Source organism: Protopterus annectens, chromosome 8.part1 (assembly GCF_019279795.1).
Source record: "Protopterus annectens isolate FY-2018-M chromosome 8.part1, PAN1.0, whole genome shotgun sequence".
NCBI classification, from domain to species: domain Eukaryota; kingdom Metazoa; phylum Chordata; order Ceratodontiformes; family Protopteridae; genus Protopterus; species Protopterus annectens.
In genome coordinates this window covers 153,146,406-153,218,494 of record NC_056742.1, presented here as the reverse complement: position 1 = coordinate 153,218,494, position 72,089 = coordinate 153,146,406, and positions in this window count along the sequence as shown.

The following is a 72,089-nucleotide window of genomic DNA, read 5'->3' as shown; positions in this document are numbered from 1 at the left end:
GCTTAATGCATTAAGGGTGAGGCAAAGCATCAGTGGTGACAAAGAATCACCCTGGAATACCACCTTTGAATGTTTATCCCTGAGAAAATAAGTTTTTCTCTGTCATGGCTCAACTGCGAAGTGGTTTGCCACTGTTTCATGGTAACTGTAACATAACTGATCCATTTGGAGTATATCTTATACATCTGTAAGCATTCTATTATCCATGCATGTGAGATGCTGACATGCTGTCATATGCTTTTTTTCCTAATCTATCCGTGCCATATTTAGACCCCCACCCCCACTTTACAACTCTCTATTATGGCTTTATTTAGTAATAAATGACCCTTTGTTCTACGTGACTTTCTCTTATTACCTTTCTGTTCTATTACCATAATTTGATTTTTTTCTAAAGGACTATAAACTCTGCATCAGTTCTAGTATATCATTTGTATATTGTCAGAAAGTATGTTATTGGTCTATATTTCTTAAAATTGCAGTTTTACTCTTCAGTTTCCAGCTGTTAACCAGGTTGCTGTCTGGTTGGCATGCACATTTAAGTAATTCTTGCTCAGGGCTAAATCTTTGTCTAAAGATGTTAAAACCTTTAATCAGAAGTTAGATACTGCATCTGGGCTTGTTATTTTCCATTTAGAAGCTTTTCTTAATTTTCTCTCAATTTCTTTGTTTGTTACTTCATCTCATTTTGTATCCTCTACATTTGAGCTCCATACCATTCCTTTAATACTTCTATCCAATCAGCATCTTTATGTTCAAAAGGTCTTCATAAACATTTCTCCAAAATATACCTATTCTTTCTTGGTCACGTTTCTGTTCCTTTTGCTTTGTCTCCAGTTCTTTATAAAACTTTTTGGATTATTAATGGATTGCTTATTTTGTACTTTTCATTTATATTTATCTGTATAACTTCTGGGTTTTTCTGCTTCTGCTTATGATTTTAATTTATTATTGGAAATTGTATGCTTTAAATTCTGGTCTGGTTTGATACTGTGCATTGCTCTTAATACAAAAAAAGTGTCCAATTTACAATTTTCAGATCATCAGTTAGAAATACTTAGAATCTTTCTAATTATTTTTGATGGTCTGTTGTTCCCTTTTCTATAGTCTTCTAACAATTATACATCCCTTAATTGCTTTATAGTTTTCTGTATTTGATGCTTTCATGGTAGCATTCTACTTGTTACCTTCATTCCTTTGTTATGAAATATTTTTTGGTAACTCTTTATTATTAGTTTAGCTGGACAGTAATATATCATACATATTTCTATTATATTGCGTTAAATTCTCTTAATAGTTCTAATCCCTGTGTTTATCTGTTTTGCAAATTTTCTAAAATTTTAGGTCTTATTGGCTTTCTACAATCTCTTTCTTTCATCTGTCTTAATATGTCTATCCATCTCTACTAAAACAAGCAGGTCTTCACTTAGATAATTTTCTTCTGGAGTAAGAACATCTCCTTTGTTCTCTGTTTCCTGCAGGTATTCTACAGAAAATTCCAGAATATATTCCTGTGACATAGCCTCTTCAGCTGCATCCTGCTTCTCCTCCATATGGGGACACATTGGCTATCACACCGCAACATTACCTGTGTCGGAGTTGCCACTGTTTCCTGCCCCTTTACTTGCTGAGCAACTTCAACTGAATTTTCATATGGACCTCCTGCTCCAAAGTATCACCATATGGCAAATCTTCATGTTTCTTTCCAGGCCAAGGATATCTCTTTTATGTCTAGTCATGCTATTTCTAATACTAGACAGCCTTAATAATCCAGCTTGTCCTTCTATCTCTAGAGAGATCTCTGCTGAAAATTGCAAATTGGACACACAGTTTTTTTTTTTTTTTTTTTGTGGCAAATCTGATATATATGGTTGTGGAGTATCTTCTACCAAGATAAGATCTTGTGGAATTGTCATTTTGTAACTGGTGTGAGTTTCAATTGATTGATTATACTGATCTGGTTTGCCTCTTTCTTCTCAGAACATTACCAGTGGATTGTGTCTGTGATAAATTCATCTATTTATCTTGTATTTACCAATTGTTGCTTTCCATTTATATGCTTCCACAGGGTGAGCCAATTAGAAGGAGAGATCAACATTTTGTTATGCTAATGATACTCAGCTTTATCTCCCCTCAGGATAGACTATCTTTTGAGGACTCAGGTGAAGTCTCGGAATATATCCCAAACCGAATTTTCATCAAGACCACTGTCATGGCTGTTCATGCCTTTAAAGATTCTGTCAGTTCCTTGCTTCTTCCATTGTTTTCAACCAAGAAAGGTTTGATTTTGTGTAGAAGGTTAGAGATCTTGTCATTATTGTCCATAGGTAAATACCAGGTTATCAGTCTACAGTTTATTAAAACCAGAGGTGAGAATCAAACCCTGTACCTTGTATTTGTGAGGTAAGGGACTTAACTGTTATGCCAAACCTTCAGCCAGTTTGTCAGTGTCATGGACCAAGTCTCATTTAAATGTCCTGTTTTCATCTTTTTCACTTCTCTTGAATTAAACACCTACTTTTTGCAGATGACATTGTGGTGGTTATACATGCCTTGTTATCATCACATTTTGATTACCGCAAACCCCTTTACCTGAGGCTCCTTTCCTATGAACATTTGCAGTTAGTTCAGAATTCTGCAGGTTGGATACTTAAAGGTACTCCAGTTATTTTCATAGTACCCAGGTTGTGAGGAGTCTGCATTAGTTGTCAGTTTAATCTTGTATTTTCGTTAAAGTGATTCTATCTAGCCCTACTTGACATGGGTCCTTCATGTCTTAAAGAGCATCTGGTTCTATGAAGTTTTGTCTTAATCTGGGGATGGAGTTGTTGCTTTTCTCATTACTTCTGCGTGAAGTAGCCCTTTCAAAACCAGATGGTTTGGGAACCAAATTTTTGCAAATGCTGCAGCCACTGTTGAAGTGTCCCACCTCCAGCCACACCACACACACACACACACACACACACACACACACACACACACACACACACACACACACACACACACATGCTGCAGGGTCCTGGGGGGATTTTGTGCCTACACTACTTACACTTTTTAAATTTGGCCTTAGCTTCCTTCTCCATGACTAAGCCAACCCTCTATCGCTAATGATATGACCACAGTAGCAGATCTACTAAATCGGTAACTAAATAACTCATTTTTGTATTAGAAAGCTGTCACTTACTTGGCATGAAAATAATTTTGGTTAGAAAAAGTCAGAGACTGATGAGGGATGTGGAGGGTATAAGGGAGAAAAGATCAAGAATAAGAAGTACAGGAAAATAAACAATTATAGTAAAACGCTATACAAGTTGTAAGGTTACCAAAACATAACTAACAGGCTATTGGAGTAAATGAAAATTCACCAGTTATCTGATCAAAAAAAGAAAATAAGAAAGAAAGAACACAGTTCTCCTAAAGATGAAGCTCATTTAGAGACATCATTGGGCTGCAATGGTAGCAACAAGATCTGGAGATAGTTCTTCAGAGCAGGGATGTTATAGGACAGGAGAATACCTTGATCATGTGAGGAGTTTCTTTGCTACACAAACTGGCACCAAGATAACCAGTCCAGTTGCTCCAGTGTCTGGACAGGCCCACAGAAATTCATAGTTCCAGTCTTCATCAGCATCATTATCTCACTTACAACAGATACTCAAGACATGCTGATTTTCTGACCAGATAAAAAAAAGGCCATGAAAGCTGCCATTTTTCCAAGACATTAGGTGCAGCACCACTGCTTTGAGCTGTAACTGGCTGATGTGAAGCCCCCTCTATAAGTGGGATTTGCACTGCCTGTCCTCTGTGGGAGCCCAGGTGACCTTTCCCAGCATCCAGTGTTAGAATATGAGAAGAGTTCAACCAGCTCTGTTCTGTAGAACGATGACCCAGTCCATATTTAATTGGTGAAGCAGGCACTAGAAAAGCTGGGCAGAGAAGGGTAAGAAGGAGCAGCAAATGCAAGCATGCCTACCTTGGGGAAAGGGACTGGAGTACTGGTGGCTGTTGTGCTCATGCAGGTGGAAGTTTGCAGGTATAAACAGCCATAACTGGAGATGTGGACATAGCTTACTCTGCTGGTGATGGCAGCATTCATTGGTACCTGGGTGGGAGCACTCATATGTAAGAAGGTATAGTAATTCCTTGTGATGATGCTAACCCTTATGTTGGCTATCAAGGGGTTGTCTTGATAGGAAAATACTGATTGCTGCCTAAAAGATGTCCTTTACAACAGGCTCTTGCTCTATGGGAAATAAATGGGGTGAATAACATTTCATAGTCCACTGAAGCACTGTGCAAATAACACCATCAGGCCCAGAAGATGCAGCATAGTTTAAATGTGGTTTGGAACACTGACCTCTCCCTGGATGCCAATGCCATAAGCTACTCTCTAACCTGATAAAGGACATCTTTTTCTTCCCTGGGAGCGGAACTTCTTTCATTTTAAGGCCAGCTTGATGGACTCTTATCTAAGACAGTGACAACAAAAAGTCCAGTATATTGATGTTGTTAAGAAACACTGGCACCTTTTGCAAGAAGTACCTAATCTAAATGCTATTACCACTAGCATTCCACAGTTTAGCTTTAGGAATAATAAATCACTCAAACAGCATTTTTGTAATAGAGAGACACACAAGCCAAATTCTCTTTCCACACGTCAGGGTACCTATCCATGCAGGTCATGTAGTGCATGTCCTTACATTTATAGCACAGATACATACACTCATCCAACAAAACAGTTCCATCTGTATCCCCATACATATGCTGATTGTAAAAGTACTGATGTGGTTTATTATGGTTTCTGCAAGAGATGTCCTGTTTTCTATGTTGGCAAGACTAATAGATCTTTTAAAGATAGAATTTTGGAACATCTTCATGATATCAGGAATAGAAAACATACAAATGCATTAGCTAATCATGTCATGAACACTGATCCCTCACATTCCTTCCAGTTTTTTGTCTTACAACAGATACATAAAAATTTGAGAGGAGGGGATATAGAAAATATTACTGAAGGTTGTGAACAAAAATGGATAATGAAACTTAATGCAGACAAATATCCAGGTCTCAATGGTACCACATCTCTGGTCCCTTTTTTGAAAGCCAGACGCCTTAAACACAAATAATTTTAAGCATAATATTTATTGCCTCTTACTTATGAATGAATTTTACATAATTGATTTTTTAAAAAGATTTTTTATGCTTAGTAGAAGCTTATGTTATGTATTTTATCTGATTTATGTTTAGTTTTTGTCTGTGCCTTTAAATGCTCCTTTAGGTATGACATCACTAATTATGCTAATTGGTTTCAAGAGTATTTAAGAAATGAGCTGTTTTAACATTTTGTCTGAAGAAGCAATTGAATGTTGCGAAAGCGCTTACCACTGTTTTCTTTTGTTTATTTTATTAAAGACGCTATTGTGTGCTACCTTGGTGCATTGTTCTTTTGTTCTTACATAATTATAGACACCTTGACTGATTCAAGAGGAGGCAAGACTGGGTGGTATTTAGCAGCCTTCCTCAGGTACTGACAAATGCCTTTTCTTCTTCTAGGTCTGATCATGGCTAGGAAAGAAGGAAGAGGAAGTGGCACAAGAGGGCTCATACAGGCCAGACACAGAGGTAAGGGCCTGTTTTGTCTTCAAATTTCCTAAGACTTGGTCAGTGACCACCTGACCAAACAGGATCTCCCTTCAAACATTAGGCATCCCAGATCTTATTTCTGCTTTTTTCCTTTAGGGAGTAGAATCAATGCTATATCATTCTGTGCAGATACATAATCAATGCTCTAGTAAAAGTAAAATCATATTTAAAATGAATACAAGATGTGTGGTATCCCACTGCCAAAGTCATAGTCTCATTACCTTCAAGCCAAGACACAGGTAGATCCCTAATCTTATCCAGAGCTTTTGTAGCAGAGTGAGACTGTAATTTGGACAAGTGAGATGAACAGTTACATGTGGTAGAGGAGTACAGCATCTTGCTGCCTTTTCCAGGAGCACTAGACTGTATTTAGTGATAAGGAGGCAAACATTATAGTATTTTACAACTGTGCTGGACCAAAGAAATCATATAACAGTCAACAATGGGATAATGGGTGATTTGTTCTGCCCACTCAATTGGCAACTTATAAAGAGCATCAGTACTGTTTTATGGACCAAACGGGCAGACGTGGGTGCCCATCAACCTGTTTTGGTGGCACCCTGAATAACTGGCTCCAAGAGAGGTTGTAAACTGAGGCTCTTCAGATTTCTTCCCCATAAAACTCTAAATACACTTCTGGAAGACAAAATAGGGACTTAAGGCCAGTCCAATCTATTCCTCATAACTCTGAACATCTCCAAGGGAGAGTTTACTCAGAAAACAAGTAACTCATGGTGAAGTCAGTTTAACGGCCTGTCTTGGAGCAATGGCATGAGATCCTTCAAAGTCTCATAGGATCTCAAAAAATGGACTAAATGAGCCCCTAACCAAGGGTTTGAGGAAGTGTAGGAACAAGAGTTTGTCAGACTGGTACCAGGCCTCAAAAGACTGAGAATCAGTGTTATATCTTGCATTAGCCATGGCAACATGTTCTGGATGGAAGCCTGTGCAGGGCCTGTTGTAGGTGTCAGATTCAACCAAGCAGTGAACTTCTACACCAGTGGCAACCATCCACTAGATGTCAAACATCAGTTTGATATCCAGGATAAAAGTCATACTTACTGATGGTAGATGACTTGCTGGATAAGTAATGACTGGGAGCTGCTAGACCAGTCCCTGGAGGCCAGACCTTGGTCCCAGGAGGCCAGACCTTGGTCCCAGGCATCAGCAATTCATTATTTGATTATTTAAGAGACTACTCCCTGGGATAAGGTTTGTTGACCATATGCTCCGGCTGATTATCGAGAGACTGGCTGTGCACACCCACAGGGCACATTCTACAGAGAGGGCACCGAGAATGTACCTTCCCCAATAACATAGTCCTCAACTAAAGTTAAGGACTGTTTCAGGCTTGAGCCCTCAATGAGGATGCTCTCACCACTGATACAAAGGGTTGAAGAGGTCAGATGAGAATTAGACTTTCCTGATAAATGTTCAGGCCTAGACTTGCTCTTTTAATATTGTCTCTGTGATGTTACAAAAGCTGTCTAATACTGTCAATTTTTTTATGTAAAATAGGCAACATCTTTTTCCTGTTTTGTTGATGAGTAACTGGGTTGAACCACTGACACATATGTTAGCTGTTTATATCTCCTTGTTTTTAAAACACCTTTACTGAATTAACACTTGAAACACAGGCAAATTTATAGGGTCTGTATTACGATGACAAAAAACCTTTACAGCGAACACCACTTTGTCGACATGTATTCAGCAAAATTCACTTCCAAGAGTCACTGAATACTTAAAGGGCAAACAAATACTTGCCCTGCAAACCAACAGAACTAAATCTAACTAAACCAAACTCACCCATATGGGGGGCTGCCCTCCACACTGAATATACCAACTTCAAGATCGCACTACAGTGGAGAAAAGGGCAAAATTGTGTACTTGGCCAACTATGTCTTTGCCCTGTATGTCTTCAATGAATCGCGGAAGTGAATTTTGCTAAATACGTGTCAACGATGTGGTGTTCGCTGTAAAGGTTTTTCGGCAATGTAATATAGACCCAATTTAAATTTATATAAAAGTAAACAAATTACATTAACAAGTTTACATTTAAAGACATTACACAAAACATATTATTCTATACAATATAATCAATCCAGCATTACATAAATTGTTAAATCCCTGACTTTTCGTAAACATCATTCCTCCAAAACATTTTTGAATGTATTGTTCTCACAATTTCCATTTTTTTAATGTAATTTGTTCCCACTCTTTTCTAAAGATCCCACTTCCTATTCTCTTTCCTCTGTAACAATATTCACTACTTCAAGTACTGTGTGTCTAGACTTTTTTCCCATTTTCTATAATTGCTTTTTTGGCAGCCACCAGAATTAAGCTTAAAAAGGCCTTATTATGTCTAGATAATTCAGATCTGGAGTCCCAGGTAAAAAAAAAAAAAAATAATAATAATAATAATGATAGTAATAATTTCCTTAGTTACACTCATTTGTTTGCCCGGTATTCCTTAAAGAGTACTCTGCAGGGAATTTTTAAAGTCTGCCAACTCATTATACCCCTAAAACCTATGCTCCCAGTTACCTCCTTCGGGTCTATATTATAACAGCAAATGCTTAAAAAAGTGAACTCTGTATAATCGACCAAAAAAAAAAAAACCACAAAAACATAAAATTCCAAACAAATGGAACAGCAATTTTTTTCCCAGGGGAAAAAAACATTGGTCCGTAAAAAAAAACAAAAAAAAACCAAACAAAACAAACACAAAATAAAGTGGGGGGGGGCTTTGCCCCCACACCCCCCTACTTAAATATACTAACTCTGAGATTGCATCACAGTGGAAGAAATGGCAAAGTCCCGAAAATGGCCCAGTGATTTTTTTCCCTGGGTTGTCGATTAAACAGCATTCGCTATATTAAGCATTTGTTTACTTAATAAGGAACCCCCCTTCTTCCTTGTCACACCTCCATTTCCATCTACCTTAACTCTTTGGAGTTGGTGGGGTATAATAGTACCTATGCAAACATTTCCAAGCCAAAATCCAAAATCTTCCAGACTTTGTTGCATATTTTGGAGTGATATGTATGCCCTTCTATCGTTTCTTTGTGAATTGTTTATCTAAGTTCTTTTCCCAATCTTTCTGACTACCTCTGACTGATTGCTACAGTTATCTTGCAATATTTTATATGCCCTACTAATCATTCATTTTTTAACACTAGCTTATGTCTTAGATTCAACTAAAAACTTGACTAGTGCAGGTCTTTTACTTTGGATTTCCCTCTTTGCCTATACCCTGATATCAATCCCTGATATGGAAGGCAGTTTCTAGTCTGCATTCCAAATGTCTTCTTGGTCTCTTCCCATTCTATTACCTTTCAAGCTCTGATTATTTCTTCCCTTTGATTCCCTTGCCAGCTTCTTCCAGTACATTCCAGCCTCCTCTTGCTTATTTTCTGTACACTTAATTGCAGTCATCCCTAACGCAAACTCTACTTTCTCCATTCCAGTGTTGGCTTCGTTCTTAGTATACTGTTTGCTGCTTTTTGAATATAATATTCTGTATGGCTTTTGTTATTCTCCTTAAAGATCTGTGTTCAAATTCCCACTCTATCCTGCTTCATGATTACCCTTTCCCATTTGACTTGTAAATTTCTGCTTGTGCTGTGTGTAAAAGACTTAACTGTGTAGCTGTAAAATATCCCTTCAAATCGAGTAATCCTAAACCACCTTGTTCTATTGGAAGGAACTTATCCCAGTTGACTCTTGCCCTCTTCCCCTTCCAGTTAAAATCCTTCAACTTTTTATTAATTACTATCCACAACTTCTCCTCTGGTTGATAAAAATATGCTTGACCTGTGCACAAGTAAAGGGACTAAAAATATTTTTACTGCTTATATATTGCTATCCATATTGATAGGTAAGAGTTTCAAATTTCCCAGTTTTTGTATTATCTTTTGTTTAGTCTCTTCCTACATATCCTTAGCTACCATAAGAGAATCCCTTTAACCCATACCCATAAATACATAATTTTATCATGCCCCCATAAATATGGGTATTGCTGAAACAATACATGTGTGGATACATGGCCTTTGCTTTATATTCATTAATATTATATCCCCCCAAAAAAAAAAAAAAAAACTTGGAACCATCTCAGAATGTTCCACAACACTGAAATGTCCTTTTCAGGTTTTATCAGGTAAAAAATAATATTGTCTGCAAATAAAGCCAACTTTTTTGATTACCATCCAAATTGTACCCTTGAATTTCTGAGTCTTTTATTTCTTTGCTTATATATATATATACATACATACATACATATATATATATATATATATATATATATATATACATACATATTACATATATGTAATGCAAATAAAAAAAAAGAAAGAGGACAACACTGCCTGGTTCCATTGTTCAAACACAACTTATCAGAGAGGAAACCTCTCACATTAATTTTTGCCTCAAATCCCTCATAGATTCTACTAATTAATCCATATTAATTTATCAGGGAATTCAAATGATTCCATTGCCCTCCTCATATAATCCCAGCTTACTCTGTTGAATGCTTTCTCTGCACCAAGACCCATATATAACAACAGTATTTTCTTGCATTCTGCTTCTGTCTGGATCATCATTTTTTTGTTAGTATTGTCAAATGTTCTCCTCCCCTGTACAAAACCACATTGATCCATATCTGTCAATTTTGGGAATGTTTGCCATTAGCCAGTATTGATAGAAACACTTTATAATCAAGGTTTAAAACTGAAATGGGCTTATATGAAACTAGATCTTTACTGTCTTTATGTATTACAGCCACCATAACTTTTTTACATGATGCTGGTGCTTCCCCTTCCTTTTAAAATACTGTTAAATAAAATCTTCCAGATCTTTATCACTTTCTTCCCTGCTAGCTTCCAAACTTCTACTGGAATAACATGTATTCCTGGAGATGCTCCTGTATATTGGTTATTTATCCCCATTTTATCTCATCTTCTATCTTAACTGTTAATTGTTGAGCCTCATCTACCTCTACCCTTACCATATTTAAGTCTTCCATAAAAATTTCCATTTGTGCTGGTTGTTGATTTCCCCATTTCTCTGCTGTATATAAATTTTCATACATATTTTTGATATGTCTAATTCCTCTGCAAGATTTTGATCTGATTATTTTTCTTGTTATAGGCTTCCTAAGTTTGACAACAACCCTTTCTACTTTCTGTTCCCTAAGTCATTGTCCTTACAGTTTTTTGAGCACTCAAGTAATTATCAAATACAGTTGCTTGACAGCAATCATTGTAAATCCATGCATATTATCCAGAGGGTCTACATTATAACAGCGAATGCTTACAAAAGCGAACGCTGTATAATCGACCCCCCCCCCAAAAAAAGCACAAAATTCTGAACAAATGGAACAGCAGTTTTTCCCCAGGGAAAAATATCACAGTTCCGAAAAAAAAAATCAAAACAAAACAAAAAAACCTTACTTAAATATACCAACTCCGAGATCACACCACAGTGGAGGAAATGGCAAAGTCCCGAAAATGGCCCAATGATTTTTTTTCCATGGGGGAAAAAAAATTCTGTCCCGTGTCTTCGGGATTTTGCTGTTTCGATATTTAGCTGTCAATTAAACAGTGTTCACTATATTAAGTGTTCGCTTACTTAATAGGGAGCTTTATCCAGGCACACTCTTACTTTCTTTTTATCACTCTACAGTTGCGCCTCATCTTGTTTTGTGAGATTACTCTTATTCTGCAGTACGTTAACCTTTGTCACCCCCCTCAAAATAATTCTTGTTACCTCTTAACTATACCTTTTTCTGTTATTTCTGCCTATTTTTAAACTCTACTTTCATTTTATCCTGCTCACAAGCTATAATGTTTGGAGTACTTTCTATCTTCCCTAATAACTCCATAATAATTTCCACTACCCATTCTTTAAATTCCTCTCTTTTTAACAGATAGGTGGGGAAGAGCAAGTGTCATATTTTTAGTTCACTACCCTTCTTTTTCTCTTAGTTATAATTGGCACATGATCTGAAATAGTTATCAGATGTGTATATAAAAGCTCTCAGTTAAATGTACATGTTCCTGTGAAATATAATATCTATCTAGTCTAGCCCAGTTACTGTACCTTGAGGAATGATATGCACATTCTCTTAGAGTTCATGCTACTGAATTTACATCTTCTATACCATGTATTTTCATAAATTTCTTCAGAAATCTGCCTTCTTTTTTTATATTTTCCCTTCTAGGTCCACCCAAATACATCATCATTGTTGCAAATCAAATTCCAGTCCTCACCTATAAGTAATATTCCCTGTTGAAAGCTGATTATTTTCCCCAATTTTTTTAAGCTCCATAATAGAAATTTTAGGTGGAATATAAATACATGCCTGTATGATCTTCTTCCCTTGCTAGTAGCCTCTTACTATTGCACACCTATCACTATTATCTTTTCCAACTCTTCTATCAGTATTGCAGCTCCTCTAGCAATTAATATAAGTACTCCTCTTTTCCTTTGTCCCTAATATTTTGCTGAATATCCATCCTGAAATGCATTTTTTATTAGATTTGCATGCTCATTTCTTTCCAAATGTGTCTTCTGTTGTATAGTTATTTGCACTCTATATTTCTTAATATAATTAAATATTCTTTCCTTTTTGTCTTTACCTGTAAGACCATTCACATTCCAAGACAATATGGAAAGTGTTGCCATTATAACAAGTCATTATTCTCACCTATTTTATATGACTTTTTTTAATGTCTATTTCTAGCTTATGTGACATGGTTACACACTATTGTTTGGCAGGTTGATCTTTTATACAGTTTTTTTTTGTCATCTCCATTTGAACATATGCCACATTTTTCAAGATATTTTGTTTTACTGGAAACTCAAGAAAAGAAAAAGAAAAAAAGAAATTCCCAGAAAATCTCCATAACAGTTTAACTAAGTAGAAATACACAAACATGTGTACATTTTCAAATAATGAAGTTTAACCCTCCTAATATGAACAATTGTCCAAAATAGACAGCTGCAAACACAGGCATTCTCTAATCTAAAATTATCCATGCTAAGATGCATGCTAGTACCTGTATTGCTACTTAACAGTAATTGGTGTTTATATCTTTATTCCCCTAACAGATGTGAAAAACAACTTGCATGCTTTTAGAAAAGATTAATGTCCCCTTCTTGATAGTACAGAAAAAGCTGGTATGGGTCATGTATTGTAACTCAATGGTTTACAACACCTTTTTCACTACTTAGATATTTGAATGCAGGCCTTTACAGACAACTGTAAGTTGTAAGATCAGATCTTTGTGAGTGGCAAAAAAATAACTTTTGGGCTCTGGTGATCTACACAGTTATGTAGCTACCATCATACACTATGCTGAATATTGTTACAGGTGTGCAGATATTCCTAAAGAAAGGCTTTTGCATAAAATGTCAACCCTGATGGGAGGCAAAGCAAAGTCCATTTAAAGAACCATTAAAGAGAGCCTTGATGTTAGATTAAATCTGAACAAGTAAACAGTGAAATCAGACAATTGTATCCAAATAAAAATCTGCCTATTCTGAAAACAATAAACTTAGGTAAAACAAGAGTAGGAGGCATTATATTTACCCTTATATAATCTATTAAATTATATATGTACATTTATTTTGGTAAAGCATCAAAGTGAATTTAGTTTAAATGCTCTACAGTAACCTTAACAAACAATGAAATTATCAAACTAAAGCACTGCACAAACAACATGTGTTTGTCCCCTGCACTCCTCCCCTACATCCCTACTAGCTTAAATATATCAACTACGAGATTGCATAATACCAGGGAAAAAGGAAAACTCCATTCTCTCCAGTATTCAGTGAGCTTGCACTTACATCAGCCCTACTCAAACTAGATTTGATTTGGTCACTTTTTTGACAAGCATGCACTTAGTCTAGCTAAGTAGTATCCATACAAGTATGTGCATGTGTGTGTTTGTGTGTATGTATATTTATATGTATATATGGACAGAACACAATAACAGAGGTGAAGTGGGATGGTAGCTGCACAGTGGAAGGCATATGAGTGAAAAATCCTTTTTTTCCATAGATAAAATATGTATTTTCCTTATATTTGGCTACAACAGGAAGCAATGTTCTAATTGAAAGGAGGACAGCACTTATGAGTAAATCATATGGTACAGTTGAGATAAAACCTGGCCTGGGCCTGAACTGACAATACAGTTTTAATGTTTTTTAAAGTATGAAATGAAGTCCACATTGCAGCTTTTCAAATATGAGCTGAATCATTACTCATAATGGTAGATGTAATGGTTAATGCTCTAGTACACTGAACTCTATCAACTCACACTTAAAGTTTTGTTACACCAAAAAAAGGTAATGCAGTTCCCCAGTCATTTAGAAAATATTCAGCAGCATGATTGTTTTGGTAGCCATTTCACAAATGAGATAAAGAGAAGATCATGCTGTATGTCATTCTGTATAATACTTGTGCTGTTTAGCATTTAAGAACAGTAAACATGTATAGTTCCCTTTCCCTTTCCTTTTGTTTTGGGAAAAGTATCATCAGTGAAACATATCAGTTAAGAAAGGTAACAAGTTACTTTTGGCAAAAAGGAATTGAAATTACTTCAAACATGAAGGGATTTTTTTCTTAAAGGAACCTTGCTCTTTAGGAAAATTATATAAGTTTCATTGCATATAGATGCCTGTGATACTGCTATTAATCCTACTGATTCATCATCATCATCATCATCATCATCAGCCCCTTTTTCTTATTTTTTCTACATGAGGTCAGGGTATCGTGTTAACTGTCACCAACTCTCTCAGTTCAGTGCCGCACTCCTGTCTTCTTCAACACTCACGCCTGACTGTCACAGATATTCTTTCACACAATCCATCCACCTCTTTGCTGGATGTTCCCACTTTCTCTTACCATCTTCCTGTTTGTCCCAAATCGTCCTTACCAGATTGTCTTCTGCTTTTCTGCACATGTGTCCAAACCACTGTAATCTGCTCTCTTTGATCTTTTCTGCAACTGGAGCTAATTTGGCTTCTGCTCTTATGTCCTCATTTCTTCATCTGTCCCACAATGTGCATTCTCCCACCCTTCTCAGGCACTTAATTTCCATCACCTCTCTCTTCTTCAACTGTTCTACCTTTACTGTTCAGGTTTCTGTACCATACAGTAGCACTGCACTGATCACACCACTGTCTTGTACACCTTACATTTTAGCTTCTTTGGCATTCTTCTGTCATAGACTACACCTGACTACTCTTCATTCAGACTTCCCTCCTCCTCAACCACCCCAAATTTGTATGGAGGAAAATAAATAGTTTTAAATTCCTTTTCCAAAGGCAGAAAGACATATTTATAAGAAATCCAGGCATGATGCAATGTGGTAATTTCCCATTTTGTTATATAATGGACACAGGTTACAGTATCGATATTAATGGTTACAAAATCTACCTAAAGGGGAGATATAACTGTAACACAAAAGGAGTAGTGTACATAGCAAAATGCCAAGGTTGCCCATCATTCTATGTGGGCAAAACAGACCGTAGGATCAGAGATAGAATTGCAGAACATCTAAGAAGTATTAATCAAGTAAAAGAAGGGAATGCTTTAGCCAGGCATATTAAAATGAATCCTGACCATAAATTCAAGTTTAAAATCATACAACAGGTGCATCAAAACACCAGAGGGGGACCTATTGGTCTATTTTTGGAAAAGTTAGAACTCTTGTGGCAAATAAGGCTTAATGCATGTATATATCCAGGCCTTAATGAAAAATGTTCCATTAGCTGTTTACTAAAATTGAAGAGCTTGGAAAGGTAAAAAATATTTTTTGTATATCTTACTATATATAAAAATATTTTTTAAATAATTTATAATAAATAGTTCATAATAGTATAAATTGATTATTTAAATAATTTAAGGTTTAATATATGTTCAGTTTTTCTAACACTTTCAAAATATTTAACTCAATATATAAGTAGTATATTATACATACTTTTAAAATTCAGCTAATTTGTATATTCCTTCCTTTTTTTTGAAAAAAGTAATACTCCCCATGGGTATGTTTACTTGTATATATTTTTAGCAGAGATGACATTCGAATAATATTCTGTGCATCTGTTTTCTTCATTTAGAATATATTAATAGTTTAAAACATTATCATACCATCATAAAATTATTGGTGATCAAAGTGTTTATAAAACATAGATACATATATACACATAATTTTTCATAATTTTTTATATATACTTTTTACGTTTTTCATATGTTTTGTATATAGTATTAATATATATGTATATTTTTTGAACATTGATCATGAGGTGCTTAATAATAATTCAGGTTTTTACCCCATCGTTTTTCCTTCTTTAAAGCGATGTTCAAAGTTTTTCATAACAGTGTACATGTTTAAAATTTATTTATTTATGTAGGATAATCCTGAATAACAGTATTTTACATGAGTCAATCCCAGTCTTTTTTATGTATTTTTTTATATATTTTTTATGTATTATTTTATCTTATTTTAACCCATTTAATGTATTGCACTAATGTATTTTCTGAAATGTAATGGATGTGAATATAGCTTTAAATTTCACCATGATTCGGGTGCGCATTTTGGCGCCAAAATTTTGAATTATTTATATAAGGGTCATTTTTAATGAATTGTCGTTTTTTCTGAAGAAGTTTTGTTATAGAGTAAGATGAAAAACGTTTGTATAAAAAGAGCGTTTAATATCATTGAAGTGGTTTTGTTTCCTAGTACGACTTTCTGAAACTTTTTAATATTCCCCTCTATCTCTATTCTCAGCTTCTTCTGATTTCCTAAATTTGCTGCCATTACCACTGTGTTATCTGTGCTTAGTTTCATCGCATGTGCCTTCAGTTTTGCATTCCACTCTACTATCCTTTGCTAAAGTTCTTGCTCAGAGTCTGCCTGTAATGTCACATTATCTCCATAGAGCAACTTTGTTGATCTCTCCCCTCAGATCTGTTTGCTAATGTAGTCCATCACCAGTATGAACAGCAGTGGGCTCTAAGCTGAACCCTGGTGTACACCCACTCCTACTGGGATCCTCTGTGTGAGACTGAACACTGTTCGTACTTGAATCATTGGGTCCTTGTACATAGCCTGCACTAATTCTACCAAATGTTTCTGGGATTTCAAACCACCAAAGTACTGCCTAGATCAGCTTTCTTCGGACCTTGTTATATGCTTTCTCCAAGTCTAGGAATGCCCAGTTGGACTTTCTCCTCATCTCTAGCTTATTTTCAGGTTTCTGTTTCACTGCAAACATTGTGGCAATTGTGCTGCATCCTGATCTGAAACTGAACTGCTTTTCTCCCATCTTACATTCTACTACTCTGCATATCCATTTAGCAATCACCCTCTCTAGAACTTTCATGCAATGTGATAGGAGTTTGATGCATCTGTACTGTCCACAGTTGTGGATACCCCATTTGTTTTTGTAAACTGGCATGAGTATGCTTATTCTCCAGTCATCTGGAATACGCCTTTCTCTCCACACTGCCATGAGTACCCTCAGGAGCCATTTCTCCCCTGTCTCACTCAGCATCTTTACCATATCTGCTGTAATCTCATCTGAGCCTGCTGCTTTCCCTGATTTAATTTTCTTTAGTGTTATTCTTACTTCTTCTAGGGTGGGCTCCTTTTCTTCTCTCTTGGTAGGCTGTTTCTGAGGAAGTACAGCTTCTATAGGAGTTTCTTCATTCAGAAGCTGCTGGAAATACTCTTTCCATCTGCCTTTGATGTTCTGTGGACTGGTGAACAGGTTGTTGCTGGCATCCCTTATGAAGGGTGTCTGACTATCTTCTTTATTGTTCTGTCTTTGCCTTGCAACCTGATATAGTTTCTTTGTGCCACTTACTGAGGCACTTTCCAGAAATTGGTAGAGTACCTCCTGTGCCCTATTCTTTGCTATTGCAACTTCTTTCATAGCTTCTTTGTTAGCCAACCAGTAGTCCTTCCTAGCCTGGTTAGTCTTTTCTGTCTCCCACTTCTTCCTGTACTCCTTCTTTCTTTTGATGACTTCCTGGACTTCTGCATTCCACCACCAGCTTTCCTTATGTACCTTATTTCCATATCTGGCTTGGCCACATATCTTTTCTGTAGTCCTACCGCATGCTATTTTTAGGTGCTGCCATTCTTGTTGTTCAACTCCACCTACTTCCTCTACTTCTTGGGATGCTAGAGCCATGAGTAATTCCTTGAACTGCTGTACTTTCTCTCCAGCCAACTTCCAGGTCTTCAGCCTGATCTCTGTTGACATTACAGCCTTCTCTGACCACTGCTTGCAGCTGATTGTGACAACTAGTAGTTTAAGCTGTGGGCCAACTGTTTCGCTGGGGATGACTTTGCAATCACGGATTCTACCCCAGTGCCTTTTCCTTACTTGGAGAAAGTTTACCTGAGTTGCATGTTGGCTACCCTTGTATGTGATCCTGTGACTCTCTCTCTTTCTGAACCATGTGTTGGCCACTATTAATACATTTGCCAGACAGAAATCTAGAATGGCTTCTCCTTCTTTATTCATGTTGCCCCACCCATATGGACCCAGGCAGTCCTCATATCCTGTTCTGTCTGTCCCAATATGTCCATTTAAGTCACCCATTATAAACACCAATTCATGTTGTGCTGCTTTATCTAGTAAGTCCTGCAATTGCTGTCTGAATGCACTCTTTTCCTCACTATCACAACATTGTTGTGGGGCATAGGCTGAGATTATGAATGCGGCCCTATCATTACATTGGAGTCTGATTGTCATGAGTATGTTAATAATTCTGATGATATCCCTCACTGCCTTCTGAAGCCTTTCTCTCACCACAATTCCTACACTATTTCTAGCCTGTCCCCCTCCTAAGTAGTAGAGTCTGGATCCCAAGCCAAGTGGCTTTGCTGCACCCCCCTTCCAACTTGTCTCTTGGATACATAGGATGTCCAGCCTCCTCCATATCATCATGTCATCCACTTCCAAGCTGCATCCTGTCAATGAACTTACATTAAGCGTAGCAATTCTCAGTTCATGTTTGTCAGGTTGGTTGGTTTTATGTCCAGCTTTCACTCAACAGAGCTATCCCAGGTAACCCAGGCTGGGGAACTAGACACCAGTCAGCCAGTAGCTTATTGGCCCAGGGCTGCTGGCCTTTATGGCGGGCACACACTGGCCAAATGGAGCACATATATCCCTCCCACCATTAGCATGGGTCCCTGGCATTGGAGAAGGCCGGGTCCTCAACCTACTTATCAGCGGTAACTACCCATGCCCATTTTTGGTGACATTAGTCAACATGACCAAATCACCTAGAGCCATATTTTACACCATTGAGTGGCTAGCCCTGCCATGGTGTGCAGTCTGTGATCTGTGTTCTCCTATCTTAAGGAAACTGTGCACCACAATAGATGCCCAAAGCGGTTGGTCTGTACAATTCTTCCCCCTATAGGGCACCATGTAGGGTCTGTGCTGCTACCCACAGCTCCATTCATTGGTGAGTTTGAGATGGAAACTCAGCGTGTTTTTTGGAGGTGGGAGGAACCACACAAAGACACAGGGAGAACATGCAAACTCCAAACAGGCATTGGTCAGGGGTCAGGATCGAACCTTGTGCGTGAGAGGTGAAGACCTTAACCATTATGCCAACTGGTCTCTTACTCCTACTGTTGTAATGTGATGTCAAAAAAGAATGCTGTACTACAACTGCTGTTATAAATGTAATTTAAATCTAATTGACTTGGTGTTGGTGTTAGAAACTGTGTTACTGCTCATTGCAACTCCCTGGAATTTGTCCTTTCTACTTGCTACTTGAATGTTCATTTAGTGTATAGCTGTAGCACTCCCTGATATTAAACTTACCTCTGGGCTTTACAAGCCACTATTTGTGATTTCCTCCACACTTTTCCTTCCATTGATTGTTTTTCTTTGTGACTAGCTCTCCTTCTCAGCCCTGCCCACTCCACCCTACGGGCTCACTCTGATTCTCTAGCCTGCCCCCATTTCCCACCTGCTCCTGCTATCACTACATTTATAGCCACAAAGCCATTCCCACTTTTCACTGAACATATCACACCATGCTCCTCCTTCCCACCCTGTTTGCAATCCCCCCCCCCCTGACCAATTATACCATCTCTTCTCCTCTGTGTAATCCCAATCACCTATACCTCAGCACCTTCAATACACTACACTTTTAACTATCAACACACTAATACACCCTCTCTTATTATAAACCACCCTTACTATAACATCACACTAACCATGCATACCATACCTGCAGTGCCACTACTTATAATTCTTCTTCCACTCTTCCTCTACTCTACCTCACCTATCTCCCTGCCTTCACTTATTCTCCACCCTTCAATATAACCTCTACCCATCCCAAAAAAGAACCCCACTATTCTGCCTATATTTCTCTCTACCTAAACCATTTTAACAACTATATGCCCTTTAACAGAAAGATTCTTTTGACCCCAAAAAGGTACTTCCACCCCTCATACTCACTATCCCTTCTTCTTCCTTACTCCCAACCCCAACTCTAGAGATCCTAAGGAACTGCTGTCCTTCCTACTTGGCCTAATCTCTATCCTCCTTTCTGGTGATATTCACCCTAATCCTGGAACTCCTGCCAATCTTAATACCAACTGCTCTCCATCTCCTTTACCCTCTCCCTACAAGTCTCTTCTCTTTGCTACTATTAATGCCCAACGCCTCTGCAACAAACTACCCAACTTCCATGCTTGGCTCTCCCATGAGCACCCTGATATTCTATCCATTTCTGAAACCTGGCTCAAGCCTCACCTGAAAGACTCTGAAATTACCCCCCCCCCCCACTACAGAATCATTACAAATGAGAGCTCAGAAGAAAGTAGGCGGAGTAGCCCTACTCTTTTCCTCCTCTCTAACAGTGACACCCTATACCAACCCTATACCTCAATTTACTACAGCTGAAATAATCCTGGATCTCCTAAAGATTAACAATCATAAAAATATAGTGATAGCTGTCTTATACATTCCACCTGGAAACAATATCCCCATTCTTGAAGATATTCTTTCTTGGTTCTCATCCAATATTAGTAATGAAACAATTATCCTAAGAGATGTCAACATCAACTGGTTTTCCATACACTCAGCCACCAACTCCCACAGTATAAACCTATATGGTTTCTCTCAGTTAATTAACTCTCCTACCAGGCCCACTAAAGATACCTCTTTAGGTACTATTTTAGACTGGATATTAGTTTCATATCCCTACATCTCTAACAGTGGCACCTTGCCCGATCCTCTTAGTGATCACCTACCTGGTTTTACACTTTGCTCTCCTCCCCCTCTACACCTGCAACATAACTATATCTCAACCTATACCCTCACAAAAATTCCAACCATCAATCTTCTCTGACTGTTTAAAACAAATGAACTGGAACGCTCTGAAAACTCTTCCTCTAGACAATGCTGTTACTTACTTCAGTTCTTCCTTCATTAACATACTAAACAGCTTTGCTCATAGGTTCATAGGTTCATGCTAAGCTAACTCCCCTTGCGAGCCATTTTAAGCCTAGCCAATTATCCCTTGTGAGACTCAAACCCTGCACCTTGTGTTTGTAAGGCAAACACCTTAACCATTAGGCCACCCTCCCTCCTAGAATTAAAAGATTCAAATCCAAAACTGCTCCTTGGCTTTCCAAAGATACGATAACCCTTATGCATATCCGTGATAAATCACGGAAACTCCACCAAAAACATAAGACTCCAAAATCCTTTACCGAATATAAATGACTTCAAAATCTAGTTAAAAAACAGATTGCCTCTGACTGTAAATCCTATTACTCTAAGCTACAAAATGATCGCAAATCCAACCCCAAGAAATTTTGTTGTAGTATCACAACCCTCCTTAGTGCCAGCAGAAAAGACAACCCTTGCCCGGAATCTAATGCTCCAGACCATACCATAGCCTCCAAGTTTAACTCCTTCTTCATTGACTCAATAGCCAAGCTAACTACATCTTTCCCTAAAAACTCATCTGCTCCTCCTACATCTCCCCCCTCCAACTCCTCTCCCTCTGTTACCAATACTACCCACCCCCTCCCTTCTCCCTCAAACCCATCCCTGTCAACACTATAAAAAACCTCTCAATAAATTAAGACCATGTTCTAATGCCTCCGACAACTTGCCATCTAATTTTCTCAAGTTAGCTGCTGAAGGCATACCTCTCACCATCTGTATTCTAGTCAACCACTCCATCCAAGAATCCTGTGTACCCCTCCTCTGGAAAAAAAGCTTTTATCATTCCCTTACATAAAGGTGGCAACATCACTGACATCTCCAACTTCTGTCCCATAGCCATCCTCTCTCCTACTTCAGAAATACTTGAACAATGTATTCACCTACAACTCTTACTTTACCTTTTAGACAATCATCTCCTTACTCCAACAACATGGTTTTAGACCCAGTCACAGTACCACCACTGCTCTCCTATCATTCCTCGACAATATCAACCATGCCTGTGACTCAGGAAATATACTATCTTCCCTTTCCTTAGACTTAGACAATGCTTTTGATACCATTTCCCATACCTTATAACTGTCTAAGATCTCTCACCTTAATCTTTCATCTCCAACTATCAATTGGTTCTTTATTTAACTCTCAAATAGGCAACAGGTCATTAAATGGAACAACTGTACCTCCTCCTAACTAGACACCTTCACAGGCATCCCCCAAGGTTCTATACTGGGCCCTTTACTTTTCAATATCTTCATAAACGACTTCTATCTTTGCATCCCAAATGCTAAACCCATCCAATACACCGATGACTCTGTGATCATTTGCTCTGCTGAATCTCTCCCCACACCCTTGCAAGTAACTCAGGCTGCCTTCATCAGCACTGAGGCTTGGATGCTAAACAATCACCTAGATTTCAATGCATCCAAAACCAAAATCATGATATTCACCACCTCTAAAAACACCAAAATAGACAAAAACTCCTTCTCTATAATAAGCCAAAATATGACTCCGATCAAAGTAGTCACCCATACCAAGCTTCTAGGAGTTCTTATCTATGAACAACTAAAGTTTGACATCCACCTTCAAACTAACATTAAGAAAACTGACCAGAAATTTGGTATGCTTTACTGCCACAATCGTTATCTAACCTCTTCAACTAAACTTACCCACTCTACTACCTTCCTCCTCCCCTCTCTAATGTATGGGGCACCCATCCTTACCAATCTTCAAGCCACTCTTAAAACTAAACTGGCATTCTGCTACAATACAATCTCAAAGTATACTACAAGAGCCAAAGTTTTCTTTCACCACTGTAACTCCTTACACTCCTTAAACTGGCTAGAGCTGCCCAACTATCTCTACTTCATTCAACTCTCCACTGCCCATAAACTCATCTTCAAGCCTTCTCAATGTCCATCTCTCTCTCTCTCTCTTCCAAACTTACCATGCACCTTCTTGACCAATCCCTCAGGTCTAATAAACAAAACCTACTGGAAGTGCATAGACCATTACACATTCCTGGCCAATTTCTTTTATCTTTCACTCTAGCATAGAAATGGAATTCATTTCCTCCCCATATTCAAACCACCCATAACCTCTCTACGTTTAAGTCCTTACTCAACTCTTATCTTTCTTCTAAATGGGAATGCTCCTGCTCCCACCCCTCCTAATATATATGCTTTACTTCCACTGCCGTCAAGTATACCTTCTCAAAACTTTACCTTGCACTCAGACATCCTATTCTTCCTCCTTCTCCTGACTCCTATAAATTCTTACTCTCCCTCTTTTTTTTTTTTTCACTTTAAATATTATAGGTTATCTACCTCCCAGAAATCTTATTGCTTAATGCACCATAAACCTATAACTTTGGCATACTATACAGTTTTGTTATTTTTTTATGTGTTTGTAATAACTTCTGCTGACTTTTTTTTTCATAATACCCTGCATTCATTTTGATGTGATTCATTAATGGTATTGTGAAATTGTTTGTAATAACTTCTGCTGACTTATATATTACCCTGTATTAATTTTTATGTGATTGCTACTTGTATTATTTCTGTATGTATGTACATGGAGCTTTTTTCCCCGGGCCTTCATTGAAAAAGGGCGCATGCTAGCCCAATGGACTTTCCAGGTTAACAAATTGCAAATAAATAAAATAAATATCCAGGGAAGTTGCAAATTTCAAGGAAGTACAATGCTAACTTCAAATCCCAAGCAAGGGAACTGTCTTTTAGGAGGCTAAACAAGTTAGCAAGAAGAAACTTTAATGATTTTATTTTTAAGTCACTTGTAGAAGTTGGTAAAAATGTACGCATAGCAGACAAATGTATAGCAACTAAAAAGATTAATGCCTAGGAACAACGGGACTAGTCAAATATACAGTGTTAGTGGCCCTAGAAGTAGCACACAAACATTTAAAACAGAATGTTGAGAGGGTTGTAGTTTAATTCCACCAAGTGATTAGATTAATTTTCTAGTACTAACGCTACTATGAAGTATAACAGTTGTGCTGGTCTCCTGAGTTACTGTTGTTCAGATGAGGCATTAAACTGGTCATATATACTTCAGTTGGTGATAACCCAGGTGGATGTAAAAAAAAAAAATCACACAGCACTTATCAAAGAAAGAAAGAATAGGGAAATTTAAGTTTATTAAACTCTTACTGAATGTTACAAAATACTAAAATAGCATGTTACATAGTTGCACATTCTTATATACGTATTTGTTTAGACATATGTAAAAATGTCTTAACATTTCAGTTTCCGACACCCTTTTCAGCTTTTCTGCAGCAAACAAAAATGGATGTTATTGGCCATTTCAGTATTATCCAAGTTTTTTATTAAGTAGCACAACCCCATATCTTCCATTCCATATATACCAAACACAATTTCAAATAACATTGTCTAACAATTTTTCTCCTTTCTGTACATTTCCATAATAACCATAAAAAGCATAGCTAAATTAATATTTTCACATTTTCCTTTAATAAATTTTATTTAACCAAATCCCTCCAAAACTGCAATATGTTTACAATAAAAAAGTGCCATTGTTTCTTCTCCTTTACAGTATTGTACAAAACATATGCTTTCAACTATCTATTTATATTTCATTTCAACTTTTAGAGGCAGGTTTTTAAAGCAGTCTCTAAAGAACCCCCCTCAGGTCTAAAATACATTGTATGCTATATCTTTTTCCATTGATGCATTATTCCAATAGGTCCAGCAAATAAAATTCTTCATTATCATAGTAAACCATTTAAGTCTGTCTTCTCCCATTTCATCAGTATTTAACCTCATTTCTTATTATAATCACAAAACAAACAATCACTGGCACACAGTTTCCCTTTCTCTAACCCAGTTCTTCTCAACAATCCCTATATTTAATTTGTAACACTTTTTCCAAAACAGACTTCTTAGTACCACATACAACTCCTAGTATACAAAAACAGATTGCTGGTTTATCAAATTCAACCTCTCTTTTTTCTTTCCTTATAATTTCTTCCAGTCATAAGAAATATCCTAGACCCCATACCAAAAAAAAAAACATGAATATTAAATCTTGAATTAATTTCTTCAATTCTTCAGGAAGGTAGAACACTCCCCCATAACAACTAAGTTGGCTAACTACTGCAAAATGCATTATATATGCTGTCTTTTGCTATGAGAGTCAAATCCCCTTATCACTGTAATTTGTATTGCCTGTTTATTCTTTTTTCTGTCCCTTAAAATACACATCCACTCTTCCATAAGTAATTTCTAATAGTTTATCTCATTCTTTGTTAAATAAAGCTCACTTATCTTTTCCAAATCCCTTCATCCCTTATTTTTTTCATTATTTAAGTGATGCCCTTTTGTAAATACATTTTGCTCTAACACTGTAGTTTCATCCAAAATATACTTTTGGGTACAGTAATCAAACTGCATGAAAAAATGACTCGGGTAATAACAGCCCAACTCACAGCTATTAACCTTTGGTTAAGTTCACATACTTTCCCACTTACTATTACTGCACATAAAATTCGACAGAAGAGCATGATTATTTAAGCCTTTTTTCTCATTTTTACTACCTCAACAAATCATACATTTACTAAGACATTATGTGTGATAATTCCTACACAGCTTTACATAAAGATTTAAATTTCTTCCTAAAACAACAAGATACACACAGTCACTCACTTAATAAAGTAACATTCTACCTACCTTGTTGTCCTTATATTTTCTTCTACTTCTGTTACTGATATTAAGAGTTATTTTAACCCTTTACCTTGGAAGCCATATATCTCTTCCCAGTACTACCCCAATCACTATACCTGCTAAATTAACTTAATAATCAAAATTTTGTAGTCTGACTACGAGATACAGGTCTCCAAGTGTCCAAACTGTCACCTGTTTTTCCCTTTCCTTTATATGTTTTGTGGCAATAACAGTCATTCAACTATCTACATTTCCCCTCCTTATATCATTCATTCAGAACAAATGAAAACATATTTTCATATCATTCACTCTAGGTATATACAATCATAACATTATTTGTCCATACCAAGTGTAGTATATTTTTTCAAATCTTTTAATACTGCAGATTTCTTATCCACCAATCTCAATCTTCCTTAATTTTCTTACTTGCCACATTTTGTCTAACACTGCCAATTTCTTTGGTTCCCTATACACTTTTATATATCCTTGCACTATTTTTTAAAGCCAGATCTTGTGTATAGCATGCCTTTCCATCTTTATAAATTAAACAAGTCATTACCCTCTTCAGTTGTTAGCCTTGATTTAATGATTTATTTATTCCTTTCTTCATTTTATCAATAATGTTTCTCTATACATTCTCTCATCTTCCTCATATTTGCCTCATAAATCTCCATTTCCACCTTACATCTCCTACAAACTATGGTATTTTTTCAGTAGCATCCCATTTACCTTTCTTGTCACTCTCAACAACTTTACATTCAATGCATTCTGTCTTATGTCTGTCTTTCTGAATCACCCACCAGACACCCCAGCTATTATAACACCCTCTTATCTCTTTATGATACTCCCAGAGAAAACAAATTTTTAATTATACTTTGATCATACCTTTTGATACTCTTCACTGTTCTTACTTTCTCTATTTTTGCCAAACTCCTTATAAAGTTAAGCAATCAAAGGAAAAATAAGTCACCTCCGTTTCGCAATTCACTTCAAAATGAAATACTTGATTTCTGTTCCAAACCCATCCCTTTTACATAAATTGTATGCCTCTCCCCATTTTCAAATGTTCCAGTTTACATATTTTTATAGCCTCTTTTAAATCACTTTCTGGGCTTCCTTATTGTTTTACATAGGTTTAAATTAAAATCTCCGATCAAAAATTAAGTTAATGTCCACCATAGCATGAAAATTCTATATCTTACATCAATCATGCTACATCTACATGGATATATTAAAGATATGACCATAACCATGTATTTACCTTTCTTTACCAACGCCACTACCCCAGAATGTTCTTTTTTTCTCATGGTTCATATCACTTTACCTTGTCATATTGTCTCAACTTCTGTTCTTTGCTTTATACTTGCTAATATTTAATAAGCATATCATATCACCTTATAAATCCTTATACCTTTGTAGATTGCTAATGTTTGGAGAGAACTAATGCCATTCACATTTAATTAAGCAATTTCCATATTATTCATTTCTCATTCTTTTTACTTTACTTTTCATATTTCTTTTCTAAGTATTAACCCCCATACAAAATAACAGTTCTCTTACTTTTTCATTTCTGTTAACATTATCATCCAATTGATTTTCAATATTTAATCCATAAAATCTATTTTGTGTTGATATATAGTGAACTTCTTGATTCATCTATTTGCTTCTAACATTGGCTGTGTATGCTCAAGTAACATTGTTCCATCAACTACAGATTTTTGAGTTTTTACATCTTGGTCCACTACAGTTTCCTCTGTCCCTTTTAGTATCTATTCTTCCTCTCACAACTCATCTTAATTTTGTTCACACACAAGCCAAACATGAAAGTTACTTTCAGATTTAGTATACATTAATATGTTGGTATGCCCACTCTCCCTATAATGTTCACATTGTTTTGTACATTTTTGAATTAAATGATTAGCACCCCCAAAACAGATAACATGCTTTAGGCTTTTGTAAGAAATGCAGTGTACCTCTACCGGCAAGTAAATTTACCACATTATTTAAATGTACCACTTGATTATCCTTTAGATTTAAATCAACCAAGCCTCTCATTCCTTGGTCCATTTTCATTTTATGTCAATTAGTTGTATTTAACTTTATGCGTCTTTTCAAAATGATCCTGCAGGAAATATTTCACATCCTCTGGCTTTAAAAATGAGTCCCAAATAGCAGAAAAGAATTGTTTTTTAGGACATAAATCCCAAGTCAGATAATGAGACCAAATACTCTTGTTTGCATTTGCCATAAACAAACTTACAAATTTAACAGCTGGTTCAAATGTTTCAGGAGAACTGTCCACAAAGAACTCAGTCCTCAAGTGTATTACTGAATGCAGATATTCAGCTAAAATCCTAATGGTTGTATTACACTGTCCCATGCAGCATATCAAACAAAACACAAGTCTTTCCTTACCAACAGACATTTATACGGAAGGGCAACAATCAGTTTCTACCTGTCATACAAGTTTCTGGTATCCTTTAAAACCCTCAAGGATGGATATTCTGGAGTACCATAGAGCCAAATGATGTCCTATTTCTTGATAATATATCCAATTTGCAATGAGATGCAAAAGTATGCGCAACAAGACATGTAGCAGCTGCACAAATATCATCAAAAGATGAGTAGTACCAAAAATCGGATGTAGCCATAGACCTGGTTGAGTGTGCTTTAGGAGGTTTGGGTAATGACAGACCTTTGTTGCTGTAAATAAAGGTAAGGCACTCAGTGAGCCCTCTAGGTACAGTCACTTTTGTCACTGCTATGCCCAGTTTGGCTTTGGAAAAGGATACAAATAACTGTTCTGATTTCGTTAGATCTTTAATTCTGTGAATGTAAAATCTCAGCCGTCTATGAACATCCAGTAAATGAAGCATGTATTCTCCCATGTTGGAAAAATTGGGAAAGAAGACTGGTAGATTAATTGACTGGTTTGGGTTAGCTTCTGACTATTTTAAGTTGAAAGGAGGAATTAGTTTGAAGTGAAACACTGTTCTTGTGAAAAATCACGTAAGGTGGCCGAGAAGAAAGTGCTTGGAGTTTGGATACTTGTCCATCTGATGTAATGGCGACTAGAAAAAGAGTTTTCTAGGGCAAAAATTTCAACTCTGTCCTTGCTGAGGGTTCAAATGGGGTCTGAGTAAGGACCTGAAAAATTAGTGTAAGGTCCCACAGAAGTACAGGATCCTTAATTGCAGGCTGAGGCAGGAAGGCACCTTTTAGAAAGGCTATACTCAAATTCAAGGAAGCTAAGGCTGAACAATCTACACCCAAGTGAAAATTTGAGATAGCAGCCAGTTGCACATTGACAGTTGAATAACTAGCTCCATTATTGAAAATGAAGGCTAGAAAATCAAGAATAGCTGGAACTGGTGAGGAGAGGGGGTTTAAGTGTCTCTGAAGGTCCCAAATAGAGAATCTTTCCCATTTAATTTTATAAGCTTTTCTGGTAGAAGCTTTTTGAGATGATATTAGAATGTATCTAATAGGAGAGGAAAGCCTGGAACTTGTAGCCATCATTGGATGTGCATAAACCATGCAGTCAATTTGACAGATAGCATGTCTAGATGAGGCAACCCTGAAGGGTGAGACAGAAGGTCCTGAACAGGATCCAGCACCCAGGAAGGGTGAAGTAGGTGAGGCCATAGGAAAGGGAACCATACTTAGCAAGGCCAGAATGGAGCAATGAGGATCACCCTGATCTTCTGCTGGAACACTTTCTGAATAAACATGGGTATGAGAGGAGTGGGAGGAAAGGCACATAATAGACCAGAGGGCCAATCATGGACTACAGGATCTCTTTATGACCCCCTTCCAGGGGATCAGGGCTAAGTATCTGCTGCAGTTGGTATTGAAGGGTGAGGCAAAGAGGTCACACCACAATTGACTCCACTGGTGAGAAATCATGTCTGTCACTGACTGATTGGGAGACCACTTGTGAGGGAGTAAGATGGACCTGCTTAGTTTGCTAGCATGCTGGTTTTCATGGAATACACATTGCCAAGAGAATGTGGTTGGAAGAGATCACTCATTACCAAACTCTCATTGCCTTCTTGTAAAGTGGGTAAGATCTAGTTCCCACTTGATTGTTGATGCACCAGACTGCTGACATGTTGTCAGTGTGGACTGTAACCATCCCTACAGGGAAAACATCTTGAAACTCCTACAGTGCATAGAGGACTGCTCTCATTTCTGGGACACTGATGTGAAGACAGGCCTCTGCCTGAGACCACTTACCTAGGACTGTCCTTCCCAAGCAATGTCACCCCCACCCCAACTGGGAGGCATCCGTAGTCACTGTGGCCTTGGGAGAGGGAGGAATGAAAGGGTGGCCCTGGGAAACTTCCTCTGCATGAATCCACCATGCTGTGCGTCATCTTCAAACACTTGTGATGTGAATGGGAGTCAACACTGGCTGATGTGTTATTGACCACTGTACCACTAGAGTCCACTGTAGTACTCTCAAGTGGAAGCAGAGTTTTAATTGCATTTACTGTTTAGGGCTACACACTCAAGTGTATTAGCCTTTTATGTGTTTATTTACTGCATTATTGCATTGTTTAGCCTGTTTTAACCAAAAAATAAATAAAAAATACTATCTTGTTTGCTTGTTTCCCACCTTTCCTAGCTAGTATAGTCTAGATCCCAGGCTTTGCTGGTTTCAGGACTTTATTTTCTGTGTTCAGAGCTATCCAGACCTTGCTGTGGTAGAGGGAAGTCCTACTGCTTACCAGTGGGAGTGGTGAGCATTGTACTGCCTATCTAACACTAGAGGAGTGGTTTTCAGCTCTGAAATTGTAATTTTATTAGCCATTTTGGGCTGATTTCTATCCCTTTCAACTTTCTGACTTAAAAACGCGTGTGCTTGCACATTTTTCACATCATGCAGCACTGCGGGGCTATGGTTAAACTATTCCAGGTGGCATAAAATCTGCTCTAAAATTTTTTTCCTTAGAATTAGCTGGTTTCTCAGTAGTAGCACTAAAATCTGAACACCTGTGACTAGCACTTGCTCTAGAACCTGCTGGAAAGCACTAGGAAGCCTTAAATTGATACAAGCACTCAATTTTCCTTGTTAATAAGGAGAAATTTATTATAGGCACTAAACAGCCTATAATTGCAAAGTACCTTGCAAAGGTAAGGGAAAACAGCTCTTGTACTTCACAAAAAAAGCACCTAAACAGGCATGTCCAAGGGTTAGCTTCTGGTGATTTCTCCTGTCCACATGCTGAATCTGGGCATACTGGGGCAATGCAGCAACTGCCTCATGTACACAGATAACCCTCTCCTCCTACCACCCAACACTACAACCTGTGAGAGATGCAATTACATAGCCAAACTGGAAGCAATGCTCTCTCCTGCCAGGATTGTGCTAGACAGTCAAGAGGAGAAGGTTAACACCTGAACTACACCTTAGGCAACACATAGCCCTTCAAAACCCAGACCATCAACATCCACACATAGCAACACTAAACCCAAATATGCAGAGGCCCTTAACATTAACCTGCCCATGCAACAAGGACCTCTGAAGCTGAAACGTAAACAAACACCAGTCACAACCAAGGTGACACATAGCTCACAACACCAGTGTGTCACCCAACAACAGCCCCGAAGGCAAGACAACGTACCCAACACTTTAGTCATAGGTAACTCTTTAGTCAGGCACACTGATGTCCCACTCACCAGGCTGAGCAAGGAGAAAATTACAATCAGCTGCCTGTTGGGTGCCAGGATCCGCCACATAATGCATGCACTCAAGTCACTCCACAAGAAGTACAAATATGACTCTGTCATTGTCCATGTTGGAGTGAATGACTTGAGACATACCTCACTGGACTACATGAAAAGAGACATGGAAGAGCTCTCGGATCATGTGGCCCAGGCAGGTATGACCCTAGCCCTGAGTAGCATCCTGCCTTTGCCAAGAATGATACCACAACAAACAAAATGGTGTACAAGGCAGGCAACCAAAACTCATAAATAGAAAAACACCTTCCTGCCAGTCAGACCAATGGTGTAAATAACGAACGAACTTGTAGTTGTCCAAAATCAGTTTAATCCAACAATAATCACAATAGTCAAACGCTTTCATCCAGCACACGTTGGACGTCTTCAGAACTCTTCTCCAATTGCCCAGGCAGAAATGACAACATCGCATAAGTAGAAGGCATCAGGCATGTTTGGATGGTAGCACTCATACTGTCACACTGGTAGAGAAGAATATGATGCACCAAATTCTCATGGCCAGGCTGAATCACAGGTTCAAAGCTAATGGAATCCTTTGCTGGCTGCCTGCCTTCAGACCTTAGACTACTTTAGACCTGTAAGGTCTGAAGGCAGGCAGCCAGCAAAGAATTCCATTAGCTTTGAACCTGTGAGTCAGCCTGGCCATGAGAATTTGGTGCATCATATTCTTCTCTACCAGTGTGACAGTAGTCTAAATGACAGTGTTCTTCAAAACGGTCACAAGTGCTACCATCCAAACATGCCTGATGCCTTCTACTTATGCGATGTTGTCATTTCTGCCTGGGCAATTGGAGGAGAGTTCTGAAGAAGTCCAGTGTGTGCTGGACGAAAGCGCTTGACTATTGTGATTATTGTTGGATTAAACTGATTTTGGACAACTACAAGTTCATTCGTTATTTGCACCATTGGTCTGACAGGCAGGAAGGTGCTTTTCTATTTAAGAATGATACCACAGTATAAGGGCAAAATGATTGACTTCAACAATTGGCTAAGCTTCTGGTGTCATTCAAAGGGGATCCAGTATCTGTCTGCCTGGGGCGACCTGATCGACAAACCACAATGTTTTGCCAGAGATGGTCTGCACCTTCCACCCCTGGGATTCTGGTTACTGGCTAAAGCTCTTGCCACCCCTATAGTGCCTTTTTTAGACAAGGTTCAAAGGACAAAACCTCCACCATAACAGATACAAGCATGCAAAATCTGAAGGTAATGCTACTCAATGCTAGAAGTCTAAACCTCAAAATGCACTATCTCAAGGCACTCCTAAAAATGGAGAACATCGATATCTGTGCAGTAACTGAGACCTGGTTCAAGACTCCAGACAGCACCCCTGCAATACCAGGCTACAACTCTTACCACACTTTTCGGCCACCAAACCAAGACCAAAACACTAAAGGTGGAGGAGTGTCCATATTCACCAAGGATATTCACAACTCCAGGCTAGTTGCCCAACACAATGCATCTGAAATTCTCCAGGTGCAACTAACACTAGGTAAGACTGTAATCCAAATTGTAGCTTGCTACAGATTTCACACCATGCCCCACAATTCTCACTACACCTTTCTAAACATACTGGAAAATATTAAGATACAACCAAACACCCTAATACTGAGTGATTTCAACTACGCTGCCATTAACTGGGAAAACGACTCTGGTACCAACACCTTTTCCCAATGGTTCTTGGAATTCATAAATTCCAACACCCTGGATCAACTAATCCATTGTCCTATCAGGGACTCCAATATCCTAGACCTGGTCATTACCAACATGGGAGATAGATGCTGCACACCAGTGGTCACCCCCTCGTTGGTCAGGTCTGACCATAAGCAAATCACCCGTGACATCCACATCCCACCCCCACCCCCCAGTAAGGAAACCTCTGTAAAAAAACTTCTCCAAAGCCAACTTCATGCTACTTAAGTCAGAAGTGACAAACTTCATGGCACCCATGCAGACGGAAGCTGAAAGTTCGACTGCTGAATCCTACACTAAGGCACTGTATGAGAATATCTACTTGTGCATGAATAGTGCCATCCCAAATAGAAGCACAACGCTCTCCTCCAAAAAAAGGAAGCCAATCTGGTGGTCCCCTGCCATAAACAAAATTATACAACAGAAGGAAGAAACTGTTGCAGAAAAGAAGAAAATCCCAGGTTGTAAAAAAACTCGCTTAGCAGCCTCATTAAGAAGCTGAGATCCCTCATAAAATCCCCAAAGCTAGTTACAAAAATAAAATTGTCAAAGATTCCAAAGACAACCACAATACATTCTATAGTTATAAGAACAAAAAACAGCAAACAAACTGAGAAAATAAAACCCAAGTCCAGCTTGCTAATATCCTCCCGAGTTGGAAAACAATACTGTAAATCCACTCGAAACTTGGTATCACGTAGTAGAAATAAAAATCTCCACGAAGGCAGCATGAAACACTAATTTATTTAAAATATTTAAAATGGTTTTGAAGCGCTTTTCGTTTGCTACAGTCAGCGAAACTTCATCAGAAACATTATGCCTATAGCGCTTCAAAACCATTTTAAATAAATTAGTGTTTCATGCTGCCTTAGTGGAGATTTTTATTTCTACTACGTGATACCAAGTTTCGAGTGGATTTACAGTACTGTTTTCCAACTCAGGTGGACATTCTATAGTTATGTCAAGAATCTAAATGGCAATGCTCAGATCTGCTCTGAGCTACAACAGAATGGCATTAAATACACTGATCCCAAGGATAATGCCAATATCCTGGCAGATCGATTTAGTGCCAAATTCACCCCCCTCTCACCTGCTAAAGGGCCCATTTCAGTACCAAAAGATTTCCAAATTCTGGTAATCACGGCCACAGAGGTAGAAACCACACTCTCCAAAGCTAAGAATACAGCATCCATGGGACCAGATGACATCCCAGGCTGTGTACTACATGAACTACAAATTTAACTGGCACCTCACCTAAGTGTCATGTTTAATCATAGCTTCACCTCATACTTCATGCCCACTGAGTGGTGCACAGCTACAGTTATCCCCCTTGGATCCCGGGAACTACTGTCCCATCAGTCTGACAAGCCAGATCTGCAAGGGCATGGAACGCATTATCATGGAACTTATAAACAAAGACATTGGCAACCTTCAAACACTGGACCCCACCCAGTTTGGGTTCGTGAAGGGCCGATCCTGTCTCCTGAACCTAACTGACTTCATCAAATCAGTCTCCAGAGCTGTGGACAAGGGTAAGGCAGTCCACACAGCCTATCTGGACCTCGCCAAGGCGTTCAACACCATCCCCCACTCTGGAATCATAGATAAACTTACTAAGCTGGGCATAAATCCCTATGTCACTCAATGGGTTGCCAACTGGCTTACTGACAGAACCCAGATTGTAAAAGTAGCCGACTCCAAATCCAGCTCCAGACAAGTGACAAGTGGAGTACCTCAGGGTTCAGTCCTGGGACTGCTCTTGTCTGGCATCTACTTCTCTGAAGTACAGTACAACACTAAGGGACTCTGGCTAACAAAGTTCGCAGATGACTGCAAACTGGGAGCCATTATACAATCCCCAAATGATGAGGATATTCTACAAACGGGCCTTACAGAAACAGATGCTTGGTGCCAGAACCATGGGCTCAAGCTTAATGCCAAGAAATGTATAGTTATCCTCTTTGGGAAAAAACATGTACCCATGAATTACCACATAGGTGGCAGTACACTAAACACCGAAAGTGTGATGAGAGACTTATGGACACAGGTGGACAGTGGTCTCATCTTCATTAACCACATTGCCACAACAGTCAGGAAATCCTTCTGTGTGGCACACCTCATCAATAAGGGCTTTTCATCTAGAAAAAAGAAAGTCATTGTCCCACTGTACTCATCCCTCATTAGACCCATTATAGAGAACAACATCCCGTTTGGTATGTACCTCACAAAACATCTACAACAGCTGGAAAGGCTGCAGAAATACCTCACTAAAAGAATCACAGGCCTAAAGCAGATGCCCTATGCTGACTGTCTAAAAAAACTCCAGCTATACTCTGTGGCATATCGTCTAGATGGGCTCCAATGAACTCCAGATTTTGTGCTTGGTAAAGTTGAGACCTGGAGACGTTTATAGTAGTGCCCATATGGGAACAGATACAGAGTGAGTGATCTGTGCCTTAAAGTAAAAGAGGCTTGGTGGAAGCAGATAGCAGCCAGTCATCTAGATACAGAAATACCTGGAATCTTTGTAGTCTCGGATGAGCTTCAACCACTGCCATATATTTGGTGAATTTGGAGGCTGTGGTGAGACCAAAACGTGGTGGTGTTTTGAATTGGAAGTGACTGGCACCCAGCCAAAAGTGTGAATATCTCCTGGAGTATATGCCTATTTTGATTATGACAGTACACATCCTGAAGTTCTATAGAGTACATCCAATCATCCTTCCTTAAAAGAAGTAGGATGGACTGAATCATGACCATCCAGAACTTTGAGTGCTTCACAAACTGTTTAGATTGCTGAGATCCAAACCTGGTCTTAGTTTTCTGGTCTTTTTTGACAATGAAACTCCTGTACGTTCTGGTTCCTTGTTGGTCTGATGGGACCGATTACATGACTCTTTTTTTTAGCAGCTTTTGTATTTCTGTAGCTACAGCTTTCCTCAGACTGGATGGACCATCAGAAATTCTTCTGTTGCATTTTGGAGGAAAACAGGAAAATGGTATATAATAATCTCTGGATATAATATTCTGCACCCAGGAATCATTGGTAATGGCTATCTAGGCTTGTGGGTGCAGAGATAGGTATCCCCCACTTCGCTCCAGAGTGCAGTAGTTGGGTAACCCTTCAGAGATGATGATAAGGCTTTTCCAAGAAAGGACTTCTGAACATCTGGTGTTGTGGGCCACCTCTGCTGTGAGCATGGTGTCTCCCATTAGAATTCCGCTTTCTGCTGTGAGGGGGTCTTTCTCCACAGGAGTCTTAGGAAGAACCTTGCAACTTTCTGAAAAAGTTTTCTGCCCACCTTTCTGGTTTCTGGAAAAAGTCTCAGAGGAATAGAAAAACAGATTCTCATGGCAGAAAGCATCTTCCCATCTTGCTCACTCTTAGACTGAGTCTCTTTCATCTCAGGGTCAAATAAGGTGGATCCATCAAAGGGAGCTTTGATGAATGAAGACTTGAAGGGCTCCACATAGTCACAAATGTGCATCCTGGCATGCATTCTAATGGTTAAGTCTGACCCACCACTCTAGCAGCTCCCTCTGAAGCATGACAGATCAATCTCATGGAAACAATGGATAAAGACTGGAGATGGCCAGCTGAGAAGAAACTATTCTTTTATCCTCCAAAGACATGGACCCGGAGAGGATATTTGATCCATTCCCTCTGAAATCTTGTAACATATGCCAAATATTTCAGAGATCTGAGAGCAAAGGTCTCTGACATGTAACAAAAGGCACAGCAAGGCCATCCATGTAAAACAGGGTTTATTACATCAAGCTTTCGAGTTAAAACTATTTTTCTTGAAAAAGAGTTTTAACTTGAAAGCTTGATATAATAAACCCTGTTTTACATGGATGGTCATGCTGTGCCTTTTGTTACTGGATTTAATTTTGTATTGGTTCATCAGTACGTCTAGCTGTTCTATACCTGTTTCTTGGACTTTGTCTCTGGCATGTAGACATGCTTCATAAATCTGTCCAGTGCCCTAGATTCCCTATTAGGGGGATGGAAAGTAGAGCCCTGTTCCACTAGATCTTTCCTAGTGGCTGCTGCAACCACCATCAGATCTACAGGGAGACCCTTCCTCCAATAAACCCTAGCTTTTGCAGCAACATGATACTTGTCTGGATGTTTAGGGATGGGCTCCATGACATCCAAATCCTTCCAAGCCTGGTGGGAGATGAGGTCTACCATCTCATCCACCGGGAGGACTACCCAAGTTGTAGCTGAGCCAGCCCTGAAAGCCTCATGGAACACTGACTCTTCATGGGAATGCTTTTTTTTTTTCAGTTTCAAAAGTGCGAGTATCTCTCTGAATGAAACTTCCTCAAGGGTGATCTGGGGGACCATTCCCCTTTATCGAAGTCAGTGTCTTCATTTAATAACTCCTGATGAGAGTCTAGGTGTCTCCTTTTACATGTCCACTTCTAAGGGGGCTCTTCAGTGGGAGGTTTCAAAGAGGACTCAGAAGTGCCAGCAGTGTCCTGAATGAGGACAGTCCTGAGACTTGACTGGATTAGCTGTCCTGATGGGGGCAGAATGAAAAGACCCAGCTTCTACAGGAGACAGTTGAGTGTATGGTGGAGCCAGTGGGGGTAAGGATGTTTTTTCTACTGAAGAGGAGAAAGATCTTTCCACTACCTCGAAAGCTGAAGCCATGGGGGGCATCAATCCCATAGATCCTGAGAAGACTGTGAAGTCTGAAAACTGATCCCCCCCCAGTTCCATTCTCAAGGCAAATGCCAGAGCTGAGCTATTTAGCACTGAAGTTCTGAGAGGAAGGGATGGCTCCCAGAGCACTGGAGTGGATCCCAACCCACTGGATTATGCACAGATGCTGCAGCCCTGAGATCCTTCTGGACCTGATAAGGTCAGACCCGTCTCAGTCAGTGAAAGTTTCGGTGTCAAAGAAGAGTAACACTTCACTTCCGACACAGACATACTTGGGAATCTCAGGTCTGAAAAAAAAAGTTATGTACTCACCATAACATTCCATCTGTGTTGTGCATTTTCATTCTTCCTCAACTGTTGACCTTGGATCTGAGTCTGCTGCTGCTTCTAGCTTGTGGAACACTGAAACTCTTGAGCTCTTCCCTTACCCATAATGCCCTAGTCACCTAACATACCTCAGATCTAGTTTGCTACCCTTTAAACCTGTAAGTATTAGAACAAGATAAAACAGCATAACCTGGAACTCAAACAAAGGAACTGTAGTTCCTCCTGCATCTTTCGATCCTTCCCAAAGTCGAACATGGAGGTGGTTGGGGGGAGGGAAGTTGAGGAAGAATGAAAATAAACAACAGAGATGGAACATTACGGTGATTATAAAACATTTTTATCTGATGCTATTCTTTTCATTCATTACCCAGCTCTTGGGAGAGGGTCCTAAGCTACCCAAATCTGTACTGTAAATTTGGACTCTAAGGAAGGATATTCCTGATCATTACTGAGCCATAGGCTGCTCTTCCCCTAGAGACCAGATCCAATTTGTAATGAGCAATAAAGGTATGAGGATTAGCCCAAATTGCAGCTGTACAAATATCATCCAGTGAAGATCTGGATAAAAATGCAGAAGAAGTTGCCATGGACCTGGTGGAATGTGCTTTTGGTGGTTTTATTAAAGACAGGCCCAATTTTTCATAACCAAAGGCAATACACACAGTTACCTATTTAGCTAAGGTCACTTTAGAAACTGGTTTGCCTAATTTTGAATCTGTGAAAGAGACAAATAATTACATTGATTTTCTCAATTTTTTGGTTCTATGTAGATAAAACTTTAATTGCCTGTGAACATCCAAAAGGTGCAATACATATATTCCTTTATTTGAGAAATGTGGGAAGAAGACTGGAAGGTTGATAATTTGATTAATTTTGGATTCTGACACCACCTTAAGAAGAAAGGAAGGATTTGTCCATAATGATACGCTATCCTTATGAAAAATCAAATAAGGAGGTTTGGATAACAAGGCCTGTAATTCTAATACTCTTCCAGCAGATGTAATGGCCACTAAAAAGATAGTTTCCAGGTCAAGAATTTTAGTTCACACTTAGCTGGTGTTACAAACAGGGATTGTGTTAGAGATTGTAATGCAATGTTCAAATCCCAAGGAGGAGTGGAATCTTTTAATGGGGGTATAAAAACAAAAGTTTCTCTTAGAAAGGCTTTAAAAGTTTACGGGATGCTAAAGATGAGTTATTTACTCCTATACAACAATTGAAAATGGCAGCTAGTTGTACTTTTACAGTAGAAGAGCTAGCACATTCATTGAAAATTGTAGTGAAAAGTTCAAGAACTTTAGGAACCGGTGCTGAAAAGAGATCTAGATCCTATTGCTGTACCCACATGACAAATCTTTTCCACCACTTTGCAGGATGATAAGATAATGTGATGGGCAGAGGAGGAGAGCCTAGGCTGCCTAGCAATCAACAGAAGTGGAGAAACCATGCAGTCAATTTTAGGTCAAGAATGTCCAGATGTGTCGTGACTGTTGGGTGAGACAGTAGGTTTGGAGTTTGATACAGAATCCATATAGATTGAAGTAGATGAGGTCAAAGAAAGGGAAAGAAAATCTGACCAGGCCAGTAAGGGTGATGAGGATAACTGCTCTTCAACCAAAATGCTTTCTGAAAAAATCTGATGATTAGCGGTAACAGGGGTTAGGTGTAAATAAGACCGGGAGGGCCAGTCATGAAGTAGGGCATCCCTTGTTGACTCTCCCAGAATCAGGGCAAAGAACCTGCTGCACTTGTTGCTGTTGAGGGGAGATACAAAGAGATCACAGCATGGTTGCCCCACTGATGGAAAATCCTTGCCACAACCTTCATATTGAGGGACCACTTATGAGGCATTAAAATGGACCTGCTTAACTTGTTTGCAGTTAAGTTGGATTTCCGCGGAATTTGTGCTCCTATCAGAAATCGCTTGAATGAGCTCTTCCATTACCACACTCTTATAGCTTCTTGACACTGAGGTTAAGATTGTGTCCCTCCTTGTTTGTTGAAGTACCAGACCACTGACATACTGTCTATCTGTGTCACAATAGTCCTGGTGGGGAGAGTGTCTTGGAATGCCTGCAGTGCTAGGAGCACAGCTCTCTTTTCCAGGACATTGATATGTATGCTGGCCTCTTTGCTTGACCAAGTGCCTTGGACTGTCTTTTCCAAGAGGTGCCTTCCCACACCCAATCTGGGAGACATCCATGGTCATTGTGGCCTTGGGTTGGGGAGAACAAATGAATGACTGTTCTCTACTTGAATGAAGTGTATCCACCAAAGAAGATAATTCTTGCAAGCCTGTGCTATTTTGATCTGACTGAATAAAGATTGGTAGAGAATGGGTCATTGAGTTGCCAATGTCCACAGAAGAATCCTAATATGGTACCTTGCCATTGGTACCAGGATGATTGCTGCTGACATGGATCCCAAAGCTTGAAGGATTAGTCAAGCTGAAAGAGAAGAACTTTGAACGATCTTTCCGACCTGGAACTGAATAGTCTCAACTCTTGACAGAGGGAGAGAGGCTATTTGAGTGGCTGTATTGAGCAAGGCAGCAATGAATTCCAATACCTGTGTTGGTTTGAGATGAAATTTGCTGTGATTAATTGAAATCCCCAGGTGGGAGCACAACTGGAGTACATAGGCTTGAGTTAAAATCAAATGATGCCTGGTTGGAGCAGTTATGAGCCAGCCATCTAGATATGGAAACACCCAGAATCCCTTCAGTCTTAAGTGAGCTGCTACTACTGTCATACACTTGGTAAACACCCAAAGGGCTGTGGTGAGACCAAAGAGAAGAGCTCTGAATTATGACTGGTTCCCAGCCGGAAGTGTAGATATCTCCTAGATTGCCTGTTCATTTTGAGATGATAGTATGCATCCTAAAGTTCTGTCAAGTACATCCAATCGTCCTTGTGCAGAAAAGGCAGAATGGACTGAACTGTGATCATCCAGAACTTTGTGTACAGAACCAACTGGTTCAGATTGATGACATCCATAATTGGTCTCCAGTCTCCTCTTCAGCATTAAAAAAGAATCTTAAGTTCCACACTCCTTCTAGTCTGGCGGACTTTTTAGATGACTGTTTTCTATCAGCTTGTTTATCTCTAGAGCTGCTGCTTCCCTCTAATTGGGTGGAATATCCACCTCAGTGAGGTACCTTTAGCAGCATGGGAGATAAGCCTCATGGATGAGTTTGAAATGGACTAAAGGGTAGCCAACTGAGAGGCAATAGTGCTCTCCATCTCAGAGGATATGGTCCCAGAGACAGATTTGGTAAGCTCCTTATTCAAATCCCTCTGAAGTCTTGTGAAGTGTCTCAAATAATTCAGTGACCAGAGGGTAAAAGTCATCAAAGCATAGACACACTTCCTAAATCTGTCCAATGCCCTAGACTCCCTGTTAGGGGGGTGGACAGGTTCATAGGAAACTAGGCTATTGACTGAGAGGCCCTTATATACCTAGCCAAGAATTTGTCCCCATGTTCCCTCAAAGTCAGCACCTGTTTCCCCTGTCCAGCAGGGACACAGGTGGGATCCCAGGGGTGTATTTTCTGTTTCCCATCCAATCGTCCAGGTTCCTCTTAAAGAGGGATAGAGAGGTACACTGCTTGACATGGAGAGGTAGTCTAGTCCACAGATGATGGAGTCTTTGGGACACAAATCTATTCCACCAACAAGTTCTATTAATGTCACAGACCAGATTAAGACCTTGCGTGTGGGTTGCGTGACTGGAGTCTGACTTACGGATATGCAGCAACTACATCAAGGCTGGCTCTGAGATGGCCTTGTATGCCAGACACAGGTCACCACTGAGCTGTCTGCATGAGACTGAGTAGAGGGACAGGGCTTTTAGCCTATCTGTATAGGATAGGTGTTTGAGACCCTGAATTTTCCTGGTCAGAAACCTTTGTGGTCTCTCCAGCTGCTGCATGTGCTTGGCAAGGTACATGCCGGAGGGGGCATTGTTCTCGATAATGGGTCTGATAAGGGAGGAGTACAGGGATGTTATGACCTCCTTGTTCCTGGATGAATTACCCTTATTTATGAGGTGGGCCACGTAGAAAGTCTTCTGTACAACACAGGCAATGTGGCAGTCAAAAGTCAACTTGCTATCAACCTGAGTGATCAAGTCCCTCACGACTGATTGCGTGCTTAGTACATTGTTATTACTGTGATAATTAGTGGGGATGCCATTTTCCCCAAATGGGATAATGATGCGTTTCTTGGCATTCAGTTTGAGGCCATGCTTCTGGCACCAGTCATTAGTTTGGGTAAGGCCCTCTTGGAGGATGTTCACATCACTAGTGGAATTTAAGACAGCACCCAGCTTGCAGTCATCTGCAGACTTGGTCAGCCACACACCACTGGTTTTGGCTTGCACCTCAGAAAAGTATATCCCAGACAGGCAGGGGCCCCAAGACCAATTCTTGGGGTACACCACTACAGGTCTACTACTAGAGGTGGCTTCCCCTAGTTTGACTGAGTAGGTTCTATCAGTGAGATAGTTAGCTACCCATCTGGTACCATATGAGTTGATGCCTAGCTGGGAGAGTTTATCTATTATGCCTGAGTGGAGAATAGTGTCTGAGACTTTGGCTAGGTCAAGGTAGGTGGTGTACACCATCTTCCCCTTGTCCATGGCTTTGGTGACTGTTTTGAAGAAGTCGGCTAAGTTTAACAGGCATGATCTCCCTTTGACAAAACCAAACTGTGTGGTGTCAAATGTATGAAGGTTGATAATGTCCTTGTTTATAAGGTCCATGATAATGCATTCCATGGCCTTACAGATCATGCTAGTTAGGCTGATGGGTCTATAATTGCCTGGGTCAGTGGACACTCCACCTTTGTGTAGAGGGATGGCAGTGGCTGTCCTGAAATCCACTGGGATGAAGCCAGTGCTCAGGCTTTGGTTGAATAGGTGCCTAATGGAGCTGACAGCTCCTGCCTAAGTTCATGTAGGATACAGCCAGGGATGTTATCTGGTCCCATGGAGACTGTACTTTTTGACTTTGAAAGGGCATTAAAGACCTGCTCCCTGGTGATGAGGGGAGGGGGGCAGGTGCTGGGGATGTCCTGGTGTACTGATGGGGGGACAGGGGGTGAAGTTTTCACTGAACCTGTCTGCCAGCATGTTGGCTACATCTATGGCATTTGTGTATGTGGTGTTATTGACAACCAGTTCAGAGGAGATTTGGGTGTTACCTTTGAAATTGCGGACATAAGTGAAGAAGGCCCTGTGATTGTCCTTAATGGATGTGGTCAATTTGGACTCTAAGTTAGCTTTAGAGGATTTCACCAGTGACCTTATTTGCTTGTTCAGACAAAGGAGAGATTGTTTCCAATTTGGCACCTGTTCCTTCTTGGTCCTGGACAGCAACTTTTCCTTTTATTATAGAGTTTGTTTATTGCTGCTATCCACCAGACAGGTTTACTCTTCCTTGAGGAAGGTGATTTAGTCCTGTTAGGTATTGTCGAGTCCATACAGCTGTGTAGGTGCTCATATAATTTTTTTGGTGTAGGCTTGGACATTAGTGCTAGTTCCAACTGAGGGGACCGTGGCTGTGGAGCTGCTTATACCTGCTCTGAGGAGATTGTAGTCAGCTCTGGAAAAGTTTTTTTTGCTTGACCCTGACAAGGAGGGGGGGTGGTCAGGGGAGATGTTGACTTCAAAAGTGATCACTTTATGGTCAGATATTATCAAGGAGGATAACACTGTAGGGGTGCTATAGTGGCTACTCATGTTGGTTAGGACTAGGTCCAAGATATTTTCGCCTCTCGTAGGGGTGTTGACCAGCTGATCCAATGCATTGACATTAAAGAAGTTGAGGGATCTCTGGGAATTCATGTTTGGCCTAGAATAGGTCTTCCACTCTATGTGTAATTAAAGTCAGCCAGGATCAGGGTAGAGGATTGAATCTTGATGGATTCAAGTAAGTCCTGATAGGTGGAGTGGGCATCCTAAGTCAAGGTTGGGGGTCTATAGCTAGCTATGATTTGAATAAGTGTTTTATCAACAGTTAACTGCATGTGGAGTGTCTCCTGAGCATCATACCATTTGACCAGCCTGGAGGTGTGTATGTCTTTGATAAATATTGAAACTCCACCTTCTTTGGCATTGTAGCCCTCTGTTTGGGGCCTGAAAGTATGGTGGGATGGGTAACCTGGTAAGGCTGGGGTGCTCTCCACAGCTTTGAACCAGGTTTTAGTGACTGCACAAATGTCAGCATCCTTCAGGGCAAGGAATGCTTGCAATGAGTGCAGTTTCATGCTAAGACTCCTAGCGTTTAGCAGCAGGACCTTTAAATTTTGTTTAGAAGAATTTTTCATGTTGGTAATTTTGTGCTCCTTACTTTGCCTAAAAAAGGCACTATGGGGGAGGCAAGAGCCTTTGAAAGAAGCCTGAAGCCCAGGGGAGACAGATGAAGGCCATCTCTGGAAAAGCAACTTGGTCTGTCAATCATGTCCTCCCAGGTTGTCATGTACTGGATCCCCTTGGAATGATACCAGAAACTAAGCCAACTGTTAAAGTCAATAATTTTCTGTTTGTATTGAGCCATCATTCTGGATGATGATAAGATGCTGATTAAGGCTAGGGACATTCCTGCCTAGGACAGATATTCAGTGAGCTTAGTCATGTTTCTCTCCATATAGTCCAGATAGATATATCTCAAGTCATTCACACCAACATGGACTATGACAGAGTTATAACAGTACCTCTTGTTAAGAGACCTGAGTGCATGCATGATATGGCAGATTTTAGCTCCTGACAAGCAACTTACCATGACTTTATCCTTGTCTAGTCTGGTGAGGGGCACATCTATGTACCTCATGATAGAGTATCCTATGGCTAGTATGTTGGATTTGTGGCTGGGCCTTAGAAGCTGTGAGAGACAGACGTGTGTACTATGTATGATGCTTAGTGCTGTGGGTTGGGATGTGCATGAGTGTTTTTGCTTTGGATGTCTCTTTTGTTTAGGTATGTTTTTGTTGAGAACCCCCGCATATGTAGGAGTGTGTTGTAGAGATGTGGATGATGTTAAAAGTGTGGTGTTCATAGTGTTTGTGGAAACAACCTTCTCAGTGCTAGATGTACTGGCTTGTGACTGAGACAGCAAGGATTCTAGGTTCTTAATGTAATTGCTTCTCTCACATATTTTGTTCCTAGGTGGTAGCAGTAGCGGGTTGTCTGTGTACATAAGGCAGTTTCTACACTGTCTCAGAATTCCCATATCAACCAACTAGCAGGAGAAACCATAGGAAATTGTCCAGCTATGGTTATCAGAATCTGTGGGCATGGATAGTAGAGTGGGTACTATCTGAGGAGAGTACCTATAGGTGTGAGTAGGGCTGGATAAAATCAATACAGTAGCTGCAGGCGAGGGCCTCACTTACACAGGAGTGCTGGTAAGGGAAAAAATGCAACTGAGATACCTCACAAAGGGTTAAAACAGTGCAATGACAGTGTGCAATGGGCAAACAAGTACAAACTCATGCAAAAGCTGGGTTTAAATACCCAAAAAATGAAAGTAAAACAGAAACACTGGAATTGACCAATCAACCCTTGTCCATGAGATCTTAGCTCAACACCCTATGCCAGACCAGTTCCAACCAGTTCACTTACTCCCATTAAGTGCAGGTAGGTCAACATAGAATGGCATAGCAGGAAATACAGGAATCACACAAACAGATCTGGATACAGCAAAATCTGTAACCCGACTATGCTAAAGATATTTAACTCTGTTTACGTCGATTTAACACAGCAGAACAGATACGCACTTAAATGTAAAGTAGCAAAAAAAAAAAAAAGATGGCCTGGATTAGTGCTCAAGTTATACAAACAGAGCTCAAGTTACACAAACAGAGCTAGATTCAGCAGGTCTGAATCTAGTCTATGCTACAGCAAACAAGGTGCACCAATTTCAGAAAGAAACAGTTCAAATAAGCAGGCAGAATAAACTTCCAATCAGCATTCCCAGCTCAGAAGGGCAGAATCTACCCTCTCCTCTCACAACAGTGTAAACCACAAACCTTGTTAATGTAAATTAACTGGCCTGAAGCCCAAGTGCTTAAACCAGAACTAAGGCACTTTTAGAATAACAGACACTAAGCCTTCAACCAGCAATCCCCAACCGAGAAGGATGTAAGCTACCTCTCCTGCCACATGAGCGTAGACCACGAACCTTCTTAATGTAAAACAACTGGCCCAAAGCCCAAGTGCTTAAACCAAAAGGCTTAGAATAACAGTTACAATTTAATCAGGCTACTAACAAGCAGTAATGCAGCAGAATGTAGGCAATTGAGTACTTTTAAGAAGAAGCAGCAAAAGCAAAATAAAATAATAAAGTAGGAAGAAACACAAATACAGTAAAAGCAGATGAATAAAGTGCAGTTTTTTTAGGTTAAATGGGAAGGGATGAAATAAGATAATTCAAGGTTGATATACCAAGGTGTGGGCCTTCCCAAATGATCTCTCTCTACGCAGCAGAATGAGCTGATGAGATGGGACTAAGAGGAGTGTCCAAAATGAGATTTATAGTAGGGGCAGGCAACTCAAAAGCCACCAAATTTAAGAACACAATGATTGTCTGGGTGGGAGGGGGAAGAATGTAGTCAGAGATGAGTTATATTTAGAGCAATGCAGACCACACAAACACTTCAGGTAAATACAGATATTTCTAAATAAAGAGCATTGCTGTTTCTCAGCTCCCCCCACTAATTAACTGAGGCTATTCACAGTTTGCAAAGTAATTCTTTGACAACTTTTTTAACTGACCCTATCCAAGAACTCTTAAAACTCCAACAGAACAGAAAACTTAAAACAAAACAAATGTAATACTAGAATAAGATACAAATTAAAAGTGATCAAACCTTAAATAAAGAGCTACAACTGTGGAATCAACTGGTATTCCCTTGCTCCAATACTCTGTCTTTCAGTGGCACCAGAATCCTGTCTGGTCTCTTAGGGAAAGGCTCAATGGTGTCAGCCTCCCTCCACAGCCATCAAGGGATCTAAACAATGACCTCATCAGTGGACGGAGTCACCCAGCAGGTAGACTGGGCAGCTCCAATACCCTCCAGGAATACTGGCTTCTCTTGGGAAGGGTTGTCGGGAGACCAACCATCCCTTTGCTTTAGGAGTTCTAGGATGTCTCCAAATAAGACATCATCAGGGGGCCCCCTCATCAAAGCTGGTATCCTTTGAGACAGAATCCAGTGGAGAGTCCAAGTTCCTCCCTTTACACTTTCTATTCCTAGGAACCTCTTCAGTGGGGTGGTTCAAAAAAGTGTCAGAACAGATTAGTATACCCTGTTTGGTGCTCTGGAGACTAGTTTGGGCTGGCTGTCCCAGTGGCACAGTTGGTTGAGGCTCTAGATACAGAGTTGAATGGAGTAGAAGAAGGAAGAAAAGTCTGCACTCTTGGAACAGGGAAAGCTCTCTATGATACCATGAAACCTGAATTCCTCTGACAGGAGACGACTGATGGCTTGGATAAAACTTGCTTACAGACTGTCATCTCTCTCTGCCCGAAGGCAAACTGCTCAAGGAGGTAGTCTGAGCCGAGCTATCTAGTGCTGATGCTGTGAGGGGCAGAAATGGCTTTGGAGTCGACTCCAATACCCTGGATCTGGCACTGACGCTACGACTCCAAGAGTCTGACTCTGAAGTGCTCAGTGCCAGTCCACTCAAGGATGCCACTGGAGTCAACGATACCAGTATCTTTGGATATGATGCAAATGACTCTAGAATCTTCAGATCCAATGACTCCAAAACCAATGGTCAGATCAAAGAAGAAGCCAATAATGGGAGAGTAGTGCTTATAAAAGTCTCCAGACCCAATGAGGTTGGAGCCAGAAGAACTTCATTTGAATCTGCATCAAGAGGAAGTTTCTCATCATCATGTCCACATTGGCTTAAGTCACTCTTTTAGAAGATCATATGAAGGATGCTGTTGAAGATGGTTTGGAGTGATCATATCTTGGTGACTGCTCCAACAAAGGGGAAGGGAGCCAATAGGAGACAGGATCTGGGACCAGTTGTGGTGATTAGATTTGAGGGGATTTTTCTGGTCAAGCTTTCGGATCTGAACAGGTTGGATCTGACACTTTAGGAACTTTATATGGAGGTTCAGATACTGGAGCTGAAAAAGTTGTCGGAGCCGGGGAATGATTACTTGATTTGTTATGAAGGGAATCTCCTTTCTTGTCAGATTTATTTGGGAGTCTGAGGCTCAGATGAAGTTAATGCAGGTTTAGAAGGGAGCAAACCTCTTAAAGTCAATTTGTTTTTCCTATTGATTTAGTTTCTTGAATTGAAGACCTTACAAATGTTACACTTAGAGTCATGATGCTCTGGACCTAGTATTTGCATTGGGTAATGGAATTTTATGGCCACATGTCATACACTTTTTAAACTGAAAGGTTTCTCTGATGTTGTCTTAGGAGAGAAAAAATTATTAAAAAGGAAGAGATTTTTTTTTTACGATATGAAGAAAAAATACCAACTATGGTAATTCAAGATGTACTTTAAAGTACAATAAAGGAAGTATACCAACAATGGTAACCAAGAAATACACAAGTAAACAAATACAAATTTTAAGCAGTAAAACACAAAGAAAGTGTATACGGGGAGGGAGGATAGCAATAAAAAGATTGTAACATTATAAGGGGTCATCATCATCATCATCAGCCCCCTTTTTCCCCATTTTCCACGTGGGGTCGTGGTATCATGTTAACTGTCACAATCTCTCTCGATTCAGTGCCACACTCCTGCCTTCTTCAACACTCATGTCTGACTGTTGCAGATCTTCTTTCACATAATCCATCCACCTCTTTACTGGACATCCTTGTTTCCTCTTACCTTCTTCTTGTCTGTCCCAAATCTTCTTCACCAGATTGCCTTCTGTTTTTCTGCATGTCTGAACCACCTAAATCTGTTCTCTCTGATCTTTTCTGCAATTGGAGCTACTTTGGCTTCTGCTCTTATGTCCTCATTTCTTTGTCTGTCCCTCAGTGTGCATCCTACCACTCTTCTCAGGCACTTCATTTCCATCACCTCTAGCTTCATCTGCTCTGCCTTTACTGCCCAGGTCTCTGTACCATACAGTAGAACTGGTCACGCCATTATCTTGTACACCTTACTTTCAGCTTCTTTGGTATTCTTCTGTCATATACTACACCTAATACTCTATGCCAGTTGGCTGCAGCCACTCTGATTCTAGCATTGACCTCTTCATTCAGACTTCCCTTCTCTTCAACCACCCCTCCCAGATACTTGAAGCTATTTACCTGTTCCACTATCTTCCCTTCCATCTCAATTCTCAGCTTCTTCTGCTTTCCCCAATTTACTGCCATTACCACTCTTATCTGTGCTTACTTTCATCCCATGTGCCTTCAGTTTTGCATTCCCCTATCCTTTGCTGAAGTTCTTGCTCAGAGTCTGCCTGTAATGCCACATCATCTACATACAGTAACTTTGTTGATCTGCCCCCTCCAACCTGTTTGCTAATGTAGTCCATCATCAGTATGAGCAACAGTAGGCTCAGAGATGAACCCTTGTGTACACCCTCTCCCACTGGGAACCTCTTTGTGAGGCTGAACACTGTTTGTACTTGAGTCATTGGATTCTTGTACATAGTCTGTACTAATTCTACCAATGTTTCTGGGACTTCGTACCACCACAGTACTCCCCAGTTCAGCTTTCCTGGAACATTGTCATATGCTTTCTCTGGGTCTACTTCAAAAGATTGGCTTACCACATCATCAAATCCGAGTTCATCAAGACCACATCAGTGAAACCTTACAGTGTCAAATACCAAGATCATCAAAAACTAACCCCCTGGAAAAGAACCACTTGGCCACCATGGTTAACTCTGCCATTTCCCCACTGTAGTGCAATCTTGGAGTTAGTATATTTAGTTAGGGGGTGGGGGCGAATCCCCCCACTCTCATGGGTATTACTTCCTGTGTTATTTATTTTTTTGTCCTGTGACCAAATGGTTCGGTTCCTAGGGTTAGGGTTTGCAGTTCTGGGTGTTTGACTTTGTAAAGTTTTGCTGATGTGGTCTTGATGAACTTGGATTCAATGATGTGGTAAGTCAATCTTTTGAAGTAGACCCACTTTCTTCATGTCTAGAAATGCCCAGTTGGACTCTTTCCTCATCTCTAGCTTCTTCTCAACTATGTGTCTCACTGCAAACATCAGGTCAGTTGTGCTGCATCCTGATCTCAAGCCAAACTGCTCATCTCCCATATTACATTCTACTACTCTGCATATTCATTTATCAATCACCCTCTCCAGAACTTTCATGCAATATGCTAGGAGTTTGATTCCTCTGTACTGCCCACAGTTGTGGATACTCCCTTTGTTCTTGAACACTGGCACAATTATGCTTATTCTCCAGTCATCTGGGATACATCTCTCCACAAAGCACACTGCTATGAGTACCCTCAGGAGCCATTTGTCCCCTATCTCACCCAACATCTTTATCATATCTGCTGTGACCGCATTTGAGCCTGCTGCTTTCCCTGACTTAATTTTCCTTAATGCTATTCTTGCTTCTTCTAGGGTGGGCTCCTCTTCTTCTCTCATCATAGGCTGTTTCTGGGATAGTACAGCTTCTGTGGGGTTTTCACCATTTAGAAGCTGCTGGAAATACTCCTTCCATCTGCCTTTGATGTCCTGTAGACTGGTGAGCAGGTTGTTGCTGCTATCCCTTATAAAGGGTGTAAGGTTATAAAGGTAATAACATTTTAACTCACAAAGAAGCTGCTAAACTTGAGAGTATACAGTGACAATGTCTCTATGCTAAGGTGGCAAACAAGATCTGAGGTATTTTAGGTGACTAGGGTATTACGGGTAAGGTAGGTGCTTGAGTGTTTCAGTATTCCACGAGCTGAAAGAAGCAGCCGAGTCAGATCTGAGGGTAGAATCCGAACACGTCAGTTGAGGAATGAATGAAAAACACAACATGAGTTCAGACTCCCATAACCAGAAGTGGAACATTTCTTAAAGCCAGTAGGTTTTTTTGCCATTATAGAAACAAAAAAGAAAAGTTAAGAAAAATAATAACAATGGTAAGTATTAATATCTAATAGTGGGTAAGGGACACAAAATACCAACAATGATAATAGGGAGATATACCACAACAAATGCAAGGGCTTAAGCCTCAAATGCTAACACCAAAGAGAAAAAAAAATAAGATAAAAAAAAAAAAAAAATATATATATATATATATATATATATATATATATATATATAAACGAATAAATACAGAAAATGTGTAAAAAAAAGAATGCACTTATCTAAATTCTCTGCTGAAGGTAATGCTGACAACATCTTATCGTTGAAGCAGCAAATGAGAGCTGAGGTAATTTAGAGGTACACGGGGGATTGCGTGTAAGGGGAGGAGCTCAAACTAAGGAGCCTAAAGTCTATTGAGTGGCTGATGATGGATCCAACATCGATCAGTTGTAGAACGGATGAAAAAGAAATCGGATCTTAGCATTTGCTCAGATACCACATCATTGTAGCTATATGTGCACTTACTTGGACAGTAACTTTCATAAATGTCTACAAACTTTAAAGGGACAGTCCCAGGGATTTTTTGTTTTGATTCAGCCTTTGTTTACATTTCAGTGTGTGCCATTCTAAGCATGGTCACCTTTGGCTGAGGGGTGGGGGAAAAGTGCCTGAAGGAAATTTCAAAGGTGTTAGCCAAATTCCATCACAAACTGCAGTTGTACTGACAAAAGCTCAAACTGTGAGCCATTCATTAGTTTAAACTGTGCATTTTACACATTGATAAAAGTAGTCTTTCAGGCATTTTATGGCCTGACTGCTGTTGCTGTTCTAGAAAGCACCTTAGTAATAGAAGGCTTTTAAAATATTAGTAAACAGAGTTTTTTGTTTCTTTCATTTCATATTTTATTCTGTGCTGATTGTGAATCCTGGCCATCTACAACAATTATATGACATGGCTTCTACCTACAGAAAGCATCTGAATCAGGCAAACAGTAGTGCAAACCATATTTCCTCTTTCTTTCATGTTTTACTGTATACTGATTTTTGAATACTAGACTGGTGTAGTAATTTTCTGATCTGCTAGTAATTCCACAGAAACAAGTGTGTGACAGAAGGTTGGAGCATAGGATAGACACACTCTTCTGTTCCTTTTTCTAGTTTGATATGTACTGATTTCTAAATACTACTAGACAAATGCACTATTTTTTATGAGTGGGTTCCTTGTACATCTGTACAAGCATGACAGATTTAAAGTTTAAAAACTAGTACACACTGATGTCCCTTTTCCCTGGCACAGCTTTCTTTATTTTAAATATAAGCCAGGAACTGGGGGCATAGTTCCCCAATCCAATGTAAATTGGTGAGGAACACAAATCTAAAGATTAGTTTATTCTGGGAGCTGAAACAAGACTGGAACTGTGGATTTGCAGGATATTTAAAAGTAAAATGACACTGTGGGTGGGAATGAAAGTGATGTGTTGAAGTGGGCGTGACTTCTGTCATCTTAACTTGGATCCTAATATTAAACACTGGGATTGTCCCTTTAAATTAGGTGAAAGCCAACATTTCTTTCATTTTTACATACATTTTCAACAGGGATGCTCTTGAATTTTACATTTTCCAAATCACCTCCTGAATCTATGTACCAAACATCAGTTAGACTATAGGTAGAGATAACATCTGTCTTTACATACTTAGAGTGGAGGGAACCTGAAAATCCACCAGGTTAACTCCTTGACAAAAAGATGAATTAAAGAAAAAAAAACTCTATAATAAGCCACCGATCTGATCACAGATATTCCTGAGAAACCACTGGATTTCCTTTATGTGGAGATTGGTATCATGAAAATGTTTAAAGAAAAATTGTGATACTGTCATGTTGACAAGACTGACTGAAGAATGCACCATTGGAAGAACTATCAGATGGGATCCATATTGTGTTGTGAAAGAAAATCCTTTTCATGGCTGAATTTCAGAGTGACACCCATAAATATTTTATTATTTAATAAGGGCTGACTTTCTACAGTGTCAAAAAAGAATAAAAATGAATTAATAGAGCTGACTTTCTACAGTGTCAAAAAGAGTAAAAATGTTGCTGATTCCAAGATGGAGATCCTGAAGAGTCTACCTTTAGGAAGTGATCCTCCATAGAGGGATAAATATGAAGCTGAGTTTTGAGATAAGTAAACAGTGGATGAATACATGCTAGAAAGGCTCAGTAAGCATTGCAGATGTCATATATCAAGGAGGTGAACTGGAAATGATGTCATGTAAATTCCAAATAAACATTCACTTTCCTTGAGGCAGAAGTGATGTAGGCTACAAGTCTAGCATTCTGAATATTTTACAGGATTATGCAGTTTTTTGGACTGGATGAATGTAAAGCTGCCCGCCAATTTCCATCCTTTTTATGGGAACAGAAAAGAACAAAGGAGGACTTTTCCAGCTGTCCCACATGGGAACTATTTGAATTACCTCTTTGGTAAGTAACCAGCAGACTAATGGGATGGAAAGTAGATGAGATCTTACATGGCATCTACTCTGAAGTAAATCTGATTCCAATCACTTGCCCATAAAATCATTTACAACCCCACTGACTGCCCAACTCTTTCAAACCTGCTCCAACCTAACACTAACTGTAGGCTCCTTAGCTCATCCAACAGACTAATGCTAAAAGTGACCCAGTCTCACAATTATCATGGCAACTCCCTCTACTCCTATAAAATAGCCATGGGCTGGAATAATCTTCCTCAGTATATCCTGAAAAATTCCAACCTGTCCGCATTTAAAACTACCCTGAAAGATTATCTAAATACTAACTGGCTTTGCCCCTGTATTGCTCCTGCTTAGTTTATTCCTATTACTACTCATCTCTTGCATGAGATTCCTATTACTGCTTATTCTCTTGCATGTCTTGCATATTTATTGTTTTCTTTTGGATGTTGCATACTTTTGTATAACTTCATAATTTATATACCTCATTTATTTTTGCATATTATGTAATAGTTTGCTCTGACCTTGTAACATGCATTTTTGCTATATTTGTTCTTAACTACTTGTACTTTAACTAATTTGTACTGTACTGGAGCTTTTCTCCCTGGGTCTCCACTGAAAACAGGTTTCCAACCCAGTCAGACACTACCTAGTTAACAAATGTAAATAAATAAAAAATAAATAAAGAATTTTTTTACTTGGCAGTTTGTTTAAAGTTAGGATTGCCCACTAACTTGTAAAAGTAATTTCCAGGTATAAGGATAAGGAATACTGTCATTCAGATAAACAAAATGGGGAACTTAAGCTTGCTCAAATAACTTGCTTTAAACCTTGTGACTGATAATCCAGGCTTAAGAATTTTTTTATTGTTTCTAATATATAAAGTTCTGATTTTGTTTGTTCTGACTTTGTCAACATGGCAAGTAGCATTAAAAGTGCAAATATTCAAAAACTACCCGATTCCAGTTCTATTTTTCATTTCTTGTTAAAATTCATGGTTGGTTTTTCATGAGAAAAAAGGAAACTGACCATCCAGAGGAGACTCAAACAAGGCAGAGTGGACATACTCAAGAAAAGCTGCACCAAAGCAGGCTTATACTTTAATGGCTGCTCCTGTAACCACAACCAAACCATGATGAATGTAAATATCCACTATGTCACAAACACATAAGATAAATAGTAATGTTATCAGCAGTAGAAAGCAGCTGCATCAAAAAGATAATCAGACAGGGGAGCTTAAATTCTTAGTTTACTCATGCAAGTCTAAAATACAACTAAGCATGAAGCTTCATTAATTATCTGCTTCAGCAGATACAGATAAAGCAGAAACCTTTGCTGTCACATTTTTCAAAAGCTTTATTCTCGTAATTAAAAGAAGGCTAAGTTAATTAATTAATTTATTTTACATTTGTTAACCGGGAAAGTCCGACTGGATATAGGTCCATTTTCAGCGGATGCCCGGGGAGAAAAGCTCTAGACATACATACATATAAAGAAACTTTACAATTATAGACTTTTATACAAGAACACATGCATACATATTCCAGATTTGCTGGAATACATACAGAAAAACTTTACAATTATTAACTTTTATGCTAGAACACATTCATTTTTAGTTGTGCGTGCAAGTTACCATGGAAAAGTAATGGCAAATCATTAAACATTAAAGTTAGAAAATAATGACAGACATTTGTGTTTCAGACTTCATACCCTTCAGAAAATTCATAGGTAGGTACTAGACTATCTGCCCAAGGGCATTTATAAGCCTAGCCAGAGTGTGTCGGCTTTCGCCGCCCCATTGATTAATTAACTGATCCTCTGTCAAGCAGAGCCAATGAAGTGATCCCAGGGGTATATTTTCTGTTACCCATCCACTCGTCAAGGTTTCTCTTGAAGAGTGTTAGTGAGGGGCTCTGCCTGATGTAATCTGGAATTTTGTTCCAAAGCATGGGGATTCTCTGCGACAGGAATCTATCCCTCCAGCATGTTCTATTTATTGTTGTGGCGAGGTTTAGCTCACTAGAGCATGTAGCACGCAATGACTTGGATTTCTTTAGGTGGAGCATGTCCATCAATTCTGAGTTGGACATGGCTTTGTAAGTCAGGCAGAGATCACCTCTGAGTAAGCGATATGCCACTTGAGTACAGCCAGAGTTTTTTCAGTCGGGCTGCATAGGACATATATTTGCGACCAGTAATCCTCTTGGTGAGGTACTTTTGTGGTCTTTCCAGCTGTTGGAAGTGTCTTGTGAGGTACATTCCAAATGGGGCATTGTACTCTACGGTGGGTCTAATGAGTGATGAGTAGAGGGGCACAATAACCACTTTATTTCTAGATGTGAACCCTTTAGTAATTAGATGGGCCACATAGAAGGATTTCCTAACTACTTTGGCAATATGATTGTCAAAGGAGAGATTACTATCTACCTGGGTCCACAGATCTCTTATTACCTCTTCTGTATTAAGGGGGCTGCCACCTATGTAGTAATTCTTGGGTGTTTTGTTTTTCCCCAAATGGGACGACTATGCATTTTTTGGCATTTAGCTTGAGGCCATGACTTTGACACCAGGTGTCCGTCTCAGTAAGGCCCTTTTGGAGGATGTCCATGTCAGCCGGTGAGTCATTTATGGCTTGCAGTTTGCAGTCATCGGCGAACTTGGTTAGCCATACTCCTCCTGTGTTTGCCTGTACATTTGAAACGATTATGCCAAACAGTAGGGGTCCCAGGACTGAGCCTTGCGGGACACCACTTGTGACTGGTTTAGAGTCGGACCTGGAGCCCGCTATTCTTACCGTGTGAGTTCTCTCATGACGTAGGGGTTTATGTTCAGGCTGGTGAGTTTTTCTGTAATACCCAAGTGGGGAATGGTGTCGAAAGCCTTGGCGAGGTCAAGGTAGGCTGTGTGAACCACCTTTCCCTCATCTATGGCCTTGGCGACTGTCTCGAAGAAGTCCACCAGGTTTAGTAGACATGATCTGCCCCTAACAAAGCCATACTGGGTTGAGTCAAGTGTTTGGAGGTTCCCAATGTCTTTGTTAATGAGTTTCATGATGATGCGCTCCATAGCCTTGCAGACCAGGCTAGTCAGGCTTATGGGGCAATAGTTACCACGGTCAGTAGTAGCCCCTCCTTTGTGGAGAGGAATAACTGTTGCTGTGCATCATTCTATGGGCACATAGCCTGTGGAGAGGCTGAAGTTGAACAGCGTGTTTAGGTGGGGGGTTAGTTCATTCTGTAGTTCGTGCAAGATGCAGTCTGGGACACCATCTGGTCCCACTGACGCTATGTTTTTGGCTTTTGAAAGGGCTGTTTTCACCTGTACATCTGTGATTTTTGGGACACTACACTTTTCCGGTATTGTTGAGGGCCCTTTTGGAGGTGAGAGGGGGGTGAAGTTTGCACTGAATCTATCTGCCAGGATGTTGGCAATATCAGTAGGTTCAGTATATTTTAAACCAGTTCAGTGCATATCTGCGAATTGCCACTTAGATTCTTAACATAGCTAAAGAAGGCTTTGTGGTTATCTTTTGAATCCTTGGCTATTTTTCTTTTGAAGTTAGCTTTGGATGATTTCATGAGGGACCTCAGTTTCTTACTGATACTGATCAGGGATGTCTTTCCTTCTTGGGATTTGTTTTTTTTCTGAACTAGTTTCCTCTTTCTATTGTATAGCCTGTTTATTGCAAGGGTCAACCAAACTGGTTTCCTTCTATTAGAGGAGTGAGTCTTGGTTTTGCTAGGGATGGCACCATCCATGCATCCTTGTAGGTGCTCATAGAGTGCATTTGTAAAGGTTTCTGCATGTTGGGCAGCGTTATCCTTTAGTGTGGGGGCTGAGAAACTTACCACCTCTGTCTTAAGTAAGGTGAAGTTTGCTTTGGAAAAATTTTTTACTGTGGTTTCCTTAATTTGGGATGGTGGTGGGGTGTGGACATCCAGAGTGATTAGTTTATGGTCTGATCTAACCAGTGACGGGTTGACCTCCGGTGTGGAACACCTGTCACCCATGTTGGTGATGACCAGGTCCAATATGTTTTCACCTCTGGTAGGGAGATTACCAGCTGACTCAGGGTGTTTGAGTTGATGAATTCCAGGAAGCGCTGGGCCTGGGAATTTGTACTCCAGTAGTTTTCCCAGTGAATGGTAGGGTAATTGAAATCACCCAATATTAGGGTGTTTGGTAGGACCTTCATGTTTTCCAGTGTCTCCAGAAAGGTAGAGTGGTGGTCCTGGGTCATGGAGGGTGATCTGTAGCAGGCCACAATTTGCACTGCAGATTTGCCTGGTGTTAGTTGCACATGGATGCTCTCAGAGGTATCATGCTGCGCCACTAACCTGGAGGTGTAGGTATCCTTGATGAATATGGATACACTCCCTCCTTTTGTGTTTCGGTCCGTGTTCTGTGGCCGAAACATGTGGTATGAGTTGTAGCCCAGTAGTGCTGGGGTGCTCTCTGGAGCCTTGAACCAGGTTTCAGTTACTGCACAGATGTCGACGTTCTCCATATTCAGAAGTGCTTTGAGCGCATGCATTTTGAGATTTAAACTCCTGGCATTGAGTAGCATAACCCTCAGTTTTTTGTTAATTGTGCTGTTTACGGAGGTTTGATTTTTGAGCCTTGCCTAAGAAAGGCACTATGGGGACAGCAAGAGTCTTGGCCAGTATTTGAAAGCCTAGGGGTGACAGGTGCAAGCCGTCTCTTGCAAAGCAATGCGGCTTGTTGAGCATGTTGTCCCAGGCTGACAGACACTGGATCCCCTTTAAATGACACCAGAAGCTTAGCCAGTTGTTGAAATTGATATTTTTTTCTTTATACTGAGGTACCATTCTTAGTGAGGGCAGGATGCTACTCAGGGTCAGGGTCATACCAGCCTGTGCTACATGATCAGGGAGCTCTTTCATGTAGTCCAGGGAGGTACATCTCAGGTCATTCACACCAACATGAACAATGACAGACTCATATTTGTACTTGTTCTGGAGTGACCTGAGTGCTTGTGTTATGTGGTGGATTCTGGCTCCCAACAGACAGCTTACAGTAACTTTCTTCTTGTCCAGCCTAGTGAGTGGGACGTCAGTGTGCCTGACTATAGAGTCACCTATTACTAGTGTGTTAGGTATGTTATTTCGCCTTAAGGGCTGTGATTGTGTGGCACACTGATTTTGTGTTTTATGTGTTGTCTGGTTTTGTGACGGGAAGTGCAGGTTGTTTGGGTGTCTGCTTTGGAGGTCTCTGATGCTTTTGCAGATTTTTATTTAGAGCCTCCGAGTATGATTTTGTGTATTTATGTGTATTTTTTGTCAGTGCTGTTTTAGTAGGTCTGTGTGTGGCTAGGGTTGTGGTGCAAGTGTTAACCTTCTCCTCTTGACTGTCTGTTCCAGTCTTGGGTGGAGACAGCTTAGCTTTCAGTTTGGCTGTATAATTGCATCTCTTGCATATGTTAGTGTTTTGTGGTAGGAGGAGAGGGTTGTCTGTGTACATGAGGCAGTTGTAACATTGCCTCAGGATACCCAGATTCACCAGCTGGACTGGAGAGTGCACATGAAGTTGCCCTTTGGTCATGCCTGAATAGTAGGGTAAGCTGCTTAGTCACTTGGTTGTTGAGGGGTGAATAAATAGCCTTGCCCTGCTGGGCAATCAGTGTCAGGGCATATTAGTGCTTGCTATTAGGTCTGAGCAAGTGGTGAGCTGTAAGATGCTTTTTTAGTGCTTAGGTTGAGAGTTAGACTAGTTTGAAGGGAAAAACTGAAGAGGAGACTTAGTGGAGCCGGGAATAATTTAACCATAGCTAACTGGCACTGCCCGGTACGCAAAACCGTTCAAACGCGGTTTTTATAGTAGGGAAATGAAAGAGATAGAAATTAGCCTAAATGGCCAATAAACTACTAACTTCTGGGCTGGAACCACTCCTCCAGAGACAGACAGGTTGCTCAATGCTTCCCTCTCTCATAGGTGAACAGAGAAACTTCCTTCTATCCAAGTAAGATATGGGCAACTCAGAAACTAGTATCACAGCCCTGAATTCAGCACTAGCCTGAAAACTGGACTATACTAACTTAGAAAGGCAGGAAACAAGGAGTTTTTTTTTTTTTTTTTTTTAAAGATAAGGCAAAAACAGTAAAAAATACACTTAAAACAGCTTTAAACGACTACAAATGATCAGAAAAGGCTAGTGTGTAGCCTACAACAGTTAAACAAATTATTTAAACAAAAAACTTTTTAAAAGTGCAGGCAGTCAAATAAGTATAATATGTAAAAAAACAAGCTTTTAAATCACAATAAACACTGGAAAATCTGCGTTTAGGCGGAAAACAGTTAAGTACAGCAAGAAAGTACAGAAAACTGATACTTAATCACTACAAAGTCTCACTCCTAAGATAGAAGGCTTGTATCAGTTTAAGGCTTTCTAGTGCTACCCAGTAGGTTAGTTACAGGAAAGATGGGAAACAAACGCAGATGTGGTCTTTTAAACCAGAAAGTTGAAAGAGACAGACAAATTGTCCAAATGGTCAATAAGCTATAATTTCTGGGCCAAGAACCTCTCCTCTCATGGTAGACAGGCTACCTAGTGCTTACCACTCCCACTGATAAGCTAGAAGGCTTTCCAGCAACACAGAAAGGCTTGCGGGGTTCAGAAGCTTATCAACAGTCCTGGATAAAGCAACTCTGTATCTGGTCTAGGCTAGTTACAAGAAAGGTGGGAAACAAGCGCAAGTGCGGCCTTTAAACCAGAACATTGAAAGAGATAAAAAAAAAACTGCCCAAATGGCCAATAGCTACAATTTCTGGGCCAGGAGACACTCCTCTTGTGATAGATAGGCTACCTAATGCTTACCACTCCCACTGATAAGCTAGAAGCTTCCGTCCAACACAGAAAGGCTTGGGGGGCTCAGAAGCTTACAAAGAGTCCTTGAGTACAGCAAATCTGTACCTGGACTAGACTAGTTACAGGAAAGGTGGGGGACAAGTACAAACATAGGCTTTTAAGCCAGCAAGTTGAAAGAGATGGAAAAATGCCCAAACGGCCAAATAAACTACAATTTCTGGGCCAAAACTCACTCTTCCCATGGAGCATAGGCTACCTAGTGCTTACCACTCCCACTGATAAGCTAGAAGGCTTTCTTCCAACACAGAAAGGCTTGGGGGCTCAGAAGCTTACTAACAATCCTAGATACAGCAACTCTGTAATCAGACTAGGCTAGTTATAGGAAAGGCAGGAAACAGGCACAAGTGCAGTTTCAAACCAGAAAGATGAAAGAGATGGAAAAAAACTGCTCAAACAGCCAACAGCTACAATTTCTGGGCCATGGACCACTCCTCTTGTGGTAGATAGGCTACCTGATGCTTACCACTCCCACTGATGAGCTAGAAGGCTTCTCTCCAACACGGAAAGGCTTGGGGGGCTCAGAAGCTTACAAAGAGTCCTGGATAGAGCAAATCTGTACCTGAACTAGACTAGTAACAGGAAAGGCAGGAAACAAGCACAAACACAGGCTTTTAAAGCAGAAGGTTGAAAGAGATGGAAAAGCTTCCCAAACGGCCAATAAACTATAATTTCTGGGCCAGAAACCACTCCTCCTGTAGTAGATAGGTTACCTAGTGCTTACCACTCCCACTGATAAGCTAGAAGGCTTCTCTCCAACACAGAAGGGCTTGGGGAGCTCAGCAGCTTACCAACAGTCCTGGATACAACAAATCTGTACCTGGATTACACTAGTTATAGGAAAGGCGGGGAACAAACGCAAAACAGGCTTTTAATCAGAAAGTAGAAAGAGATGGAAAAACTGCCCAAACGGCCAATGAACTACAATTTCAGGGCCAAAACCCACTCTTCCCATGGTAGATAAGCTAACTAGTGCTTACCACTCCCACTGATAAGCTAGAAGGCTTCCCTCCAACACAGAAAGGCTTGGGGGGCTCAGAAGCTTACCAACAGTCCTGGATATAACGAGTCTGTATCTGGACTTGACTAGTTACAGGAAAGGCAGGAAACAAGCTTAATTTTTTTTTGTTACAGAAAAGCAGCTAAAATAGCAGTAAATACAGTTCAAATTGTAGTGCAGGCCAGCACACCAGAGCGTGTAGCAACACTACGGCAAATACAGTTCAAATAAACGCAATTAAATTTATAAATGACTAAAAACAAGTGCATAAGGCAGTAAATTAGAAGGCTACTAACAAGCAGTAATAAGTGCAGAGTAAGAGTGACTGAACAGATAGCACGCAGAAGAGCAACTAAGACAGTTACAGTAAGAGCAGATGAAGAATATATATATATATATATATATATATATATATATATATATATTTTTTTTTTTTTTTTTTTTTTGAGGGAAGGAACAGAGCAGGATTAAGAGGCTACAGGGGTTGTCCTTCCCAAATGCTCTCTCTGTACACAGTAGGAGTGCCTGAAATCAGAATATGATCTCACTGCACTCAGTTGAATGAGCAAATGAGATGGGCCCAGAAGGAGTATCCAAATACAAATCTACAAGAGGGGCGGGCAATTTCAAAGCCACCAACATTAATACCAAAACAAGAACAGGGAGGATGGGTAGGGAACTAACTGTAGAGAGACAGCCACAACTTCAGTTGAGTTAATATTCAGTGAAAAACACAAATAAATAAATTAAATACAGTACTATATGCAAAAGAGCAGATAAAAATGTACTTAAATTCACTTATACATCCAGATGATTTCAGGTAGATGTTAGCCGGCCAAAGCTCTGATATTAAGCAGAGATAACTCAAAATGTACCCCTTATATAAGGCAAGACAAGATGTCAGTGATGAGCTGAAACTACCCCCACTGCTATCAATGGCTACACAGAAATTCTAAAAAGTACTCTGTAGAGACAGCCACAACTTCAGTTGAGTTAATATTCAGTGAAAAACACAAATAAATAAATTAAATACAGTACTATATGCAAAAGAGCAGATAAAAGTGTACTTAAATTCACTTATACGTCCAGCTGATTTCAGGTAGATGTTAGCCAGCCAAAGCTCTGATAATATGCAAATACAAAGCCTGTTATTCTATTAACCTGGATAGAATAAATAAATAAGATAAATGTTTTTAAATTCCATTAGAAAAGATGACATGGAATCTGGATCAGTTACTAACTCATCCTCAAGAAATTTAAAATCTGCAGGAATTCTATAAAAACTTTTCATTCTTTAGTGAGTTGCCAGTAAATTACCATTCATTCACTTTGCAGCTAGTTGCTTAATCCAGTTTAGGACTGTGGGGAATCATGGCCTATCCCATCACTGAATGTGAAAACAAGGCATAAAATCTCATCTTGAATGGGGAGTCAGCCTGCTGCAGGATGCATTCACACATGCACCTCGTATGGGTAATTTAAAAAATCTTCAGTTCACAATTTTTGACATAGAGGAAGAAACCAAAGCACTCAAAATACATATGGGTATACAGACTCTGTATCATACCTCTCAACCTCTTACAGCAAGAAATACGGACAAATCCATAAATAAAAGTGGGACAAAGGCCCAAAAATAGGGATAAGTAAATAAATAATCCTATGGGCTAGGCTTGTAAAGGCTCCAGTCATTAGCCTAGTACACACCTATGAACCTATGAAATAAATAAATAAATAATCCTATGGGCTAGGCTTGTAAAGGCCCCAGGGCCAGTAGCCTAGTACACACCTATGAACCTATGAAATAAATAAATAATCCTATGGGCTAGGCTTGTAAAGGCTCCAGGGCCATTAGCCGAGTACACACCTATGAACCCGTGAACCTATGAAATAAATAAATGAATAATCATATGGGCTAGGCTTGTAAAGGCTCCAGGGCCATTAGCCTAGTACACACCTATGAACCTATGCCAATTTTTAAATATTGCTCTTAGAAACTTAGAAAGTTATTAGAATAATGGGCTTTGTATTAACATGAATTTTTTGAATGATATGTAGTCTGAAACTCAAATGTCTGTCATTATTTTCTGACTTTAATGTTTAATGATTTGCCACTAATTTTCCAGAAAACCACACATTTATGATAAATGGGCCAAAAATATGAGGCAAAAATCTGTACAGTTGAGAGGTATGCTCTGCACAAAAGATAGTCCAGCAAAGAGCTGAAGTGGAGAACAAAGCATTATGAGCATCTCTCTCAACTGCCCCCAATTTTGACTGACATTTTAAGTTTCTCCCTCTTAGTCTCTCTTAAAATTGGTGACTGTTGGAGAAAAGGTGGTGGTGAATTGCACTTAATAAATAATGGTAGCAATTAGATTTATAGATTTATTTTAGTTCAGAAAGTGTATATTAATTCACATTTTCTTATTCTTTAAATTTCTAAAGTTAACAGTGTTAATATTTTAAAAGTGACCCTGATTATTTCTGGACTTGTCCCTGATTCTGCTCAGATTTGTCCGAGACTGGTTGAGAGCTATGATTATGAAGCAACAATGCCAACCACTGTACCATTATAAATTGTCATTATTATCAGAAGATTATGCAAAAATGGCATTAACATTCCTTATAAAAGTCTGTCACAAGGGGAATAACTTGAAATCTTAAGATATTTTAGACAATGGGGCGATGCTTTTTCTGCGTGAACAAATAAAAGAAATGCCCCATTCATAATCTTTTATAAGCTATATGAAATCACCAAGAGAAACATTTATTTTAAAGGGAAGTGACTTCATCTTATCATCATTATCAAGATGCCCAAGGGTATCCATCATCCGGAAGAGAAACGTGGAGGTATCATTCCCAGAAAAACAATATTAATAACCACAGAAGGCAGCTCAACCAAAGATGATTAAAGTTGTCAGGTATAATACATGATGAAACAGGAAATTTGCTAAGAAATTACATTAGTCTCCTACTTCAATACATTCTAATAGTATGAAAAAAAATCAGATAAAATCACCCTCCCTTTGAAAAAGTTTAACTGTAGGAAGAGATCAGTAAATAAGTAATAAAAACAAAAAATGCTCTCTATATTGGTAAAACAAACACGGAAATCAGACAGTTGAGATGAGACCTTGACATCAAAAGAATATTAATAATCCTTTTTGACTAAACCCAGACTAGGCGACTAAAAAATTAACAGGATAAAGTGAGATGACAGGTAGTATATACACATTCACTGGAGTAAAACAAATCCAAGACCTTTTGGGTAAAAAGCTCACACCAGCCTGTTCAGAATCAGGAGACCATTTATTACTTGTACTAGAATCCTTGCCCCAAGTACACCTTTGGTTCACAGGTTCATAGGATGATACTTGGCTATTGGCCCAGAGGCCCTTATAAGCCTAGCCAAGAACTTCACCCATGTTTCCACAGTAATCACATTACTGCTGGAAGTGTCTTTTTTTTTTTTCCAGGATATAACTTTATTCTTGGTTTTTCATCAATCAGAAAAAAATATAATTTACCTGGGGCTTACCAGACATTTTTGATGATGGAAAAGGAATTTTGTTTTAAATTTTCTTTAGAACAAGCTGGTATCAGACAGAAGTGGAACCAACAAAATCAGATATGTAACTGTATTTCTTTCTATAACTTCAGTGTTGCATTTTATTACTGTTTTAAAAAAAGAATGTACAGTTGTGTAAGCAAACTTATCATAACAGTAGATGTTTGAATGAACACTGCTGCAGTAGCCTTAGCTATATGGTTATAGCTTGCATAGGATATAGCAACTGGCCAGCTTCTAAAGGTTCAGGGCACCCTCCACACACCCAAACCATCAGTAAGCTCAAACTCAGATGATTAAAAAGACAGGTTATGGCACCAAGCCCATACGAGCTTTCATGCCAACAAAGACAGGGAGGTTGAACCTTGAAAAGATAATGCTAGGCACAACAAAAAATAAATGCCCACATCCTGGCATAAACAGCACACTGGACAACAAGGGAGATGGAGGGAGTGGCTACTGCAGCTGTGATAATTCCAACATCTATTGTTAAAAACAACAAAGGAGAACACTCCTGTTAGATCGGATTCCACTCTTTATTGATAAAACATTAATCTATTGTTATGATAAATTTATTTATGCAGCAGTATTATGTTCATCATACTGATAATGCTGCAGTAGCCTTAGCTATACAGACATATTACCTTAGCTGAGCACATTTGGGAAGTGTAAGGAGAAAGATTCAGTCAAGAATAAATGAAGACTGATAACATGAGATCAAAAGCTATAGCCTTAGACAACCATTTGGAAATAGTCTGTTTTGACAGAGGCTGTCCCTTCTTCTTACCTTCATAAGAAATGAACAACTGATGCGAATATCTGAAAGATTTAATTCTGTCAAGATAGTACCTGAGTTGTCTGTGAACTTCCAAGGTATGGAGTATCCTTTCTCGCTCATTTGTATGGTTTTAGAAAGAAAATGGGGAGATGGACAGTTTGGCTTAAAATAAACCTGGACACTACTATGGCATCAAAGAAGTATTGGATCTCAAATAAACCATGTCCCTGTGGAAAATAAGACAGAATCGACTCACCATAACAGCTTACAACTCAGATACCCTTCTTGCAGAGGTCACAACAATCAGTAAAATTATTTCCATGTCAAGAACCTGAAGTCAACCAGATTAGCTGGTTCAAATGGAGCAAGTGTTAGCTTCTCTAACACAAAATGAAGATCCCAGGAGGGGCCACTAGTTTTCTAGACGGGCTCTCATGCAAAACCCCTTTAAAGAACATTTTGGCATGACACTGCTTTGAAAGAGAATGACCCATTGGACAGATATTCTGAAATGGCTGACAGAGGAATAAGAAAGGCATTAGGATAACTCACAAAAATATTGTAAAACCAGAGAACACCTAGCCCTGAATGGGTGCTGAGTATGTTGTCGTCACCAACTAGAAAACCTCTTCCATTTGCAAATATTTGCTTCTGAAGTAACAAACTTTCTTGCCTCCATAAGTACCTGCTGCACATCCTCAGAAAACATGTGCCTAGAAAGAATTAAGACCCTATCATCCAGGCAGTCAATTGAAGATGATTGATGTCGGGTGTATCAAACACTCCTGTCTCATGTGAGTAGATACATTCTGTGAGGACGCATATGGTAATTGCCCTTGGCCATTTCCAAAAGAAGGAAGAACAATTGTAGCCTGGGCCAGAAGATTGTCACCACAATGATCTTGGGGGAGTCCCTCTGAATCTTCAGAAGTATCATCGATATTAGCAGAACGGATGGAAAGGCATACAGGAGCATTACTGTCCAAACAAAAGAAAAGGCATCTGTCTTCCAGGCCTTCTTGCATGGAACTCTGGAACTGAATTTAGCCAAATGACTGTTTAGAGAGGAGGCCAAGAGGTCTATTGCGGAATTCTTGACAGGTGGATCAAATCTTGGAAGACCTCCTGATCTAGTTTTCATTTGTGAGGGTCTGCCCTCATACAACTCAGCTTGTCTGTCACACAAATTTCCTCTGACAGTATGTAGGATGCCTGTAGAATGAGATTGTGCTGTGAAGTTGTATCCCAAGCTAACATGGCTAGTCTGCAAAATGGGCATGACATATTTCTCCCTTGCTTGTTGATGTGCCACATAACAGTAGTATTACCTGAAACCACTTGAGCAGGTCCTGGGGTCCAAAGATGGTTCAGTGTTGACTGCCTTGATCAGGGCAAGCATCTCCTTGATATTTATGTGCTTTTGTCTGTCCTTGGTGTCCCACAGCCCATGCAGTTTTATCTATCCTGAAACTCCTCTCTAAGCAAAGTCTGAAGCATCTGTGGCCACTGACTGCTTTGGAGCAGGGAGGTAGAAGAGGATACCTGGTTTTAAGGATATCTGTTGTCTCCACCAAATAATTTCTCTTCTGAGACCCTAGCATTGGGATTTGAAAATATAAGGGGTGTTGATGCTGGGACCAAAGAGATTTCCCACACCACTGTATCGGTCTCATGTGGAGTCTTGCCAGGGTATCATGAGAATCATATATGCCATGAGACCCAAAATTCAAAGGTATTCCCTCACATCAACTAAAATCTGAGTGAAAAACCTTAGAAGTAGATCTAAATAAAGATCTATTTTTTCCTACAGAAGAAGCACTCTTTGAACTGAGGTGTCTAGTTGACATCTTAGAAACCAAATCCTGTGTTTAGGGAGTCAAGAAAGACTTTTGAAGGTTTTCTTGGAATCCCAGTTTGTGTACGAGGCACCCACTCAAGACAGAGATTCCTGACACATTGAAAAAGATTTGGCAAAGATAAGCAAGTCATCTAGATATGACAAAATGTAGCCTGCAATGAGCTATAACTGGAGCTAGACACTTTGTAGTCCAAAGCATAAGGCAGAGAACTGATAATGTGATCCAGACACACAAAACTAAAAGTTATGTACTCACCATAACTAGGCATCTGTGTTGTCCATTTCCATTCTTCCTCAATGAATGGATAATGGAGCCAATCTTCTGATCTGACTCCTCTATATACTCCAGACTTTGGATCCAACTCTTGAGCTCCTCTCTCTACTAATAATGGCCTATTCCATCCGCACTACCTAGATAATAGAATAGGGCTCAAACCTGAAACTATAGGTTCCAATTATAAAACCAACAGATCACTCCAGATGATTACAAGAAGGGTGATGGAATGAAAGGAAGTTCAGGAAGAATGAACATGGACAAAACAGATGCCTAGTTATGGTGATACATAACTTTTAAATCTGATATTGTCCTTTTCATTGTTCCTGAACAAATGGGACAGAGTCCTCAGCTTTGTGTAGCATGGGTGGCCCTCATTGAAAGCTATTCCAGATTACCACTGAACCAAAGGCAGCTCTTTTTCTGAAGGTTAGGTCAAATTTGTAATAAGTAACAAAGGTATGAGCAATGAATCACTAGGCTGCTGTGCAAATATCATCAATAGATGTTCTTGACCAAAAAGCAGAGGAAGTGGCCATGGATTTAGCTGAGTGGGATTTAGGTGGTCTTGGTAGAGAAATGACTTCTTGGGAATAGATCCAAGAAATGCAATTTGTTAACCAGAGAAAGAGACAAACAGCTGGTCTGATTTTCTGATTTCTCCAGTTCTGTGTAAATAAAAGTGTAATTGCCTGTCACATCCAAAAGATGTAGCATGTATTCTCTTTTGTTTGAAAAATTTGGAAAGAAAACCAGTAGATGAATGGATTGGTTAATGTTAGATTCAGAAGACACTTTAGGTAAAAAGGAAGGGTTAGCTTGTAAAGTAAGCCTGTCTTTATGATAAATAATGTAATGACTCTTTAATGAAAAAGCCTGGAGTTCAGAAATCCTTTTGGCAGACATGATAGCTACTAAAAAGGCTGTTTTCTGAGATAGGCAAATAACTTTTTGCTGATGGTTTAAAGGGTTTTTGCATCAGACCTTGTAGTACTAATGTCAAGTCCCACGGAGGTGAAGGATCTTTTACTGGGGGTCTAAGGAGGAAAAGTACAGTTGTGTACCTGCCATAAATGTAGATGTTCGAGTGTATTCACTGTTGCAGTCATTACACTTGGGTTATCCTGCTGGCAGGCTACCCGCAGTCAGCCAGAATTCCAAAGTCTAGGTCTGGCGTCGGTTGCTGTCGCCTCTTCCCTGACGTCAGTGCGCCAGGGGTATAAAAGATGCAGCCGACGCCATTTTCTTCAGTTTTTCTTGCCCCAGATGTCAGGTGCCCCCAAATAGGTAGGCTAAAAAATTATGCCAGGAAGCATGCATGTACTAAAATAAACATTTCCTTCATCTAACAAGCAACTACACCACATAAGTTGTATAGAATAGAGAAGTACAGAAAAGTCCCAGCAAAGAAAAAGGGGGATGGTGGGTGGGTAACCTGGACAGCAACAGTGAATACACTTGAACATCTACATTTATGGTAGGTACACAACTGTACTATGTTCATTGTGTTTCACTGTTGCAGTCATTACACTTGGGTTGAATCCCAAAGCTGAGGTTGGGTGGCTGGGCCTAAATAGGATTAGGAGAGGCTACAAGGCCCTGCAGAACTGCAATGGCAAAGCCTGCTCTGGATTTAGAGTAGAGAGGTAAGTGGTAGTGCTTGGTGAAAGTGCGCACTGAACTCCAGATTGTAGCCTATAGAATGTCTTTGGTTGGTACTCCTCTGAGGAAGGCAGCAGAAGTGGCTGCTGCAATGGTTGAATGTGGCCTAAAGCCCTTAGGCACTGATTTGCCATGTTGTAAATAGCAGAAACGAATGCAGTATCCTATCCATTTTGAAATAGTCTGCTTTGAGATAGGCTTTCCTTGTGATCCTGCAGCATAAGCTACAAACAGTTGCTCAGTTTTTCTGAAAGCTTTTGTTTTGTCCAAATAGAAGCGTAGCTGTCTGTGCATGTCCAAAGCGTGCAGATGTCTCTCCCCTTTATTCTGGGGATTTGGATAAAATGTTGGCAAATGAATGGTTTGGTTAAGAGCCACTCTGGATACTACCTTTGGCATAAATGTTGGGTTTGTCGTTAAGAGAAACCCTGTCCTGATGAAAAATGATGAAAGGTTCCACTGCCATTAATGCCTGTAACTCTGAGACTCTTCTTGCTGAAGTTATTGCTAGGAGCAGAGCAGTTTTCCATTATAAGAATTTTATATCAGCTGTATTGGCTGGCTCAAAAGGAGGCGGTGTGAGCTTTTCTAAAACAAAATTGAGGTCCCATGTAGGTATCGGTGCTCTCCTTGGGGGTCTTATGTTTTTTTTTGCCCCTCTGAGGTACTGTCTTAGTAGTGGACGAGAGAAAATAGGAGGTTCCGCATTGTAATGAGCTGAAATGGCAAAGGCATGGATCTTAATTGATGAGAAGGATAGGCCTTTGTCCAGCATCTCAGTTAGGTATTGTAAAATCTGAGGTATATTTAGAACAAGTGGTTCGAGTCCTTGTGCCTGGTTCCAAGCACAGAATCTCTTCCATTTTTCTGCATAAGATTTCCTAGTGCTGGGCCTCCTGGCTTCTAAAATGACATCCATAACAGTTTTAGAGAGATGTGGTCTGAGTGGCTATATTATCTGCCATGCAGCCAGATTTAAGGTTCTGAGTTGACTGTGCAGAATCTGATTGTTTTGTTGAGTCAGAAGATGAGGAATTTGAGGTAAAGCCCAGGCTGGGCCTTGAGACAAGCTCTTTAGGATTGGGTACCAGTGCTGGCGTGGCCAGTCTGGGGCAATCAGAATCATTTTTGGCTTCTCCTGTCTGACTTTTAGGAGCACCTTGGGAAGAAGAGGCAGTAGAGGAAAGGCATAAACTGTCAGTGTTTTCCAGCTGAATGATAGAGCATCCACTTTCCATGCTTGTCCTCACAATAGATAGAGGGAATCTCTTCATGCTGAAGACCTGTGGATTTAGTTTCCATTCGTGAGGATCCATGAGATTTCTGCTTAGTTCATCTGCCAGAGTATTTTTCTTTCCTGGCAGGAATTGTGCCTGCAGATGTACTTGATATGTCAGTGCTGTGTTCCACAAAGTCATGGCTTGCCTGCAGAGGGGTATGAATGTGTGCCCCCTTGCTTGTTTATGCACCAAATAACTGTGGTATTGTCCTTCTTTAGTAATAGTTGCCCTGGATGTAGTAGATCCTTGAAGGCTGTCAGGGCATGCTGTACAGCTAGCATCTCTTTTTGAATGACGTGAAGACGCATTTATTCTTTGGGCCACGTGCCCTGAATACATTTTCCTGCCATGTGTGCCCCCCAGGCATAATCCGATGTATCTGTTGTTATTGTCTGCCTGGCAGTGAGTAAGGTGAAAGGCTGTCCCTTGTTGTGGTGACAGGCCATTGCCCACCATCGAAACTCCTGTTGCAGGCAGGGAATAAGAGTTATTATTGTTTCCAGGCTGTGGCAATGTTGAGTCCAAACACTTTTTAGATACCATTGTAGTTTCCTCATATGCAGTCTTGCATATGGAATTAGTAGAATGCAGGATGCCATGAAGCCCAGAGCCTGCAGAAATTTTCTTGCAGGGAGCTGGGTCTTTGTTGCCATCATTTGAAAGTAATGAGTCAGTTGCCTTTGCTTGTCTGGCGTGAGATAAGCCATCTGGGCAGTTGTATTTAAGCTTGCACCCAGGAATATTATCTCTTGAGAGGGCACTAGTTTTGACTTCTTTTCGTTTACTGTGTACCCTAAGCAAATTAGTAATTTTTTTTACAAACGCCAGATGCTTTAGTAGAATGTCCTTGCTCTCTGCTTGAATAAGGCAGTCATCCAAGTAGGGATATATTTGAATTCCTTTTTGTCTGCAAAATGCAATTACTGGTGCCAGGCATTTTGTGAAGACCCTGGGCGCAGTAGATAAGCCAAAGGGCAGTGCAGAGAATTGGTAATGCATTAAGCCAGC